This window comes from Castor canadensis, chromosome 5, assembly GCF_047511655.1.
Source record: "Castor canadensis chromosome 5, mCasCan1.hap1v2, whole genome shotgun sequence".
NCBI lineage: Eukaryota > Metazoa > Chordata > Mammalia > Rodentia > Castoridae > Castor > Castor canadensis.
The window spans coordinates 111,832,699-111,904,787 of NC_133390.1; the positions used below are offsets into that span (position 1 = coordinate 111,832,699).

A 72,089-nucleotide genomic window follows, 5' to 3' on the forward strand; every position below is an offset into this window, starting at 1 on the left:
CTTCAAGTGGGATTTTTGTCAGCGAAGTCTAGGTTAATGACTAAAATCCATCATTGCTGCTCAAAAAAAAATTTATAAACTAAGGGCTGCACAAAAATTTGAAGACTGTCACATTGTCATGTTATCAAGTGGCACCTGTTTAGCTTACTCCTGCCACTCAAGATGTAGTATTAAAAGTAGTATTTAATGTACTGTGAAATAGTTCAAAGAGCAGTTCTGCTGTATCTAACACAGGACCCAGCAAATGATAACTTGTCATCTAAGAACTGCCAAGCATTAGACGGGTTAGAGGTTCTTGAACACTTAGTTGAGCCTGTTAGCTACATAATTTAATCAGGGTGGCTGTAAGATTGGAACCTAACTGAACTCCAGTAGCAAAATGGGAATTATCACAGGAACCCATTAATCCAAGTTAAAGAAGTAAAATGTAATACCACTTATTTTTTACCTTTTTTTAAAACCTTTTTTAGCTTGCTAACCTTAGTTACTTAAGGTTTCTTATAAGGTATCATTGAAAGGTTTCATCAGCATTATTAATTGGTGTTATTTTTATTGCTTAATTCATTCCTTATCTTTTGAGACTTAATTCCTATGTATTATTGTCAGATCACAAATCTTCTAAACTTTAATCTTACATGAATGGAGTGTTTGTGTGTTAGAAATGTTTCATGAACACTTGCTAAATTCTTCAAGCTAATAGAGTGGTGCCCAACCATTTTAAGTACATCAGAATTTCACAGACCTTTATGACAGAATTTAATTGCACTTAAGTACCTAATAATCAAGGAAGTGCAGAATGCCCAAAAGCTACAAGGAATATTCACATTCCACTTTTGTAATGTGCCTACAGTAAGAGTACTTAAATCAATAAACTGGGTGGATGTGTTTTTAAAACTCAACACTGTTCTTTTTATGGACAATGTACCTTTTACTTTGTAAATAAATGCTATTAGTTTTTTGTACAGCATTTTATAAAACATATTGAAACTGTAAGATCTCAAACTTAGAATGTTCCTATCATTTTCTATTTAAAAAACAAACAAACCTGTATCAGGGCTGGGGATGTGGCTCAAGTAGTAGAGCACTTGCCTAACAAGCATAAGGCCCCGAGTTCAAGCCCCAGTCCTTTGTGGGGGGTGGTGGAGGGAGAGGCAAAAAAAGCATATTCAAAGATGAGAAAATAACCATGTGAAATGGCTAAAATTTATCCAAGATTATTGTATATTTACAATAGGAGAGCTCAAGTTATTTAAAAAATATATTAATAGCAACATGAGTGGTGTGAGTTACATTCTAGAAAAGTGCCATGGAGAATGCACTTTGCCTACTGGATTCCAACTAAGGAAAAGTAGGAATATTTTATGGCCATCTTCCTTTCCTTAAAAGAAAGAGAAAAAGCCTCCCTGATTTAAACTGATAGCATGATTGGGTATTGAATATATTTTTTGTTTAGTTATTCTCAGGCCTTGTGAAATAAAAATTCCTTTTTAAAGGTATTTCAGTAATTACTATAACTAATAACTTATTTAAACAAACAGGTAACAAAAGACACAGAGCTGAGGGATCCAGTATCTATAAACTTTGCACACACTAAAAAAATCTTCTGACTATAGGATTTAAATGACACTGGAATTTCTCAAGGACTTTGTAGACTTATTTCCTAGAAATCTTAACCATAATTTAAATGAATAAACTTCAGCCTTCTGAAATGGTATAAACTCTAGTTGTGCTAGTAAAAAGAAAGTTACCAATGCCTTTTAGTATGTTTTTAAATCCCTGAACCATTATAAAAGTTATTGCTCATTCAGAACAATATGCAGCACTATCACAGGAATTTAAGTCATTATACTGAGGGGGGAAAACAGTCAGAGGTGCTCATGTGTACCAGATGACTTTTATTTGGCTGAAATCTTATGGTGCTTGCGAGCCTACCATTCCTTTTATTCCTTCACACAATCGAAGAGGACACCAGTTCATGTTTTTCTCTACAGGTGTTTGCTGGTATTAAGCTTGTTCCTCTTCCCCAAATACTTACTTGCAAAATAAAAATATTCACTCTTCTCTTGTAACTTACAAATAATGTGACTAAATAATGTACTTTCTGTATATTCCCAGAGCAGAAAATGTTAGGCAGCATGATCTGGAAGCTCTGTTCATTCAGTCACCCAATCACACATTTATTCAAAACGAACCAACCAACCAACCAACCAGCCAACCCAGCCGGCCAATCAGCCAACCCAGCCAGCCAACATTTACAGATCATCAACTATGTGGTGAATTCAGCCTTCTTAAATGGAAAACAAAATGAAAGCCAAAGTTTTAAAGAATTACCATAACTTTTATTTTTGCTTAGTTTTATTAAAAAAATAAATATGTCATAAAGCTTTTGTTTCCTTTAGGGAGAGTAAGAGAAACAAGTTTAATAAAATCAAATGAGTAATGGTAAGGTGTTTTTAACTTGAAAAAGGTTGGGAATCACTGCTTTACACGTTGTAATTGAATGAAAGAACAACCGCTACGGTTGCCCGTTTCATGCCAATGGCAGCAAACAACAGGATCAACTAGGGCAAATAAATAACTGTGTGGAAGCCCCGATAAGTGCTTAAACAGACTAATTCACTGAGACGCCAGTATAGCTCTATCTTGCTTTAAACAACACAGAAGTTCCTGAAAAGTTGTGGGTAAATGAAATAACCACAAATATAGTAGGAGCAATTGGTACCTGAAGGAATTCTGTGTGGTGAATTCTTTGTGAACAACTACTTTCACTTTAGTAAATCAAGGTATTTGCTTTGCTTAAGGTGAAGTATACCTAGCTTCTCTCTCTCTGAACTGAGGCAACAGCATATTCACCAGCCTATGCTGCAGCTGGGCCAGTGGCACAATTTCCAAGTTTGTGTTTCTTTCTATTAAGTAAGTAGTGTAAGGTACAGAGTCAGCCAGGAAACCCAGCTGCATCTGGCAAAGCAGGCATAGGGGTGGGTTACCATCTACAACAATCATCTCAACTCAATAAATACTTTTGACAATTTACTTTGTACAGAGCACAGTAATAAACCTTTTCAATTTGGTTGTAGATGTCTTCCTTTCTCTAATACCAGACAGGGGCTAGGTCTGGAACCTCAAAAGAAAGTAATACTTCTAATCCTCGAGACTGGCTATAACCAAATTAGCTGCCCAACTCCTTTGACTACTTCAAACTAAGGTGGATGATAATATAAGAGATTGAGTTTCCCAAGGATGAATCACATTTAGCTAGTTAATGAAAATTTTTGCCAGTAGTAAAAAGGTTTCAAATGGTTTCTTTTTTAACTTCCTCTAAACAGAACTCTGAATTTTAAGGAAAACTCCCAGAACAAAGTCATTGATAGTCTCTGATTGGGCAATGTCCTTCAGTACTGCTGAAAGGAATAAAAATCTTTCCACTTACGAGAATTCCATGAACTTATACTGCCCTAAAGTAGTGATGCTTTGGATTGGTAATAAACATGGTAGTACCAGTTCCATCAATGTCAATAAATAGAACCCTCCTTTTGCTCACAGCCTCTATTTGATATGGCCAAATTTCTACCAAACCCAAGCAACATTTAATTAGTTAGGCTGTTCAGTTTCTTTTTCTTTTCTTTCTTTCTTTTCAAATGCTTCTAATAACATTGCTGCTTATATGTACAAGTGTGAATCTTCAGTTTTTTCCACATCGAGTACACTAACAACAATTAGTAAATAATTAAAGAATAAGTGGTCATTTTAAAACTTCTTTTTCCTTAAAAAAAAAAATTACACTTTCTAGCACTTAAAAAAATGGGTCTGAAAAGTGCCCTATTACTGTCCAATGCTGTTCCCCACCCAGTCCCACCCATTCAAACCTGCAACAAATGCTGGATTGAGTTCATATCAAATAACTTAGCACTACCCAGATTTTTCAAATGGAAACAGTGTTACTGACTTCTTCATATTGGATAACAAAATAAGGATAACTCTGGTCATCATTAAAAATGACAAAAATCTGAGGCTCAAAGAAATTATCCACACAAGAGTCATATAAGTCACTGGTGACACTGCCAGGATTTACTGGCGGGGGCCTTCTCATGCCATGACTGCCCATTGTGTATCTGCCAGTCAGAACTTTGGCTAAAAACATGAAATGGACTCCTTTGGAGGACTTCTTAGAAAAGTTATGAGAGTAGCTTGCCTTCTTTGCAAAATAACTGCCTTGTCCAAACATTGTAGCATGCTTTCCACAGACACGAGGGTCAAAGTTGTGCTTGCAGATTCCATCTACCACATCCTGGGATGTTCCATGAAACAAATGTCTCTCATTTATTATTCTGTCACGGCCAAACATTTTCCTGTTCATATATTCCTTTTTCCTAATGCAAAAAAGTGGATAGGGAATTCAGAAGAAGGAAATATGTATCAATTTAATAAGCATTCTGTTAGTCATAAGCTTCTCTTTATGATTTCAAGGATGATGGAATGTTAACTATTCAAGGGCAAAATGCTTTTGATCAAAGTCCAGATTAAAATCTACATTTATCTTTTTCATTCCAGAAAATCCCTCTTCTTTCCTTCTCCATCAACGAGTCACTTGATTTCTTTTCCATTTCAAACCTAGTTCTCATTTTTACCTTCCTTGAGCCCCTTTGTCTAATTTTTCTAATCTGATTGTTCTTTAGATCTGAGGTTCTTCAAATCTTCACATATTCCCGTTGTGCATTAGTTTGTTTATTGTTTTGAGGAACAGAGAGATTAACAGCAAGGGTTTTGGTGCCAGACTGCCAAATTTTAACACCGTATCTTATTAGCTGCATGACCTATGATAAATTACCAGACTTTTACATTACTGAATTTCATCTCTATATAAATTATAATAATCCTATTTATAGGTCTGTCGTAAGGATTATATGTGATCTAATAAGTGAAAAAACATGAACATAGTAAAGTCTATACAAGAGTTTTTATTTCTGCATTTGACATTAGCTATAAGAAAGGCTCTCTCGAAATTTGCACAAACACTTTTCTGACTCACCTTTTATATTTCTCCCAAAGAAATTGGTTTTGGACTCTCAATATTTGCAAAATTCTATATTTAAATTCAGGTACAGTTTTATGAAAAAGATTGTAAATGATTCGATAACTTTTGTCCTCTGCAGAAACAGGCACTTGAATGAAGTCCTGAGATGGATGCATATAAACCCAAGTTTCAGGGTAAAAGTTTGCAGAGGTGACTCCATCTGGGCAGATTATTTGTGATGAAGAAGTTGCTTCTAGAGGAGGAGGAGCCTGAGTGGGAACCCCACCAAGTGTCCTAAAATGGAGAGGGAACATTAATGCAAACACTCAGAAATAAAAATATCTCACATCATACAGCACTCTATAGCAGTGTCCAATGTTATAATTTATATAGCATTTGTTTAAAACAATAAAAAATTTATTTAAGAAAAAATATCTTAGAGCAAACACTGTCTGAACACAAATAACCTATTATTAGATTCTTTCTGGCCTCTTCCCTGTGGAGAAAACTCTGGAATGTATTGCTGCAAGGCAAACAAGCAAGAGCCTATTTATAAATATCTTTAGTTTTGAATCCTCTTGAGTCCTCTTTTGCCTATATGGTTAACTCTGTTTCAAGAGAACAATGATAATTTATAAGCTTTCTTCAAACTTTACTGACATTAAGCAAAAAAGATATCACTAAAGGCTGTGTGGGAAGGGAAACAAAGAAGACAGGTGGTGAAAAGGGAGTTTATATGGGAAAAATTAAAAAGCTTACTTTTGCTTCTGCATAAAAAGAAATAAAAGCCAGGCACTGGTGGCTCACGCCTATAATCCTAGCTACTCAGGAGGCAGAGATCAGGAGGATCGCAGTTCAAAGCCAGCCCAGGCAAGTCATCCGAGAGACCTAATCTCAGAAATACCCAACACAAAAAAGGGCTGCCAAGTGGCTCAAGTGGTAGAGCACCTGCCTCACAAGCGTGAGGCCCTAAGTTCAAACCCAATACCGCCCCTCACCCCAAAGAAACCAAAATCACAAAGCAGGCATTGAATGCTGACAAATATTTGATATTTCCTTTACTTTCCAAGATCAAAAATAATAACACCACCAATACTACTCAAATTTTATAGCTTTGGATGTGATTAAGATAGTTAAGGGTGGGGGTAGGCTTAATAACAAACCACTTGCCTAGCATGCACAAGGCCCTGGGGTTCAATCCAGCATCACAAAAAAAAAAAAAAGTTACATGCAAATGAACATTCATCACTGAACCTTTAAATCCAGGTTACTGCTTTGAAGGATGGGTTTACATAAGCAGCTTCTTATTACTTGTTCCTGCCTGACTAGATGTTTAAATTTGAATCGTTTTTTTTTTTTTTTTTTTTTGCCGTTTTCAGAACAGAAAAAAGGGAAGAAGCAGAAAGTAAGGAAATCTTGACCCTGAGACCTAGTTTTAGGGCCAGGGTACTGTAATACTCATCAGTATACACTGGTCACAAGGAAGCAATTATGTCTGCCAAAATGGATTAGGAAATTGCAATTTTCAAAAGAGCCTTGTGACACAGAGGTTACAACTGTGTGTGAACATGCATCTAATCTCCGAAGAGTCCTACCTTTCCCTTGTCATAGTCACTTAATATTCTGCACATACTATGAAGAAACAGGTCTTTTGTGTATAGAATTACTGTCACAGTAACTTTGCACACATAACCTTATCTCAGCCAGGCAAGTGCCCTACTTCTTCAGCCATGCCTGTCGCCTTTTCCACTTGAGTTATTTTTCACATAGGGTCGCATGCTTTTTGCGAGGGCTGGCTTCAGACTGAAAACCTCCTACCTATGTCTTCCATGTAGCTAGGATTCTATAGATGTGCACTACCACACCTGGCTTATTCTTTGAGACAGGGTCTCCCCTATTTATTTATTTATTTATTTAGGCCTGGCCTCAAAATGCAATCCTCCTGGGATTATAGACAAAGAGCAACCGTGGCTGGCCTTTATCCCTACTTTTCAAATAAAGAAACTGAGGTTCAGAGAGGTTAAATAATTTGTATAGCTGACAAATAGCAGAGACATTTTTGAATCCAGATCCATGGAGATAGTTTCTAACCTCTTCTTGTTCTGTGAATTTCACAATTCATATTTAGGAAAAATCTTAAAAGGTTAGAAAGTGATAGATGGAATACTAAGCTCCAATCTGGTTTGCCTGACTCTTACTACTACTACTACATCACAGTCTTTTTACTTTTAAGAGAAGTCTTAATAAGAGCTAAAAGTGGCCATGCACAGTGGCTCAGGCCTATAATCCCAGCTATTCAGTAGGTGGAGACTGGGAGGATTAAAGGCCTGAGGCCAACCTGGGCAGAAAGTTAGAGAAACCTCATATCAATCAATAAGCCAGGAGTGGTAGAGTACACCTGTGTTCCCAGCTATGCAGGAGGTCATAGGTAGGTCATAGGTTCCTAGGCTAGTCTCAGGCAAATATATAAAACCCTACTTAAACAAACAAACATGTCTCTAATCCTAATCCTAGCTCTCAGGAGGCTGACGCAGGATGATCAAGGGCTACACAGCAGGACCCTGTCTCAAAACAACCAAAAAAGGAAAAAGAAGCTAAAATCCACTGCCTTCTTCAGTCCCCACCAGGTGTCTGAAATGCAGAGGTGGACCTAAAGTGGGGCTGGGTTCTCCAATCTTCAGGACAGAAGACACTGTTCTTCTTCTCCAGTTAATTTTTCAGAGCCCTGAGAGATTCTGTTGGAGCCTTAGTACAGATCCATTTTTCTGAAGAGAGGCCCCATTGTTTTAATCACATTCTCAAAGGTCTGTAGCTCCTTAAGGAGCCATTACTATTCAGAAGGAATGGCAGGAAAGCACTCAATATACACCTTTTACTTTTAGCTCCTCCCTTAAAAAGCGTAAGTCCTAGCCCACATGGTTTTCCGTTATTATCAGGGGCTGAAACTACCAACAAAGGTTTCTAGTTTGAGGAAGGAAGGCTAGGATTCATCTTGGACAAACATTCTGCCCAAGACAGGTTTTAGACCATCTTAGCCTGTATTGAAAACCTGGCACTGACAACATAAGAGACTCTGGTCCTTTTCCTCCAGCTAGTGCTCCTGCATAAGAATAGATTCCATAAAACTGAGAACTTCAAATACATGTTTTTCTCTTTTTTTTCTTTTTGGGGGTGGTGGTGGTATATAGAGAGATCTGTTATTTACTCACATGTAGTTAAAGATGAGCCTGGGTAAATAAATCCTATACATCCTAAGATGCTAAATTAAAATATCTATCTATGTAGACAGACCAACAGACAAGACATCATTCATTCCCACACATAGATGCTGACTTTTACCAAGACATCCTAACTACTGGACTAAAACACATATGCAAATAGACATGGACTTCTACACTCTAGTTGTCAAGGATTTAAAATATATATAAACCAGGTGCTGGTAGCTCACACCTGTTATCCTAGCTACTTGAGAGGTGGGGCTCAAGAGGATCATGGTTCCAGGCCAGTTTGGGCAAAAAAGTTTGGAAAACCCCATATCTCAATGGAAAAAAGCTGGGTGTGGTGGCATGCACCTGTGGGAAATGTAAAATAGGAGGATTGTAGTCCAGGCTAGCCTGGGTGAAAAATGAGATCTCAAAAATAACCAAAGGAAAAAAAAGTTGGAGGTGTGGCTCAAATGGTGGAATGCCTGCCTAATAAGCGTGAAGTCTTGAGTTCAAACCCCAGTTAGACCACACACACACAAAAAAGTGTATGTGTATACACATACATGTATATGTATATGTATATTCCAAGCAAAGTTACAAATGTGCCTTTATTTTTTGAGAACGCTGAATTTGTATGCAGCTTGTAATATTCCAGTTACATATGTCATGCTTCATAGTGCTATCCCAGCCTTCTCTATAGAGGCGAAGTTGAAGGGTATCAAGCTTGTAATCAAGTAACACTGAAGAATGGGTTTTCAGATTCCATGGTCACTCTCCATCCTCCCTTTACCTTTCCTGCCTTTTACCATTTTGAAAGATATTTCATAAAGAAAGCTACAGTAATGACATAAGAATTAGCTCATTTTATCCTTTTTGGAGAGGAGTCAAAGAAACTGTGTTAGGCCTTCTTATGACCATGAGGAGATTGTATGGGATAGGCATCCTTTCACCTATGATGAGTAGACACCCAAACCCCTAAATCTGATTTGTTTGCTTATGCAACCTCAGTTCAAGTAGTCTAAGAATATTAAAGAACCACTTCTTTTTTTATCAGCAATAGGAAAAACCTTATAAAAACAGCTGAATTTGCAGGAAATTCATGACTTAGGTAAGTCTCCACCCATCCCCCATCCCGATTCTCAGATATCTCCAATTCCCTGACAATTGTGGCCTCTTTTACACCTATGCTTTTCTTTGATTCTTTGCATTCACTTAAATGCAAAAACAAAACAAAACAAAACTTTCTCTCTGGCTAATATCATGGTCTCTGATATCTGCTTTTTGGAAGTAGTTCCTCCCAACTAGGGCAGTCCTACAGCCCCAGACTAGAGGGCAGATAAGATTGCTGCATTTTCCCACTCCACCCTGGTGAACTTGCCGTTTCTCTGCTCTTTTCTTGTTTTCTGTCCAATCTCTTCGATTTGCTGATCTCTTTGATTATCACTGTTTCAGAGGGGAAGACTGAAATAGGAAATTTTAACTGGATGTAGTGGTGCACATCTGTAATCTCAGTTATTTGGGAGGCAGAGGCAGGAGGGAGTTCTGGGACAGCCTGGATGGACAAAGGTAGCAGGAGACCCTATCTCAAGAAAAAAATAAAAATAAGAGGTCTAGGAGTGTAGCTCAAGTGCCAGAGCACTTATCTAACATGTGTGAGGCCCTAGGTTCAATCCCCAGTACCACTCCCCTACAAAAAGAAATCTTAAAAGGAAAGAGGGAGTAATTTTTTGGTTCTCTTGTAACCCTATATTGTAAATAGAGTAATGCCATTATTTGTGGCATTAATTTTACCACTGATTATTTTTATAGTTCACATTTTTACAAAACAAGCCTAAGTTAATGCAAATCAAAACACTGAGATTCGAAGCCACCACGGAAATCAGTATCCGTGATACTGATGGGGAGAGGGTGGCATAGACCTGGAGATTGAACTCAGGGTGTTGTGCTTGCTCAGCAAGCAATCTACTACTGGAGCCATATCCCTAGTTTGAGGTTTCTCAAAAAGTAAAAACGGAACTACCATATGATCCTGTTATACCACTCTTGGGGGCGTAAACTAGAATATAAGTCATAATAAAATAGAAATACTTGCACACTCATGCTTATTGCAGCACTATTCACAATAACCAAGTTATGGGATCAGCTAGGTGCCCATCAATTGATGAATGGATAAAAAAAATGTGGTTATATATACACTATGGAGTATTAACCAGTCATAAAAAGAATGAAATTATGCATTTGTAGAAAACAGATGGAACTGGAAATCATCATGTTTTGGGTTTTTTGTTGTTGTTTTTGCAGTACTGGGGATCGAACCCAGGGCCTTGGGCACGCTAGGCAAACACTAAACCACTGAGCTACATCTCCAGCTCTGGAAACCACCATGTTAAGCAAAATAAGTCAGACTCAGACAAATATTGCATGTTTTCTCTCATACATAGAATCTAGATCTAAAAACAAAAACAAAAAGACATGAACATAAAAGGGGGCCTATTTAAGAGGATACGATGGGAGGAATAAAAGAGAAAGTAAAGGGGACAGCTTTGATCAAAGTAACACTGTATACATGTATTAAAAATTCATAATAAAATTCATTTCTAAAAATTTGCAGACTAGGATGTAGCTTAGTGGATAGAGTGCTTGCCTAACATGTGTGAGGCCTGAGGTTCAACTCTCAGCACCAAAAAAAGAGAAAAAAAAAAAAGAATAAAAAAAATTGCAAGAAAGTTAAAAAGTTGGGGCCCTGGGGGAAGGAGGATAAGAAAAAGTATTAGAGAAAGTATGATTAAAGTACATTATATGCATATATGATGGAAATATCACAATGAAACCCCTTTCTTTGTACAATTAATACTCTAATAAAAAAAAAACAAAAAAAGAGAGTATCTTATAATTGTTTTAGGATTGAGGCAAATTATTTTCACATTTATTAAAACTTCCCCAATAATGCAGACTTGAATGAGCATTCTTATCCTAACACAGAAGCTACATCTTGCTTGATTGGCTCAGCATGCCAAGCTGCTGGTTTCACTAATGAGTTCTACTGTCTCACCAGGAGGACAGTATGTTCCTAACTACTGGACACTAGCCACAGCTGTGCTAGTGAAATCCCAGAAATGGCATTTTTGTTAGTTCCAATTAAAAAAACAAAACTACAAGGTAAAACTTTTCCCATTTGGACTTGAAAGAAGCACACACTTAACTCAAGCCACTATCTATTTCTAAAAATTGGCCTTATTACAAATTTCTTTGGAGTACTGATTATTTCGGGGATTATTTGTATTCTGTTTTTAAAGTTCTCCTTACAACCCCAGAATTAGACTCATTAAGATTCTATCAAAATGATTTGGGGAGAAGACAAGTTTAGGTTTGAAATACACATACTAGGAATATAAAATCAGCACCTTCACCTCAAAGATCAGTAGAAAGAGATCAACCAATATTATTTAGATACCCAAGTTCATAAAACCAAGTAAACTTAGTATCATTTTCAAAATTAAGCTCTAAAATGGCATATATGAAATACATAACTTTCCTAGTGATATTAATTTTCAAAGATAGCCTTACTAATGGGAACATGCCCTATCTTTCAATATCTATGAAGATGTGCCAGTGGGTCATTTGGGGAGGGAAGGAAAAAGTGGCACTTGGGAAAATGGAAAAGCTCACTTGCAATTGAGAAGACTGAGTTTAGCCTTACTCTTTTATTAAAAAACTGTATTCTTAGGAAATATGGCAGAAAACTTTAGTGAGTAGCACAAGAAGATATGCCTTACTTAACCAGTCAGAATGTAAATTATTTGAAAAGTAATTTTTTTTTTCCAATTCATATCACTCAAGGAAGAACAAACATAGAACATTGCCTTGTAGGACTCTACTCAATCGCCCTGGCAGTTTATCTGGGCTGGAAAGTGGTCTTACAACACAGAAAGATGTCATCTTCAAAGTAGATCATCATGGAAAGGAAAACTCAATCTTCCATGAAGGAAGCAAAGGTAAACTCTGTGTCATCGTTCCAAACATAATTACTTTTAGTTGTGGAAAAATGAGAACTCTATTCTGCTTTTCAGTTAAAAATTTCCAGTAGGATACTTGCTTTTTTAGTGTTGGGTTAACTATAGATTACCTGAACTAGATTTATTGGAGAATTAAATCCAAAGAATAATGCAGAATTTCACATTCTGGTGGTAATAACCAAGACTGTTTCCAAAATTTAAAATCTTTTTCTCTTCATCATTCAGTAGTGCATATACACAGAATAGGAGGAAAGATAAGAGTTTGCACTGGACACTTACTGTAAATATGGAAGCAGTATAAAACAAGAACGGAAAAGAGGTCTCCTTTTAATTTCTCTTCTGAAGAATGAGTTGTGAAGGATGTAGTGGTTGTTCCACATCATAAATCGGACCTCTTTCAGACCCCGAGAGTTGGCTTCTTCAATTAATCGAATAACAGACTATGCAGTAGAAAACAGAGGAGAAAAAAATCAAGTTTCATAATCACTATGAAATATGATGATGTAACTAAAGGCAAAAAAACAGTTTACCTTATTGCTAACATCAAAGGAATCCCAATAAAATCAGTAACTCAAACCTCAAAAGTAATTCTTTTTTTATGCAGGATTCCTCTCACCCTAAGATGCAGAATGGTAAGATGCTCCCTGTTCAGAAGGCTATGTTATGAAACATGTGAGGCCTAGGGAATGATTTTACTCCATTTCCAACCATGACAGTATCCTAAAGACTTCTTTGGTCTATATTCCTTAAGGGAACTTTCATAAAGGGAATTAAAAATAACAATGTACAAAGTTAAAAATAAACAAGTCCCCAACCTGAGAAACCTGAGAGGAAAAACACAGGGATAACCCAAGTATTCTAAGAGTACATTTTAAAGGGCTTCTTTCTGTCTAAAGATAGACACTTCAAAGAGAAAGTCAGAAATTTTTAGTTTGATTTGTGTTTTATAGCAGTTAACATATTGTTAACAGTCATGCTGTTCTGCTAATGTCTTTTAAAAAAATACTGAAAGGAAGGTAAATAAATCAGTTCTCCCTTTTTATAGTGGTGGAAATGAATTTAATGAAACTGAAGAAAGCAGATCATTAGAATGTGAAATTAATCTCTAAAATCCATTTCAGGGTGTTTAACCTGACTCAGGATTGCCATTCTACAGCGAAGTAAATTACCATCACTTTAAAAGCTTGTTTTGTAATAGTGAGCTCACACTAAGGTTGCCTGTGCATATAGGACAAAATTCGAAATAAATGATTTGCCTAAACATAGCTTAATAAACATTTTCAAGTATATCTTCCAGAGACCTGAGAGTGACTGTTTCCATTATGTGTCTAAAAATGGTAAGTATAATGATCCAATCTCCACAAGCCCAGGAGGCAGACATAGCCAAGTTAGAAGTTCTCATCTCATTAAAATTAATCCAAAGATGGCACCACGTTGAAGTACTTTATCTCTGTAGTATAAGATTTTGGGGAAAGAACTTTAGTCCTCTGATAATAGTGATACTCAATTTATGCATTTTAGATGAATGGAAATACATTTTCAGAAAAATGGAGAAAAGTTTTACCTTTATCAGCAAGACTCAATAATTTCACATCCTTAAGCTCTTTGATTATAATTCTGCCTAGTCATTGTTGGAGAGGAAGAATGAAAGAACAAAGAAAGACAGAAAAAAAAAATTAAAGGTAGTTTAAAAAGAAAAAAAAAAGAACATGTAAATACCTCAGGATACTCTCTCCATCCAAAGTGGTCTCTACAGAAGAATTTCCAAACTGTGTTGTAAACAGAGTTGACATTACTAGAGGGTGGTGTGGACAGCCTTCGTAGTTGGTCAAATTCAGTTGTTTCATATGCAGTCATGGCATTCAAATCTGCCCAAAATTCTTGTCCTCTAAAAAGACCCAAGAAAAAAACTGCTAAATAAAAATACCTAAACATTTCACTAGACATAAAAAATACCTATCTAGTAGTATAGTTGTAGAAGTTTCAAAACTTGTCTTAGTTACAGTAAATGGGGCCCTATTGGTTATTCCCTCAGCATCCATTCCTGACATGCCCAAAATTTCCAACATGGAGTTACAGAATAGATATAAACTCCATACATACCTGGTCTAAACCAATCAACATAATCCTACCTTCCTCTCACCAATAGGAAGAGCCAAATACCTTGGCATCAGCCAATCAGGGAGCAAGCCCGAGGATAAAGCTGATACAGAAAACAGAGAAACAAAATAAATCACTATTGAAACTTGCCCCAGCCAACATGCTTTTTTCCAGAGGCATGAGGTTATGGGCTAATACAGAAATATACAACATTGTCTGCTGAAAAGACAAGAAAACACAAGAGAAAAATAAAATGACCCCAAATGACGCCAGTAATGCTAATCCAACCAGTATCAATATTATTTTTTATCCTGTGAGTGGAAAAAATGTTGACTAAACGTGAAGAGAAAAACAGTATTATGAAGGTTAGCTATGAGAGTGTTTTTGTCATTTGTTATTTGGTCTACTGCTGCCGAATCAGCCTTTTACAAACATTTCCACATTGCTGGGAAGAAAAGTCCCACTATATGAATCAGACTCATTTACACTATTAATTTATAAAGGATGGTCCAAATAAAACGTTTGTTTTATTTTTACTGCAGTCCAAGGCCAACCAGGGGAAAAAACAGGAGCTCCTATTAGAAAAATACTTAAAAATGCAAAAGGGGCTGGGGCGTGGCTGAAGTGGCACTTGCTTAGCAAATTCAAGGCCCTGAGTTCCAAACCACAGGATAGCCAAAATAAGTAAATAAAAATAAAAATTAACGTCATAGATACTAGTAACTAAGTTCCTTAATACCTTCCTTCATATTCTCCCTTCTCTCACTGCAGATTTCTTAAATGGAGGTGTCTAAAACATGGAATACTCTAATCCAGTTGGGCTTCAAAACAACTGATACATGTGAAATGACAGATTTTAACTTATTCCCTTGTTGTAAAATAGGATTTTTGAAAAGAATATGAATTTGTACCTATTTGTTTTGTTGGTTGGTTCAACATTTTCCAAACTCTGCTCTTGGTACATTTGTTTTAAGAATTCATTATAATAGGTATTCTGTGCAGAAAAAAAACTGTGGTAATGCATGGTAAAATGTTTGAAAAAATACTTGGTACAACAGTTAAACAATTTGCTTACCAGTAGCCTCTCCTTACTTCCTTTATTATGCTAAGGAAGTATCACAGTAAGGGTTAAAATGTGTACTTCCAAACCATTGATAATGCTCTCCCTTTCCCTCACAAATACCAATTAATATCTCTCAATATACCCCTGACAAAGGAAAATACACTCTTGTCAAAGAATATCTACTCACCTTCCATTCTGATGTTCATAATTTGTGAATCAGGTTCTACTCCTTAAAAAAAATTCAAACTAACTGATGGGGCCAAAAAAGTACATAGCTTGCAAAAAGCAGTATGTTCATTTAAAAATTCCCAAAGATCTCCAAAAACATCACATTTCTTGCTTAGAAAGGGTACTAACTAGGATGTGGTCTTAAAAACAACATATAATTTTAATTAAGCGTGAAATGGAAATAAGACAATAAAACATAGTTTAAAATCACATCTAGAAAAAGAAGTCTTGAATAGGGAGATTATTACAGAAAAGGGGACAGGGGAAAGGGAGGGTAAGGGTGTGATCAAAGGGTATGCATATGTGAAAAGGCACAATGAAGCTCATTATTCTGTAGAGTTAACAGGCACAAATTTTTTAAGGGAAGAAATCACATTGGACACTATTTTGTTTAAAATGATTCCCGGCACACAGTAATACTTAATTTAAAAGGAAAACTGTTTCTGGAAAATTAAAAAAAACAAAACAAAACAAAAAAACTACCTGAAAGCTGGAATATCGAGCCTAAATTAAACTTCATATCAAGTTACCTTACATAATTTTCAGAGAACGTGATGCTACATTGAAAAAAAAAAAGAAACCATTTCAAGTTTCTAAACATATTTTCCCCCTTAAGCTCATTTTCTAGCAACTGTTCCCAATCATGAGTTAACAAATCCTCAGTATTTCCTTCAAGGAGCAGTCACTTCGTAAACATACATTAAAAAAAAAAAAAAAAAAAAAAAAGCCAGTGCTTTTTGCTACTTAAGTGTCAGATTTTATTCTGGAGATCACTCTAGTAATTTCTGCATAAGCCTGTATTACTAAAACCTCACAAACAATGATTTGCATGAGAAAAACATCTACAAATGCAGCTTTTGCTGCATTCTCTGTGCATTTCAGTCTTTTGGGCATTATGAAATTTCTATGACAAATCCTAATATACTACCATCAACTGTCCTTTGGATTGAAGTATTAGTGTTTTAGCTGTATTTGATTTTCAGTATTTCTAGACTTGAAGAGATAAAGTAACAAATTTGAAAAACATTATCTTTTTATAAGATTAATTTTAGCACCTGCTCTCCTTAAACAGGGAATGTTTTTTAACAAAAAAATCCAAAATCTTGGCTTTAAAAATCCAAAGCCAAGAGTTTTTTTCTCCACAGTCATCACTATAAACGTGTGCAACACAGTTGCTGAATGTTCAACATCCACCACTCTTCTTTATCAAACCATTGTTTCCTATTATCAGAAAGCAGTTATGAGTCAACTATGTGTGGTAATAAATGGTGGGCTGAATTAGGCAATAATACAAAGAATTAAACAGATGTAGTCTGTTTTCCAGGGGCTTCAAGAGAGAAACTAGTGACAATGTAAAACCAAAGAAGGAGAGCATACATCTGCTTATCTAAATTCATCAGTGGCAAATACATTCAGGGGAACAAGAAGACAAAGAATAGACATGCAACATTATGGGAAAGAAAGTGGTTACTGGTGTCCAGGAATGGATAAAGATCAGAATAAAGGCTTTCTTTATCAATCTAAGATAGTTCTGTGTAAGAAGAATTTTAGGAGCAGTTTAAATATTATGAAACATTGATTGTCAGTGAAGGGGCTGTATGGAAGAAGAAGCATTTCACTTCTTGGAACAAGGAAGAAATTCATACAGTTGGATTAGGAGACCTTCCAAACAGGGTACACAAAAGATGGGGAAATGTATACTAGGGTATAACAGGCAATGAGGTATGAGGTGTCAGTCCATAAACTAAGGAAGTCAGTCTAGGATCTTAAGAGCCTTAAGGTACAAGAGTGGGAAAGTAGATAAAGGATCAAAGTAGTAAATAAAAGTAGCATGTGTGAAAACTGAGCAAGAGCAACAGTGCTTTGGGGGGGTAAGGGAGTGTCACTGTAAAAGCAGGGTACAATAATCCTGGTGGATGAGATCTGGCCTAAATGCATCCCTACAGACGGCCGGAAATGAGTATGGGAAATAGCCACCATGTAGTAGGATTTAGCTTTTGCTAAATAGATCATGTGATTAAATCAATCAGTGTTGTTTTACCAAAGGTATAGTCCTAACATACATAGAGGGGGAGAAAAAACAGGAACAGGTTGCAGAGTTTTGGTATGAGGGAAAGAATGGAGTTTGGAATTACTGAAATATTAACAATTGTGTTTTCATATGCTTTGCCAACAAACATACCACCACATATACCACAATGGGAATCCACATACAAAACTAATTTAAAATTCTGAAAAGGACACCCATTCTCATAACTTAGATGCTTTTTAACAATGGTTCTCTCATTCAATAAATATCTCCATATACTAATTAAGCCAACAATTTCCAACATATGTTACCAATGCATAGTGGACCCATACACACTAAATCAGAAAGTATGCCCCACACATTTCGTCCATATACATTTCCGATACTAAACAGGAAGTAAAAAGAGCCCATAACATGAATAATATTTGAGTCCAAATATTATTGGACTCAAAACCAATAAACAGGTGTTGGATGAAACAGAAATTAGTAAGTACACCATTCTTGATCCAATGTATAGCTCTTGATTTTATGCATTTTGGGAGCTCAGTAAAGAGCATAACCATTTTATGTAATTCTTATTTTTATAAAGTATTTGAAAACAAGAAGGAAATGTTGCAATTGTTTGAAAAAAAATCTTCTGATTAGTTACTGCTATGTGCTGAAAATAAGGTGAAAAAGGCAAAATGCCACAGAATACCAGTCTAGTGGGGAAAGCAATCCCTGTGACCTAGTGTGAAATGTGGCATAAAGGTGCTCTGAGGACATCTCAGAAGTAAATGGCCTACTATCACCTTTCCCACGCTGGGAAAGGTGTCAGGAAAGGCAGTCAAGTATGTCCCAGAACAGAAGAATATATATCAAATCCAGTCAGCCACCAGGCAGACAGTGGGAAGGAAGCACATCACTGGTAGACAGTGACTATCATGTGTAGAAGCTAACCAAGCAAGGCACGAGAGTACATGAGAAGCACATGTAATTCATGTGGGAGGTCAGGGTGTATGTGTGTATGAGGGAGGTGATAAAAGATAACACTGGACTGGAGAGGTTGCTGGGGTCAGTTAAGAAGAGCTTTGTATGCTGGGTTACAAGAAGAGGTTAGGACTTGATCCCATGGGCAGGAGGAATCACTAGTGGATTTTCAATAAGGTCCAAATTTGCCTTTTATAAAGGTCACTCCATCAGCAGTAGTTTGGAGGACTGTTATATTTATATTTATTTTTGGCAAGGGAGAATGGAGAAAGATGAGGAAGGGGTAGAGACTAGTACTCCCTTGCTAGATATTAGCATATTTACTTATTAACACTTATTCTATGCTTACCTAGTTACAAGTATCAGAATTGCCCAACACCAAGACAAGTGATGACAGAGGACTAAAGAGGCAACAATAGGGATAGTTTGAAAGGCATTTAAGAGTTATGATCAGGGTTGGGAGCACGGCTCAAGTGGGAGAGTGTCATCCTGGCAAGCATCAGGCCCTGAGTTCAAACACCAGAACCACCAAAAAGAAAAAAATTAAAATTAAAAACTAAAAAAAGAAAAAGGATCAAACTGCATAAAGAAGAGTATACAGAGTACAGGATGGTCAAGTGTGGAGTGCACACCAGTAATCTCAGCACTCAGGCTGCTGAGGCAGGAGGTTGGCAAGTTCAAGGATACAAAGCAAGAGTATCTCAATTAAAAAAAAAAAAAAGAGTTCAGGATGTGCCTCATGTTTCTGATCTGGGTGGCTGGATTATGACATCAATTACAAGAGACAGAACATGTTTAAATGGGAAAATGATGTAAATAAAATTTAGAATGCAGACTTTCACAAAGGTCAATTGAGTATAAACTCTGTTCAGCTTTAACCAGATCGGTTAGACTTTGGAACTCTGGCTTCCTAACTAAAAGAGCTAACTGGTTTCTACAAAGATTAATTTGGAACCTCAAACTATTAACACCCACCCTAATCAGCTAGACTAATTAGTCATGAATAATAGGTCCTCGTATTTTATTACTATCATGTAAAGTGAAAATGTCTCACCAAACAGAGGGTCATAACGATAGAAAGATAAAGATTAAATGCAGTTTGGAGTGTTTAGGCTCTTCTGTTACTAGCTTGAGATAGGCGTAACAGATGAGATATGTTTGCTGCTGCTGAAGAAATTTCACAGGCACACAAAATATAGCTGGGTTTTTGCTACCTGGCTTTGGTGTTTCCAGGATTCACTTAGTAATGGTGAAATATCTGGCAGCTTATACATCCCTTTCAAATATGTTACAAGGTGATGAGAATAAAAGCCATGGCATATATAATATCAACATACTTTGTGAAAGCAGTGTAGTTATTAAACTTCAGATAACTATGTACTAACTTTCTGCTTTAGAAGCATGGTAACTGTCAATTATTCTGTTACTAATTAAGATTTTTTGCTAACACTGCCTCAAATAAATAGCACAGAACTACCAAGGGAGACAATAAAACTTATTTGTAAAGCTTTTTCACTAATCAGGGATTAAAATCCTATATTCAATTTCTACACGGCAACATTGGGTCTTGGTAACAACTGGTTCCCATTGTATGTGCAAGTAGCTAGACATAAAAATACAAACTAAAACTGGGAGCTTACATTTTTGTGGGTATGCATCTCAACAGTTATGGGCAGATTAAGAACCGCATGTTGACTGTGAATTATATTTACCCACTTCACCAGGCGAAGAAGGCAGGATAACTGAGGCTTAGATCACTTAGTAGAAATATTAACATAAAACTTGAATCACAGATTTATTTAATAGCTCTAAATACTTCAAAAATTCTGGGGATAGGTAAGATATGATTTTTTTTGGGGGGGGGGGCGTTAAACTGAACCATTAAGCAAAAATCTGGCTGTGTGTGCTCATCCCTCCTGGAACATCTTGGAAACAGGTGAATTTCTGAGATGGCAGCCAGTGGGACACTGTCTGGAATCGTACTTAAGCTGTGTGTCAAACCTGATGACTGATTTACAAAATATTAGACATCTAACCTATGGCCTTAAAATCATTCTAGAAGAGAGCAGAATGAAATGAAAAAGAGAGGTTAAACGATAAGAGAGAAAAAGGAGGCAGGTAAGGTCCTGTAAGTGAAAGAATACTGTTTTATAATTCACCTAAATGTTTGCTAAACCTTTAATAAGAAAAATCATAGGTTGAAATCCCTACTCCCACACCTTCATCAATTTAACCACTAAAAGTAAATCACATTATCCACTTAAAGAAAAGAACTATAGATCAAAGCAAGCGCGCGCACACACACACACACACACACACACACACACTCTCTTCTAATAAGATATGGATTAGTCCAAAATGTTCCATAAATAAAAATTACACTTATAAATTTCACGCTATCTATTTACAGAGGTGTGGGATTAAATTTTGTAGCGTAATGATGCCAGAAATGTCATACAGTCTTAGCTCTGATCCAAGTTCAATCACATGCCCTGAGACTAGTAGAAGGTAACTGTGAGACATACTTCTCAACTACGGCTAAATGAGGAAGTGAAACTTAATTTCTACAGAAACATCTGTAATAGAAAGCACAGACTAGCTTTTAAAAATTGTGCCTCATACCTTATACTACAGATTTTAATAAGAAGTGAATAGCCTCTTTGTGAAGTATTTAAAAAATAGGTTTCTATCTCACCTCAAAGTGAACAATAAAAAGTCTGCCATGTATTCAAGTCACAAATACTGGTTAACTCAACTTTTTGAATTTAATAAGATTTAAAGGGGACTATAAATGTTTCTACATAAATACAAAAGAGTTCATGCTAAATACATGTAAATGGTAAAAGTGCTTAAAAATAAGTTGTTTTCAAATAACCTCAAATAATTCACAACTCATTTATAAGTAAGATCATAGGTTGAAACCCCTATGTGAAAAAAACCCGTAAGTGCAATACTAATTACAAATACTTATATAACATGCCCTTTAATAATCTCTAGAAAGATGACATTGAAATTGCAAAATTTTTTTGAATTTAAAAAACTTTTAAAAAGGCTTTTACTCAGAATTTTCTCTTTTTTAGCTTTGCCTTCTCCCTGAATTAATCCAGATAAACTCAACTGATAAATCAAAGAGCTGGAAATATTTACTCATTAATAGCTTTAATTTTAATATAGATTTAGTGTTGCAAACCCAGAGATGAGTAAACAGCTTTTAGCCATCTAGATATCTGAATGCATACAAAATAATACACAGAGAATCTATTACTGATAGCTCTTCAAGCAAATTTCAAGGAGGGGCTTCCTATAGAAAGGTATTAGATTTTTTTTTTTCTTCAACGTCTAGGTTTTGTAAACTATGATCATAAAACCTTTTACCATAATCTTTAGTAACTTTTTCGAGGAGGGAGGGATGCTACAAAGTCAAGTTTCTCTGACAGGTTTATGAATTAAACTAAAAAAAAATTTAGTAGCAAACAAATTGGAGAACACTTTACACGTGCTTCTAATGCCTCGCAATATTTAGATAATCTGTCTGAAAGCAAGCAAGCAAAGTTCCTTCTGTCTCACATAGTCTACTGGGATTCAAGGATGTCTTTCTTTTATTAGGATGAGTAATTAAAACCCTGGAAGGCAACCCCAGTATTTCTTCTGTGCTTATTTTTATCCTCTCAATGCCTGGAAATGAAAGAGCTAAGCCAGGTGACAGTCAGAAACCAAAGGCCAACCACAGCAGGAAATTATTTAGGGTATTTTGTGCCGTTTGCCCTCTCTACGCCCTGATCAGCTGCGGGAGCTGTGAAGATCACAGGGTGCAGGCAGATTCTGAAAGCACATGCAAGACTGCAAACAAAGTTCACCCTTGGCCTGCCATTCTTCATTGACTATTCAGTCCTGGTAAAAATTTAGAGCAAAGAACTACATGGTTTTAAGTCAAATGAAAAGAAACTGTATAAGAATCTCTTCATGCAAAAAAGAAAAGGAAAAAAAAGCTTATATAATAAAGAGAAATTTCTGTAAACTGAACATACTTTCCAATCATTCTGGGAAGTACTATTTCAATCAACATACACAAACCTTCCTTATGCTCAGAAGCAATCGTACCAAAACAGAGGACTTCCATTTGCATAAAGAATACAAATTTACTGAACTTTTTCTCAGACAACTTAATCATGGGAGAATCTAATACATGCTTTACACAACTTTTTGTGGTACATGTACTCGAAAGTCACTGGTTTCTGTAGAACGTGAGAAAGGAACAGTCATTCTAGCATTCTCACTCTTAAGAACTTTTTGATTGTGATGACCACGCAAAGGTTCTTTACTGGTCAAGTGGGTGTTACCAGTAAGTAAACAGTATAGAGCAGAGAAAGACACATTTTGTTGTAGGGAAACAGCAAATAGGAATGCTTAATCTCCATTCTATCCCTGCCTTAGCAACAGGCTATGTCAGCAAGAAAAGTTGAAAGTTTTACACTTGACAACTAGAAATTTATTAATATCATTAACTTCTAAATTTTGAGTTCCCAATCACAGAATTGATTATCTTTGGCACAGACTATAAATCTTTACAAAAAAAACTTGGATAAATTAATTTCTTATACATAAAATCCTTACTTTCAAATGTTTCAAAATGTATCTCAGAACCTATCAAATTCCCCTTTTAACAGGGAATTTTTATTTAAAAATTGAGGCTTTCAGAGGTTGGGCTGGGTTAGATTTAATTAACACTGGCTGGAAGAAATTTTAAATAGAGGTGAGTCTATATGCAGTATAATTTCTGGTCCCTAGAAAGCATTGTCCTAAATAACCTATATATAAAAATAGGCATATGTTAACAAAAGTAAGCAATATTTAATTTAAAGAAATTTTTATCTAAAATGTGGGGTTTTTTTTTTCCTCCTAGAAATAGTGAATTTTAGATCCTTTGGACAGACTGTTTATGGTGTTGCAAAGTACAGTTCAACCATGATGTTAGGCTATTACCTAACAATTCTAAACCCAGAATGAAACAGAAAATGGTTCAATCTTCAGCATTCTGGTGTCCTTCAAAGACACAAAACAACTCGCTTTATCTAAAAACTCAAAGACTTATAATAAAAGAACTCCACTACTTTTACAAAGTGAGTTTCTTTAAAATTTACCAGTGTCCAATTTGAAGCAGCCTTTCAAGAAGTTGTCCTAAAATAATCATAATATACCTCAAAATGTATTTTTTTTCTTTGTAAAAGTGATATACATATATATTTAGCTTTCCTTCCACAACTCACAAAGATTCATCTAGGTTAAGAGGACCTGAAGTCCTAATTTAAATGCATTCCAGAATCATCACCATCAGAAAAAGAACAATAAGAAATGAGAAGTCACAGGAGATGGAGGGTGTGACTCATGTAGTAAAGGGCCTGCCCAGCAAGCTGGAGGCCCACAGTTCAAACCCCATACACACACAGAACCTTGCTCAATGGCTGGAGTTTAGTAGCATTCTTTGAGTGGCAAAGTTTCGATGTACTATATACTGCTTCACCCTTTAAAATAGCCCCCAAACCTGGAATAAAGTGAAGATCCTGACCAGGTTCAGAGATAACATAGAATTTACGAATTTACTTTGCCCTATGGTAGAATGTAAATCTAGAAATTCTACTTTAACAAGAAACAGAAAATAGATTTATGGAGGCACAGCAGAGCCAATCAGTCAAAAGTAGCAATTTTTGCATGCCAACTGTGTGCAGAACTAAGTTTTTCTTTTTAATGTTGAATGGAGTTATTACTATTTCTTTTTCCCCTTATTTACAATAAAAATTAAAAGCTTAGGATTCAATTCAATGATAAAATATAATGTATTATGCAATTACTTTTATCAATTGTCAGCCTAAAAACTATTCCAACTGTCTGACTTAAAAGTTAGAAATCTTTGTTTTTTCCAAGGTTCACTTTCATTACATAAGTACATCAGGAGAAGACTGACCCCAACCTGAAGTCAGGTGACAGCTGCTTTAAAAAGTCTTATCTGCTTATTGAAGAAAAGCCTGAAAGGAAATACATGAATGATTGCTACTGATTCCTGTGATAGCTCTACCCAGACTCAGTAACTTATCTAGATTAGGATAGATAGAAGCCAATTAGTTTTATTTCATATGTAAATAGCAGCACAAAGCGACAGAAGAAATATTTCATTGGGCTGCTTTATCCTAAAGCACAAGGCACACATTTTGAAAGTCACTTCAAATGTAGTCCTTGCTTATGGAGCTTTCTCTTAGGAATTTTTAAAATAAATTTAAACTCATACAGCTGTGTATATTCAAGAAATACCAAAAAGTCACAAGGCATAGTAAGTTTCAGCTGTTCTCCCCTCTCCACTGTTATCAATAACACATAATGAGTTAGTTCATACATCATCACAGCTGTGTAGGCCAGCGCTAACTTGGCTAATTTAACTATTCTAGCAGAGTTCAGTCAGGAGCCTGCTGTAGTTTAGATAATTCACTCTGCAAGTCATAAACCACAACAATACATGCTTTCTACTATTGTTAATATGCATTCCTCTTTGTCTTCTTACACAGTTTCTATGAAGTCATCTAACAGTATTGTTCCTTGGACAGATTTTTTTTTAAAAGACTCCTGTGAACCAATAGCAATCAAAATCACTCAGCAACTACAGCAATGACAACATTCTAGGCTTAAGGCTTAAACAAGCAACACTACCTCTTATCAATAAGCATTAATTCTAAAAGAACAGAACTCTATCCTCTGAGAAGAATCAACCATGGATCAGGGGCTTGAATTTTCTTCTTCACTGCTACCCTCATCAGCAAGTACCCTCCAAAATATAGTTTGTAGTATGTCCCTTCCTTCCTAATAGGTGGTAATAACTAGAAGCTTTTCCGGCACACTTTAAAATGAATCTAATGTAAAACCAGTAGTGATCTTGGTCACTGAAGAGAGATTTGCACTGCCTCCACAATTTCAATTATCCCCACTAGTATTCCAATTAGCAAGACTCTTTTAAAACTGCTTAGCTCTGCCATCCAGTATCATCATTTACTAAGGATGAGTGCTTAAATTTTTAGAGATTGTATTTTCTTAATCAAAAATACAACATTCATCATTGTTTCCTCAAGTGCATATTTTAAATTCAGAAATTCTTTAAGGTTTATCTTATGTACAAAAGAAGCATCAGCATCTAAGGAGTTCATATACACAACTTGTTTCCAGTTGATGCTGGCAATAAATATCTACAGACATACAAAAACAGAAAGCAAAGGGGATCGTACCATAATTTCATTATAACAGATCAAATAAGCATTTATTATTGAAATCCTCTTTTTAAAAATGTGTTTTTAGTATTAAGCTTCTTGACCAAAGATCTGGAAGGGGACTACGAATTTACCAAGCTCAATTTCCTTTCCAGTTCATTCCTGACAACAAAAATGAACACTATACATCTAATTTAAGTTAACTTAGGTGTTAATTTAAATTTAGATGTTAAAACCTCACATTTGCAAAGCAATATAAAGAATTTTATCCGCATATTTTAAAATTATGAACTTTTGTCTCTGTTAGGGACCCAGAACTAAGAACTTTCCCCAAGTTCCACACAGTAATATATATAGTATAATATGATATAATATATGGTATATATGCTATTCCATATATAGCATATATGCTATATCATCTACATCATATAATATGATACAGTACATAATAACAATTTTCCAAGTCATATAAGTTATTGAAAACAATTAGAATAAACAAATGTCATTCGTTAGTCACTATTCTTGAATCCAAAAGTACTGGGTCCAACACGGACACATACACAGCTGAACACATACTTTCTGGTTATATGCAATCTGAACAGATAGACCAGCTTTACAGGCCTGACCACAGAGATTAATAGCTTTAGCCAAATAATGTGGTAACCATGTGAACCTGGGCTGCTCTAGCTTGTTTGTGAATCTCTCAGCATGGCCCAACATGCCGTTATCTGCATCTTGTTGCCAGGAAACACAACATCGCTTTGGAATACAAGGAAAACCAGGTTGCAATGACCACAGGTCAATTTCCCAAAAGCCTAATTTTTGATACTTAGCTACTTCTTCCTGTAGTTCACTGAGAATTTCACATTACTAGGAATCAACAGTTTATAAGTTATTGTTATTTTATCAGAGCAGGACACTTACAATGTAGTACAGCAATATTAATTATAATAATAGTAACTCACTCATACTTTTCCTCTAAGTGTCTGATAAATATTAATTTACTTCATTAAAATTGATTAGGAAACCGAGCGCTCACTGCAACTACTTTGTAATTGATTCAACAATGCATGTTTATGGGCCTGTATGTCTATTCTTCAGCAAAATAATCTTACCAAAGGATAAGTACCCAATATGTTGCTAACCTAAGAATTCCTAGATCTTTTAGGATCAAAATGACTGTTTTTCCTTGCTAGTTGTAACAGAATGTAATGTGTTCGACAATGATTCTGCTAGTTTCTTCCTGACCAACTCAAAACGAAACTTAATGTACCAAGATGTTCAAGTACTCAGTGGACTGGACATCTGTTTCATAAGAGTAAAGTGGGAGGCCACCGTTCTGTAGATTTCTACAATCCAGAGATGGAAAGATTAGAGTGGCATTGAAAGTATGTAAGAATTAATTACCCTTGATATGCACAGCAATTAGAATTGCTAGCTCAGGGGCAACAGAAATTTTGGAGAGTACCTTATTAAAAAGATTTTTAAGAAAAAATGAGAAACATTTTCCTCTTTCAATACTGACTTTAAAATAAGTTAAAAGAACTTAGCTTTGTTATAAGACTTTTGCAACCCAAACAAAGAGGAATCTTGAATGCATTTTATTATCAAGACAATACACTTATAGTCAGGAAAACTACATTCTTGATAGATGTCACTTTTTAATTCCAAGGGGTCTTCAATATTTCTTTGAACTTGGGCCTCATACTATTTGTCATCTTGTTCCATACTTCCTTTTGAAACACAAAATGCAAAGTTCTAGTCTCATGATAGTAAGTTGCTAAAAAGACACATGGACTTAGGTACTAAGTGAAATATTGAAATACTTTAAAAAAAAAACACTAAATGGGAGCAAGAGGAGTTTAAAAACAAAACAATAACAAAAACATGTTTCTGTAATGTTTCTTAACCAATGGCTGGGTGCAGTGGTATACAGCTGTCACCCAGGAAAGCACAAACAGGAAGAGAGTGGTCTAGGCTGGTTTGGCATAAATGTAAGACCCTAGCTCAAAGAAACCCATCACAAAGGGCTGATAGACTGGCTCAAAATAATAAGAGCACCTGCCTAGCAAGTGTGAGACCATGAGTTCAAACCTCAATGCCACAAAAAAAAAAAAAAAAACCAAAAGTAAAACCTAACAGAATTAGACACCTTGGAAATGCTTTACTGCCTTCATTTATTGACTCTCCAAGACAGTATAAATTCCAGGGTAGTATAACTTAGCTTATCTATGAACAAAGATGACTCTCAAAGTTTCTCTCCTGAACTTCTGGACTGGGATACTTGCTATATTTCCCCCCATATGGGTTTTATCTCTCAGTACTAAACCAAACCAATCATTTTATGTGATACTACCAAGTTAACCTCATAATCTCTAAAGTCAGGTAGTATAAAGTTATATAATTTTAATCCTTACTATTGGTCATATACAACAGCTATCAACATTACACATTGACTCCACATTACTCTTACTTACACTAGCAATTTTACACATGGCAACTTTCATTTTCTTCATTTTAAAGTTCAAAGAAGCATTCAGATGTGGAAATGTCAGTTCCCTGTCAGTAAATATTGTTCAGAGTACTAAGAGAACTGAGTTATGTATGCACGTATCTTGTATACCAGAACTCCAGAGCAGTTGTTTTTTGTTAATGGAAGTGATAAACATATACTTTTTTTTTTTTTTTGTGGTACTGGGGTTTGAACTCAGGGCCTATACCTTGAGCCACTCCACCAATCCTTTTTTGTGATGGATTTTTTCGAGACAGGGTATTACAAACTGTTTGTCTGGGCTGACTTGGAACTGCAATCCTCCTGATCTCTGCCTCCTTTTGGCATGATTCAGAAGTATGGGAGGAACTTCTGAATCATTCACAGATAAAGTATACCATTCAAAGTGAAGAAAGCCATAAAGTCTTCAAATATTATTCTCCTCAAAAAAATACCAGCTATTTAACATGCAAGACTTTAAAATTAGATAAATCAGGTATATTGTTAAAATAAGATTAACCATGGACTTTCTTTTGAAAGCAAATTCTATGCGATTAAAATAGCATTTTGAATGACACCTGAACTGTTCAAATCATAAAATATTCACTGTCTGGTTAAGTAAATGGTTTGCATTCAATCAAAAAATCAGGTTAGCATAAAGCCGAAAGAATGACGCAAAAAAGAATAAAACATGTTACTCTTGAAAGAAACCACCACACAAAGCTTTTAGCCTCTTTACCTTCTCTAGAGCATTTAACAGTTTTATAAGTTGTTATTATACATACCCATACTTCATTCTCATTCTCTCATTTTCTGGGTTACAATAAAATCTTTCCAAGTGCTCCTGAGAATCATTGGATACACTCTGCCACTTTTGAGTAGTTGTCCTCTTGATCTGCCAGTGATATGGCAATATAGTGTGATGCTTCAAACAATCCCTGCCATAAATACAAGTGCCTTGCAGGAAGTCCACGCAAATTTCAATTCCGTTCTCTTGGTGAGTATGGTACTGTAGCTGGTTAACGAGTTCAAACACAAGGTCAAGGGAGGCCTCCTCACTTTTATCCCGGAACAACTCAGTACTTAACTTATCACTCGTGTCCAAAATGTACTGAATTGTAAAACTGTTGTCTTGGAAAACCCCTGGAACATAATCCATGACTTTGTCTATGCAGTCAGGACTAGTAGGAACATCACTTGAAACCGAATGTAAAAGATCACTCTGGAAGTGTCCTGTGGTAGAATCTGCCACTGCCCCACTGATGGTTTCTGGTGGAAAGCTGTGATCCTGGATTGGAACCACTTGTTCTGGAGTGTCAGTGGAAGGAGGGGCTTCTGGTAATTGGCCCCCGACATTTGTCCCATCAGCAATCAACACAGGCATATTGTTTTCTGCAGGTGGACATGATGGATTGATTTCCAGGGGTTTTTTCACCATAGGCTCATGTAAGTTGCTTTCATCTGCACTCTGGTCTCTAGCTCTAAAAACCCCATCAAGTGAGCCAGATTCTAGCAAAGTGTTTAATATTGGCCTCAAAGACCTCAGGGTTCCAGTTCCCAATCTCTTCTGATCCTGCTTTTTCTTAAAACAAGTTTTCAATGGAGTGATCTTCTCAGAGAGTCTCATTTGGCATGAAAAGTCATCAGGAGGAGAGGGAGGGTGTACTACACAGTCTGGCTCAGGTTCAGTGGTTTCCATTTCCATGATGTGGATTAGCTCCAATTGCTCCTTGGAGTCTAAAACTCCTACCAGGAAAGAAATAAAGATGATCATTTACAAATTGACAACAGAATCCCATTCATTCATTAAAATGTTTAGTGTTGGGCTGTGACTTAAATCCCTGAAATCACTCATCTTGCACTATATTTAGTTGTTAGAGATCAATTTTAATTTTTATTGATAAATGACAGCTCCAAGCCTACAGCACAGCAGATAATGGTAGATGACAGAGTGTGTCTTTCAACAGGCTTTTGGTATTTATTTATAACAGTTTGTAATTCTACTGGGTAGAATTTTTTTAGTGGAAGCCTACAGTAGGGTGGGAGATGGCTGTTGGAAATAAATATCTACATGATGACTGCAGCTCTGTGGTTCTCTTCATAGTTATGTATCATCTGTCTCATGAGTTGGAAAGGTTTTTTTTTTTTTTTTAAATGGGGAAAGAGTCCATCAAATGAAGGATAAACTTCAAAATGAAATAGTGAGTGAATTTGGGGTGTGAGGATATACAGATGAAACACTAAATTGTTATATGGGAAAAAGCCAAGAGCCTGTTAAGCATTTTTACATTCAGTAAGTTCCAACATATTCCCCCAAGACTGTTAAAGGCCTTCTTTGCAATCACCAAAAACATTACCACTGAAGGAATACCACAGTGTGTTCAGCTTTGGTAATAACCACTGCACTATGCTCGAAACCAACAACTCCATAATACAGAAAAAGCGTCCTAGTCCTTGTCTTCAGAAAAGTTACATATATGCATTTTAAAAAGCAATAAAAAGAGCAATACAGAAAAGAAACACAAGATTATAAAATGCACACCAAATTTCAAAATCCTAATGAACTGCTAAAAAAGACCAAAATGCTTTCTGGTGATAGACTCTGAAAAAAATTGAAATTTGAAAATAGTTGAGATTGCACCAGGTGAGAAAGGATGGATAACAATCACTCCTTTCTTTTCTTGTCTGACAGACTGAGAATTTGATCCAAAGGCCCTTGATTTAATCAAGTATGCATCCTAAGTGTCCAGTACAGTACCTAGCACAATGCAGGCAGTGGATGGTCCATAAATATTTTGTTGGACTGAACTAATAAAGAAAAGGCACACATGAAATATTTCATCCTTAAGTTGCTTGTAGGTCAAAACCAGAAAGAGAATCTGAATCCCCAGAAAAATGAACATTAACGATCTAATAGGAGAGATTCATAAAGCTCTATGTATAAAAAGTACATCATAATCAAACTCAGAAATATAAAATACTAAGCACAAAGTGTTAGCGTAAGTACAAAAGGAAGAGGTAGAAAAAGGAGAATTCAGCATGAGCTGGCATTGTTAGGGAAAGCTTCACGAAGAAGGGATCTGACATGAGACATAAATCAACTGGAAAGCAGCCAAGCCAGGCGTTATTATTCATCATTCGGTGCTCTTGCCTCAAGGCTCACTTGGCACAGATTGTGGTATTCCCTCTCCACCACACCACGCCGAACCGGCCTGTGCCTTCCCCCACGCATTCACACTAACCACTCCTATCACACCCAACCAAGGCAAAACACACACTAAGTCAATCTTATTCATACGTGGGGACACACACGCACACACACACACGCACTTTTCCTTTATTGCCCTTCATCAAACTCGGAAACAAAACGGGAGCAGAGAAATAGAGTGGGAAAGCCACGGAACCTACTTCCTCAAGTAGTTTGCATAACAGAAAAACACAGATTGGAAGGACACTTCCTTCGGCCGCCCGCTGCAGGCGACACAATCGCGCCACCCTTCACCTTGTGACGCCCGGGTTTGTCTGGCACTCCCCGCCGATCACACCTCCCACGGAAACCGCCGGTTGCAAACCGCCTGCCTGGCTGCGGGCCGCGCGACCCCGGGTCCGAGCGACGCCTCCTGCCGGCCGCGGCCGTTTGTGCAGCTCCGGCCGCGCCAACTCTGCGCAGCGCGAATGGGGACGCCGCGGGGCTCCGCAACTCGGGGGGTTCGTACTGAGTATCCCCGCTTCGCCTGCCTCTCGGCAGGGACCCGACCGGCCCGCAAAGCCAGCGTCCCACCTCCTCCCACCCCGCATCTCCGAGGCCACTCGCCGCGCCTTCCACAACCTTTGATTTCTTCTCTACCCCTTGAACCCACCTCGGAGGACCGTCCCGCGAGTCCCGGGGGCTCGCGAACCGAGCCGCGAGCGCGGGGAAACGCGGCGGGCGCTTCCTGGGCGCTGGGAAGGAGGGCGAGGACCCGCGCGCCCTCAAAGTTAAGGCTAAACAGCCCTCAAACTTCTGGATGCAGCCCGGATCGCGGGGCGGCCGTGCCCTCCCTCCCCTGGGTCCGCGAACGGCTGTTCTGCGCCCCAGCGCGCCCGGGTCGGCCCGCATAGACGCTCCCTCCGCCCTGCCCAGGAGCGAAGTAGAGACGCCGGCGACCGCGTCGCCCAGTCCTTCAGTGTCGGTCCGATTTATACACCTGCCAGACTAAGTGACTAAGAAGTGTAAACCAATCCCATCCGATACTGATGGGATCCAGAGGATTCCCCAACGAAAGAGAAATCGCCCTGATCGGCGAGAGCCGGTACGATCCCGCGGGGGGTCGGAGCCGCGCGGCCCGCGCCTGTCTCCGGGCCAGGGTTCCTCAGCTGCCTGGAGCCCACCCGCGGCTCTTTACCTAGGCGAGCTGTCTTTTGAGAACTGACGACAGGAGCCGCGTAGCGGGCAGCGCTGGTGCCGGGGGTCGGCGCGGAGGGAGGTCGCCGGCGTCTAGGGGTCGCAGCCTGGCGACGCGGCGAGCGGCGCACGGGCCATTCCGCCGACGAGAGCGCAGAAAGCAAGAGACAGCGCTCCCGGACCAGCTCGCTCGCCTGTCACCTCGAGCTCTGCTTTAAGTGGCTTCCGGTCGCCTCCTCCCGGCGGCCCCGTCGCGGAGGCGGAGCCTGGGCGGTTAGGGGTGGGGTGGGGTGAGGGGGCCGGACGCTCAGTGGGTGCCGGGAAACAGGCCCGCCCCCCCCCCCCCGCGCGCGCGCGCTCGCGAGGCGCGCTCGCGCTCGCGAGGCGCGGGTACGCGTGCGGCGGCCGAGCGATCCCGCGAGGGGGCGTGTCCCTTCGCGGGCCGGCTGAGTCCTTGAGGGTCCGCGTCTACGCGCGGCGTGGGGTGCGTGGCTGTTGAGGCTGGGCGACGCGCGCTGCGTGTGGGGCGGGCTCCACCTGTCTCCGGACCGATGGAGGGTCACTTTGTTCCGAGGAGACCCGGGCATCCGATGAGAGGGAGGATGTGAAACGGGACGACCCGTTTCGGTGCGGTTGGCTTTGTTTATTTGCCTCCTCACAAGACGCTTCTGGCCCCTGACGCCGCCGGCCGGACCCGAGAGGAGGCAAACGGCTGCCACCGCCGCTGCCGCCAGACGGGGTCGCCTGCCCCGCGCCGGACGGGAGGGCAAGGCTGGGCCCCCGCGCCCGCCGCCCGTAGGTCGGGGAGGGTCTGCAGCTTCAGAAGCGAAGCCTAGTTTGGGGGAGTGGGGGACGGGGGTGACAATGGAAGAGTGGGTACGCGTGTTTTAAAAGCCCGCAGGCACCGTAGTAACTAATTCATTTAACAGATGGCTGGGGTCAGGGACGTAGCTCATTGGGAGAGCGCCTGCCTAGCATGATGGAGGCCCTGGGTTCCTTCCCTATTACCACAAAAGAATAAGAATAATAAAAACCTGTGAGCACCTATTGCATGCCAGCAGTGTAGGTACGAGGCTTAGGGCCACAACCCTGATCCCCCTAGACGCCATGCTGCCCTCAGGGAGCTTGCAGAACCGTTAAAACATACACATGTGAAATTGCCGTATTTTCTGGATTGTCAAGCGCCTATGGATTATAATTCCATATATTGAGAGTTTCAGTGGTGAGGAAGAAACAGTAAATTCATATTATCCCTACCTAGGAAAAATTCCTAGTAATTCCAGACACAAAAGTCTGGAAAAATAGGTGCTAAAAAGCTATGGGGAGGGGAGAGGGGGGTGGCCCAAACAAGGTAAGTAAGCGTAAAAATGATTTTTTAAAAGGTCATGGTTCCAAGCCTTTGTCACATTATTCTAAGCCAGATTAAAAGTAGTATCCTCCCCAGCAGGTTTATTTTAAATTGCATCAAGGCAGGGTTATTAAACTAAGGTGGGAATGATTTGGGCGGACTAGATAGGTAAATAGATTGACAAAGGAAGTATCTTTAAAAACTATGTTGAGACAAGATCTTGGTCTTGAGTAATTCTTACTCAGTCACAGAATTACCTAGAAGCAATATTTGAGTTAAGTCTACCATCTTACTGTTTACTTTCTATAGGTGGCACTTGTTCTATGTTTCTTTGCTTCCCTTTCATGTCTTCTTTTGCTCTGTTTTTAAAATTCCATTCTCTTCCAACAAGTTATTTGATATACATTCTTTATATTTTCAGCAGTGTTTCAGTTATTTACAGATTATGTACAAATTACCCAAAGATGTAATGATTCCAAACAATAACTCTTATTTGCTCATGATTCCATATTCTTTGGCTCAGAAATTCAGTCAGGGCACAATACAAGTGTATCATCAGCTGTACTCCATGATGGCTTGGGCAAGACTAGGATGGCTCAGTTGTCTTGGGCTATGAGGATAGTTGTACTCTCTGACAATGATGTGGAAAACATGAAGATGGAAGCTATGAAAGTCTTTATTTGCATCATGTTTGCTTTGGCCAGAGCAAGTTGCATGACCAGGCATCAATGTGGAAGGGACTAGGTAAGGCTGTAAATATTGGATATTGGGAGGTATGGTTCCCTGGGGATCACTTAGATTAGGTATAGATTATCTTAATCCAATTAAGGATTAATAATTTTAAGTTACTTCCAGAGCTAGGCACAGTGACATCCACCTCTATGTAGTACCAGTTGCTCCGAGACTGAGGCAGGAGGATGACTTCAGCCCAGGAGTTCAAAGCCAACCTGGCTAACATAGCAAGGCTCAGCCTCAAAGAAAAAAAAAAAAAAAAGTTACTGCCAGGTTATATCAGTTTGGGGTTCTAATTTAAAATCTTTTCTTCTCAGGACCTGAACTCAAAAATTTTATCCCCTCCCCCACCTCCCCTTGAGGCAATTTAAAATTCTAGCTAGTTCTCAACCTTTCTACTACTGGTTTCTAAAGTCAATTGCCTCAAAGGGAAAAATGGTACCAACTTCTGAGTCAACAGTGTTAGAGTTAGGTTCCTCAGACTGCTAAAGTTTTAACTCTTCTAGAAAAGTTATCCTCCACAATACCCATCTCAGGTGTGACCCATGTAAGATAAGGGAATAGGAAGATTCTCCTACAGAATCAGAAACTGGCAAATTAATTTATCAGGGTCATAGAGTCCCTGATGTAATTATCCAACAGTATTTGATACTTTATGGACCAATGATCAGTTTCCCATTTTCCTCTTTTTGAGTGAGAGTTTTATCAACATCTTGCTCCTTATTCCCCTAACATTAGGTAATATTGAGGCAGATAACTTTTCTTTAAACACTGGTTGCCAGAGCATGGGAATTCACAACTTTTTTTTAATGGTACTGGCATTTGAACTCAGGGCTTACACCTTGAGCCACTACCAGTTCTTTTTGGGGAGGATTTTTTTTCTTTTTTTTGAGATAGGGTCTCGTAAACTTTTCCTAGGGCTGGCTTCAAACTTTGATCCTCCTGATCTCTGCCTCCTGAGTAACTGGGATTACAGGCTTGAGCCACCCGTACTGAATTCACACACTTGATGGGAAGCACCGTTAACATCACTGGGACCAATGAGCTGGACTGTGGACTCAACTCATTGCAGTAACTAGATGGGATCTGGGGATTCCTAGTGAGGAATGTATATTCCTTGAATGAGAAGAGGGGCAGATTGGGGCTGACACTGCTTGCTGTCCTTTTATTTCTTACTAAAAAGATTCTGGGGCTGGGGGCATGGCTCAAGTAGTAAACGTAAGGCCCTGAGTTCAAACTCCAGTACTGCCAAAAAATAGAAAACAAAATGAATAAGATTCAGAAGCTTATTTACTAAAGAAAAAATAGAAATAGAAGAAATAACAATACCAGTAGTTGAATCTTCTAGTCTCATTTTAACATTTTGATAAAGTTTTGTTCTATCTTATTTTATTCAATGTTTTTCCTATCATTATGATATCACTTTATAGTATTTTACCTAACATGTCCATTTTAACACATTTTTTTAAACAAGTAGCTGTTTAATATTCCAAGTAACCAATGGTTTGCTAATTTGGCTCCCTGTCATTGAATATGTCAATCCACTTTTTACTTTTTACTCACTTATTCACTGAGTATCTACTATATTGAAGTGAGGAATAAGATGTGGCTCCTCCCTAAATGTCTTCAAAACTACAAGACAAACCAGGCACCAGTGGCTCATGCCTGTAATCCTAGCTACTCAGGAGGTAGAGATCAGGAAGATTGTGGTTCCAAACCAGCCATAGCAAATAGTGTGAGAGACCCTATCTTGAAAAAAAACCATCACAAAAAAGGGCTGGTATAGTGGCTCAAGGTGTAGGCCCTGAGCTCAAAACCCCAGTACTGCAAAAGAAAACAAAAATAAAAAACTACAAGATAAGCTGGGCATGGTGGCATACGTCTATTATCCCAGAGCTCAGGAAGTTAGGGCAGGATCCTGAGTTTGAGGCCAGCATGGACTACAAAAAACGGAAAAACAACACAACCCCTAAAAGACACATACACATGCAACTATATGCTATATGTATGTGAATACTTTTATATGTGGCCATTTAATTTTAAATAAGCCATTTAACTCTCTTGAAATACACATAGAATGGAAATATTCTAATTTCCAACTCTTTTTGGCTAATGTTCCCTATTCTTTGTCTGTTGGATTTTCCTTAGCATAACTCATCACTTCATTAGAGTACTCCCAATGAATAATTAACATAAAAACCAAGACTTTCTTGAAATTTCAAGGGACTTCAGGCCTTCAGTTTTCATTTTCACTAACAGTAAATGTTATCAGGTATAAATATCAACATTCTGTTGCTGTTTTCGCAATTATTAGTAATGGTTAACTTCCCGACATCTTTTTGCTGAAAACATAATTATTTTTGTTACCACACCAAGAAGGAAACAGCTACCAACATGACTAAGAGAGCACAATGAAAGACCAGAGATTGTCTTTTAGTATTGCCGTACTAAGATCACATGGAGAATATAGTCAACTTGCTTTAATGGTATACTAGGCAACTCCTTATCTATGAGTGCCAAGTTTGAGCTTATGTTTATAGGGCAATTCATTCTTTCACTCAGAAAAAGTTCATACGTTCATGTAGATAATATATCCAAAGTGAAAGAAGAGTCAAACTATCATCCACTTAACTAAATGGCTGTTTTTAACATAAAAATCTGAAAAATAAGAAAAGTTTGTCTTAGAACCATTAATGCTCTAACTTCTAGAATTTACGTAAAATTTTTTTATTTCTCTCTTGTAATTCTAGAACAAGACAAGATTTTGCCTGAAATTTATTTACCTCAAATGGGTTTTAAATAGGTATTAGTAGGAAAAGTCTGAAAAGTGCTACTCGAATATGTCAGAATAACTAGAGGTAGAGAATTTAATCAGCATGAATTAAGGGTGAATTAATTCAATGCTCAGAGGTAACTTAATTTAGAGTTTGTCATAAACATGCCTTGATAACTATAAATTTAAATTCATATTTTCATTAGGTATGGAATATTCATTTTGCAGACCATTTCCAAGTTTAAAACTATTTCTCACTTATAATTTCCTCTCTCTTGAAACTCATTTTTTTCTCTGCCTCAGTGAGGCATGGGAATACTACTTTTCTGGGAAAGGTCAGGATAAAAGATATAGGAGAAGATGAAACATAAAGGCTGAATAGGATGAATTCTAAAATGCTTAAGCAAGTTCACAAACTGTTCTGGTCATCTGAGAGTTGCATTTGTAAATTGCCTAATCATCTGCTGAACTGCTTGTTTTCATAGGATCCAGAAAGTCAAATGTGCTCTTAATTTCCTCCAGTTTGGCACTGACCTATTGAGTAATTCTTGATGCACATACTGAAAGTGCTGTCAATGTACCCGATTTGGGGTTTATATAAGATGATTCTCTCAGAAAACTCCCCAGATGTTCTCCTGACCGTTCTCTCAATTCAATGAACTCACGTTTATCAGGTGTGTATGTGTCAGGCTCCAGTTGTGCAATGGTGACTAAGACAGCCTCCACTCTTTATCAGCTTATTGTAGTGAAGTCTGTGAACTGGCTACTTAGAATCACCAGGAAAGCCTGCTGCAGATTCTTTAGCCCAGCCCTAGGCTTCCTGAATTTGAATCTCAGAGAACAGGGCAGGACATTCTGTACTTTGAAGTTCCCCAGATACCTACCACTGCTTTAAGAGCTCATAGTCTTTTTGAACACACTTGGGTGTGGGAGGAGGTGGCTTAGGGGCGTGGCTACATAGGAAAACAAATAGATATTCTGTGGTAAGTAACATAATAGATATATACATGAAAGGTGCTAAGAAAATCAAGCCTAAGTATAGTGTCAAAAGTAAGATTTACCAGCAGCAAATACTTTGAAGTATAAAATGTTAAGAAACTCAGTTGTTTCTACTTGGAGTATATCTAAAATTGAATAGAAACAACAGCAACAACAACAAAACCCCCAAGAAACCTGCTTTCTGCAAAAGTGAATTCCTAAGTAAATTGTGAAAGTTCTGGATAATCGTGTCCAGAGAGCATCTGAGTTAACAACCTTCTATTTGTGTGAATTCATCTTAAGAATATAATTAGGGTTATGTGAATGGGTTTGGTTACAAAGCAAGTAAAACTGGGTGTTAGTGTTCATCTTCATCTAGTCCCAGACCCAGTTCTCTCTGGGACAAATTTGCTTTCCCCACTTCTTAGATTGTCATGAGACATTTTGGCCCACCCAATAAATGCTTTACATTTTTACTGTTCAAACTTTGCAATGTCAATGTTCAATCTTTGTAATCAAGTCTTTGTTTTTTTTTTTTTTAATTTTTTTAACACAGTCATAGAATTTAGGAATTGAACTCCTTGGAAGTCCTGGCCAGCCACATTGTGCAGGCTTATATACATAGCTTAAGTTTTCATGTAGAGTGCCTACCTAGCACTTAAGTTCAAACCCCAGTACCACCAAAAAGAAAAGTTAAAACTAAAAATAAAAGATAAATTTTTTTAAAAAGTTTTCATGTCAATTTCCAAACAGTATGGTTATTTTGACAGACTGGAGAGATTATTCTGATGCCTACTGCCTTTCATCTCTAACTCCACCAGGCAGATAGTGCCTAGACTGTAGGGATTTTTGTTTGTTTGTTTTTGGCGGTACTGGGGTTTGAACTCAGGGCCTCACCTTTGCTAGACACTCTACCATCTGAGCCCTTTTATTTGTGCTGGGTATTTTTGAGATGGGTCTCTTGAACTATTTGCCCATGCTGGCCTCAAAGTGGGATCCTCCTGATCTCTGCCTTTGAATAGCCATGGGCCATTGGTTCCAGGCCTAGACTATAGGTTTTCAACCTGACCTGTACATGAAAAGTAGTTGAACCAGTTCAAGTAAATGAGTGTATGTACTGGATATTTATTTCTAAAATATTTAGGCTCAAGGTAAAAACTTTGGATTTTATTTTGAGACAAAAATCAATATAATTTACATTTTAAAAGAACTACTCTGCTGTGTAGTAAAGAGCCTTGTTGGATGGGAAAGAATGAAAACAGGAAGATCAATTAATCTTCTAGGCAAGGGATTATGGTGGCTTGGACTAGTATGGTAACCATGGGAATGGTGTGAGGTGGTTTGATTCTGGACACACACAGGATAGAGCTGAGAGGATTTGCTATTGTGCTGAATATGGGATAAGAGAGGAACTGAAGAGCCAGGGGTGACTCTTTGGTTTTTAGCTTGAGCAACAAGAAGAACTGAGTTGTTACTTTATTGAGATGGTGAAGATTGTGGGATGAACAAGCTTTGGGCAGGTAGCAAGGAGGAACATGAGTGTAGTTTGGGACATTACAATTGAGACATGATAGATAGTACAAGTGGAGAGGTTAGTAGTTGGGTAATGAAGTCTTGACTTTAGAGGAGACGTTGGAGCTGTGTGTTATTGTAACTAAGAAACGTCTCCATTTCTAAACCTACATAGCAAGCACATTGTTTCCTCCATTTGACATGTAAGCCAATTAAGAGGGCTTAAATACGAGTGTTTAGAAAGAGGCTGGGGTTGGCTGAGTGGCTTAAGTGGTAGGGTGCCTGCCTAGCAAGTGTGAGGCCCTGAGTTCAAACCCTAGTACTGCCAAAAACAAAGACTGAGGAAAGATTTATTATTGCAGTAAGTGAGGAGCACACTAGGGGTATTTCCCACAGCAGTGTCTCTCTGAGTAAACAAACTGGGGAGACGCATACATATTTATACATGGAAAGGTACATACCTATAGAGCAGGAGCAGTTTGAAGTCATGCTTCTTCAAAAAACTGGTGAACAGAGATGTCTTTATGAGAGATTTTATTTATTTCCTTTTTTCTTGGCAGCACTGGGGTTTGAACTCAGGGCCTCAATGTTTGCTAGGCAGGTGCTCTTACAACTTGAGCCAGCAAGCCCTGTTTTGTGTTGGGTATTTTTGAGGTAGGATCTCGTGAACTATTTGCCTGAGGCTGGCTTCCAATCCATCTTCCTGATCTTTGCTTCTTGAGTAGCTAGGATTATAGACATGAACCACCAACCCGGCTGAGAGAATTTAATATTATAATGAGCTAAGATTATACTACATCAACTAAAAGTGAACTCGGTGAATTTAGCTGTTTTCTTATAAGTTTTTCTGGAGAGCATTACATGAAGGAAAAGGCATTTTGAGAAACAGGTTAACAGTCATATAAAGGGACAGTAGCTACCCCTTCCCCAAGCATAGGTGATTATACCTAGGTGTTACCTCCCTAGCAGCAAACAACTTCATATTTCTTCAGTAGAGAAAAACAGTAATCCCTTTAAACATGAGCTCATTTAAAGTTCCTGTTACCCAACTGTGATCTGGTGACCCCATTCAGGGAAGCTGACTGAATAAGAGACGACTCTGAGGCTAAAGAAGTGAAACAGGTGATACTTATATACTCTATAAGAGATGAAGAAGAATAGCTAGGTCAAACATATTGAAATATGAAAATAAAAGATTGGTACAGGCTTATGCCAGTTTCTAGTAATGTAAGCTAAATCTGGCTTTAAAACAAAAACTTGTAGTATCAATTAGAGTTCTCATTATTTACTGGCTGCTTGCCTGTGGACTTTAAAGAAGCAGCTGTCTCTTACTTTCAAATGGAAAACAGATGGAAATTTACTGTACCAGTGAAGTCTATAGTAAGCAAAAGAAAATATTTGAAACATTATTTATTGAATGTATTATTTTGACTTTACTAACCTGCCTGAGACTCTGGTTTTTACTTTTCATTTTCTGAGGAGTGAGCTAAATTAGAAGTCAATGATCAAAATGATTTTTTCTCCATAATCAGTGAGTGTGTTTACAATGAAACTAAGATAACCTCTTGGGCTGAAAGTTTTGCAAAGTCACCAAAGAATAATGTTTCTTTGGTTATGAATAACTCTCTGTTGAAACCAGTGTGACTGTTAGAGAGATGGAAACTGAAAATGTTTTTATTAAACTTTGAAGTTAAAAGCGAGGAAATTTTAGCTGCAACAATAGAACCCTAGATACTGACCCACTGGTGGACATACATGGACTAGTTGCATAGGTAAAATGATCCCCCAAAGAACCTGTTGCTTGACATAATTTTTATTCATTCCCTTATTTTATTGAACACCTCTGGAAGTAGTTGCTGGGCATGCAGTGCCTGGGCAAAACAGACACAATCCCTGCCTTCACGTAGCATATGAAAGAGGACATATCACTTAAGTCAAAATATAATTACAAACTTTGATACTGCTTTGAAGAACACCAGACCTAGATTGGGAAAGCAAGGGAAAGGCTTCCTGATGAAAAAAGAAAAAGAAAAAGATTAGTTGGCTCTGATGATTAAGTCAGCAGCAATAGATCAAAGGGAGATGGGTGAAAAGAGTTAATAGTGGGGGTGGGGGGGAGGAAGAACAGCAAGTGCAAAGCCAGAATTGTGAAGGTGTGGCATGCCAGACAGTCCATGTATCTGGAAAATAAGTATGAAGGAGAATGACGAGATGATTTGGGGTTGTAGTCATGCAGGCCTAATTAAGGATTTAAAAGGAAAATGAAAGTCATGGAAGTGTTCTTATTAAGAAAATGACATGACCATATTTGTATTTTTAAAATTCAATCTGTAATAAAGGGGAATCCTTCACTTCCAGTAAGAGATTAGGTAATTCAAACTGACATTCTTACCAAGAAAAACCATAAAAGTTGGACAAATATTTTTAAAACCACTCTGAGAGGTAACATGACAATGAAGAATCAAAGGAACAACACATAGGTGAAGGAAACTCAGAGAGGTGAATAGAGCATTTAAAGTTCTTTCCCAAAGAGGTGGCTGAGAAATTATACAGAACTTTTGATAAATTAATAGGGTAGAGATATAAAATTGAAATTTAAGGAAGTCAAGGGGAGCAATGCCAGGCTTTGGGTTGGGAACAAAAGTACTATATTGGGAATGGAATAAACCAGAAATTGACCAACCTTTCTAGTGGGTTGAGGCCATCCTTTCAAATCCTCTTGCATCCTCCAACTAGATTGGATTAAGGTGATTTAGGAATGCCATTGGTCTTAACCTCTTGCTAAAAGCAAATGGACTCATTGGAGCGAGATAATACTCTTTTAGACTTCAAAATATTTTTATGATTATCCAAATGCAATACCTGGCATTCATTGAAAAATAATAACCAGGTAAGGGCAGAGTGGTTCAAGTAATAGAGGGCCTGCCTAGCAAGTTTGAGGCCCTGAGTTCAAACCCCAGTACCGCCCCTCCCTCCCCCCAAAAAAGAAAGAAAAAGTAAGCAATCATAAGCCGATGGGACAACTCTAAGGACATAGAAACCAAATTGAAGGTCCTCCTGGGAAAAAAACAGAACAATTTGAATGATTGTATAATGATGACTATTAACTACAAAGTACTGAATTAGAAGGAAATCCATGATTCTACAAAACTATTCTAAAAAGGGTGTGGGGTATAAAGGAAGTTTTTGTTTTTGTTTTTTTTTAAACAACATCTCACTATCTATAACCCAGGCTGGACTCAAATGCTTGCTCTTCCTGCCTCTGCTTCCTGAGTGCTGGGATTATCTATGTCTTTCTAGATAGAGATCACTTTGAAGGACTATAAAATGGTATGCTAATACAGCACCATAAAAATGACCATGCAAAGTGAAACTGGGCAAAGTAATCATTGATAATAATCACTGATTATTAACAATGGAAAAAATTACAATGTTCTGTGATCTTTAAAAATTTTTGCTAAAACATTAAGAAGTCTCTTACAGTTAATTATGAATGTAGAAGAATGAAAAAAACAGTAAAAGTAACTTATTACATTGTAATTTAAAACATTAGAAATACACTAAAGTATTTAAGTTCTTTGTTTAAAAAAAAAAAAAGCTTAACCAAGAGAATTTTCAACAGTGTTGCTTCTTCTGATCATAAAATTTACCATATGGTTCAAGCAGCTTTTCTGTGCCTTCACAAATTGTCATAGTCCTTTCTAAGTTTGGATTAGCTTGCATTATTTTATCCTTTACACTTTCAATGTTGTGAAATATCTCTAAAGAGATTTTCTAATTCTATCTTTCTGTCTACGTTTATATGAAATGTTTTGCTAATGTCACTTCCTCCAGGATGTCTTCATTCTTTTTGACGCAACCACTTTCCTCATTAATGTTGGTAAGTTCACCTTCACTAAGTTTGTTTGGTGCATATTTAGAGTCTTTCTAATAGTGTCAGTGTAAACATTCCCAGTCAGCTATCTGTGCTGTAACTCCATTTACGTTTGATTTGAATTTCACTTCCAGCATTACCATTTTTCATTCCTTTCCTGTACATTCATTGTTTTTGGCCAATTTCCTTTCTTAAATATCCCTATTTATAGAACATGCATTTACCACTGAGAGACAAGGAGGCAATACAACTGCATGCTTTTCTGCCTATGCATGAACTAAACAACAGAGACAGTGAACAATTATTAATAGTTTTTGAAAGAAGTCATTGGTCACTGTCACTGATCATAATATGTATCTGTTACTTATATGGTGACTTGCAGACTGAAGTTGGAGCAGTGAACCTTATTCTTTATGCAGTTATACTCAGCATGACATGGTTACTGAAACTTGAATCCTGTTGTTGAGATGGGAAGGAAGCAGATCATAAGGAGAGAAGAAAATGCAATAGAAAATTTAGAGAGTAAATAAACAAGACTGGCAGAGTGGTTCAAGTGGTAGAGCACCTACCTAGCAAGTGTGGGGGCCTGAGTTAAAATAAATAAATAAACAAACAGACTAACGGAGTCCAGAGACTAGAAAAAGGTTTGTAATTAGACTGTGATCACCAGCCATGTGATTCTGGGCAATTTATGTAATCTCTCTGGATCTGTGTCCTTTTAAAAAGTAGGGGTAAAAATACTATTTCAAAAGATAATATACATGATTAAATAAATTGTGTACATAAAGTACTTAAAACAATAGTGGTGCATAGTAATTTCTTTGTAAGTATAAGCTGTCACAGTTTTGTAAAGTTGAGGAAACTAATAATTTTAGATATTGGCAAGAATCTACAAGAGAGAAATTGAAGAGACAAGGGGATAATTAATGGTATACAGCTACAAAAGTGTGTGTAGGGATATTCAAATGAAAAACAGGGAAGTTGGTCTTACACTAAAGAGCACCTCTATTTCAACAGGAGAGACAAAGAACAGGATGGGTACAGCTGTGGGTAGTGTGGTAAATTGCCTTAGGAGAAGGAGTCAACAATATAATAACTTCTATCTTCTCCAAGAAATAGGAGGTGAGGTATTTTCTGAAAGTATATAACATAGTAATGGATTAGAAGTTGAAGACTTAAAAGTGACCCTTGCAGAGAGTAAGAAAGCCAGTTGGTCAATGACATATAACAGGATTGTTGGCAGTGTGAAGGGCCCAGAGTTAGTGACCTTAAAATTAGTTATTCTTTTTTTTTTTTTTTTTTGGTGGTGGTACCAGGGCTTGAACTCAGGGCCTACACCTTGAGCCACTCTACCAGCTTGTTTTGTGTTAGGTATTTTTGAGATAGGGTCTTGTGAACTATTTGCTCAGGCTGGCTTCGAACTGTGATCCTCCTGATCTATACCTCCTGGGTGGCTAGGATTACAGGAATGAGCCATCAGTGCCCAACCCTTTTGTATTTTTTAGTTGTGGTGCTCAGCTACCTTGGTGCAGGCATGGAGAACATGAGCTATTGAGGCCATCTAGGATTAAGGGTCTTCCAGACTGATGTGAGTAAAAGATAAAGAGACAAGGGAATTTATGGTACTGGCAAGAGTATTACTGAAAGTATGAACTAGGAAATCTAACCTGGGAATGAATTTTTAAAAGCAGAAGAGGGATGTCAGAGAGAGACAGAGACAGAAACAGAGACACAGAGAGAGAGAGGCCAAAGGGGTAGGGTCTTCTTATGAGAAATGCTTAATAAGCAGGCTAACCATTTCTAAACTGGGGAGCAATGTGCTGGTGAACAAGACATTCAATTAGAGCTCTTTCTATTTTAGTTTTAGCTGTGGTTCTAAAGTCTTGGGTAAAAAAGTGAAAAGTAAGAAGCTGTCCCATTTATGTGACTTGCAAAGGAAAGGTCAAATTGGTTTTGTGCTCTGAATCCATCATCTAACTGGAATGTGTGTACAAACATTAGAGGTGAAAAAAAATTGAGACACAGGGTATTTCTTTTCTAAATGTTTTTGAGAATTGTGGGAGTGCCTTGGCTTTTACCTCTTCTCTCCTAAAATCAAACAAGAAAGACACTTTAAGGGAAATACCTGAAGAGCTTTGAAGGTGCCTCCAGAATTTGAAGAGCATTGTTAAGAGTAGTTCTGAGTAAATTGTGGATGAGGGGAGGGGCATTGAGAAAGAGCAAGCTACATGTCCACTGGAGTGTGGCAAGCTTGGGTAGCTAGACATGAACCTATGGAGAAGCCAGCCTGGGGCTACCCCAGATTCCTGGAGGTAGCTGACTAGAGGGAGAATATGACCACAGGGGAGTGAGTGGCACCAGATGGTTAGGGGCCGAGGAAGGAATTGAAGGTGATCAGCAAGAAAAGAAGTGTTGCCTCCATCATGGATGCATAGTTGAGTATTTCATGGGGAGTATCTCCCCAAAGTTCACAAACACATATTGAATGAAAGTGGAAGAAATTGGATCCTGTGATAACCAAAACTAACATAAGGGATTATGTCTGTGCCGATCAAGTGAAGCCTTGATGGTCTCTCTTCCCTCACCTTTGTCCAATTCTGGAAGATACATAGGAAAGTCAGATAGGAGCATGGAATAAGGGACAACAAAGAACAAGGATGGGAAAGAGAAGCAGCCAAATGTATTTCCCTCCCTGCGTAGACTTTCCTGGCTGCTGTAGTACCAAGGGGTTCAAATTTTATGATGAGTGTGGTTTGCATATTACTGAACATTTTAATCACTGAACCGGGACTATTCTTGTGACAAAGAGTTACCAGGAGAATTTTTATGATTTGCAAAAGGCCAGGAAAGTTAGTAGTCTGCCCTAAGGACAAGGAAAAACCAAAATCAACTAGCCTACAAGAGGAGATTGAAAAGGGCAATTGAGAGAAGAAAAGAACTTGTGTTGTAACTGTGCTCTTAGAATGCTGCTCATTCACTGTAAAACTGGTTACACTGGATTGGTGAAATAATGATGACAAGGTCCAGAGTGTGGCTGTGGGAGTAGCTGGCTCTGATAGAGTGGACTAGAAGGTCATTGAGGATAAAGAGGTCAAGGTATAAGAGCCTTTGGTGATGGTTCAGTCATGGTTGTAGATGATGAAGTCATCCATGGTGCTGGCAAAGAATGGATTAAAAAGAATGCAAACCCTGTGCCCAAGTCTAGTGGCTCTCAAACTCTGGAATGTACTAAATTCAATACAGCAAGAAATAGAAAACCAGACTTGTTAAAGTAGGATAGGGCCTGGGCTTCCATATATCTTTAAACACAATCCCAGGTGATCTGAAATATATTAACAAAGTTTGAGGACCACTCCCCAATATTCAGTGGGGAGAAGTAACCAATCAATCAATACACAACAACAACCACCAGAAGAAAGGAAGAGAAGGTAATTTAGCCAAATAGCAGGGGCCACAAGGCAGCAATATTCTATTATAAGAGGGGAGGGAAGTAGTGGTCTAGAAATAGCAATGGGAACAGCTAGCTTCCCAATCCATTACCCGGAACTATTATTTTTCCTCTCTTTCTTTCTGTGAAAATGAGGGTTTTGAATTGAACTGTGTCTTCCCAAAAAAGATACTTTGAGGTCCTAATCTAAAGTTCCTCAGAATGTGACTTTATTTGGAAGTAAGGTCACAGAAGGTTGAAATAAATGTAGTTACTTAAAAGAGGACATAGTGGTGTATAGTGAGCCCCAAATCCAATATAATTGGTGCCCCTATTAGAAGAGGGATACATGCAGACATAGAGACAGACAAGGGAGGATACCATATGACAATGAAGACTGGAATTAGAGTTATGCAGCTATAAACTAATGCATACCAAAGGATGCCAGCATACCACCAGAAGCTAGAAAGAAGGCAAAGAAGGGTTCCCCTATAGGTTTCAGAAGAGCCGTAGTGATGCTGACACCTTAATTTTGGACTTCTAGCCACTAGAACTGTGGGGCAGTAAACTTGTGTTGTTTTAAGCCACCAAGACTATGGTACTTTGTTATAGCAGCCCTAGGAAATTAATATAATCATACTGACATATTCCTTTCTTAGTGCACTGTATAAGTCGTCTCTCCTACATTCTGCCCATGCTGTCCTTGTCAAATTTGCATTGAACTTACAGTCTCTCTCAGGAAAGAGAAACCTTGTGTAAGTCAGTGGATACCAACAGCCCAACAAAAAAGAGAAAAGTCCATTGCTTTCAACACAGTTAAGCTGAAAATGCAATATATTTTATGTCTTCTTGATGGAGTGGTCAGCCTCCATACTGACTTCTACACTTACTATTGATAAATGAGTTAGTTCACATGAAATGGGTAGTTCACATGAAATGGGTACTTATTTGAGTAGCTGTATGTTAGCTATTTTGCAAAAAGGAAAAGAAGCATGTAAAATACATCTATGTTCTACTCTTATAAAAAAGCACTCCCCATGAGGCATTTTAAAAGTCTTCATAAAAATGCTGAGAAAACTTCACTGCAGTCATACAAAATGAGTTCCACTTCCCACGTCTTTCCATTTCCACTTGTCTCTTACTCCCATTTGAAGGAAAGTCTTGGATCAAGAATGACCCAAAACAACACACTAACTGATTCTGGTAAGATTAAATTCATGATTTATTTAGCGAAATCTATAGAAAAGTCGATAGGAACCAAGCTGAAGAAAGGTACCACTTGGAGCAGGAACAAAGAAAGACCAGTGATACCACTCAGCTTTCTCTGGTCTCCAGTGATTCCTGAGAGGATGCACAGCTGCCTCTGATGTGCCAGATCAAGAGAATCCTTGTAGCCCAGAAATGCTACTTCTAGAAATTTAGCTTGCAAAAGAACCCCCAAAGGGCAAGGTAAAGGACTACAGATAGCTTGAGGATTCCAGAAAGAGGATGGAGTCAGTGGTTGCTTGCTCAGCTGAGTAGTCCAAGACATGTTTCAAAGAGGGGTTGTGTGCTAAGTCTCCTTTTTATGTCAGGATCTTGAGTGTGGACTATAGGAGTAGATGGAGTATGTTAAAATGGTGTATGGCTAGAGATTCTTGATCTGACTTTGGCTGTGCATGAGTGATTCTAAAGGTTTCTCTCAAGGCATAATCCAGATTTCTGTAGAATATTTTCACTTGGATGCTCTGAACTTACCTGAAGTTCACTGTATTAAAAACTTAGTATAACCTTTCAGATAAATTCTGTCTCCTCTTGAATTTTTTTGTACTGGGGATTGAACCCAGAACTTCACACATACTAGGCAAGTGCTCTACCTCTTGACCTATCTCCCCAGCCCTTTTGTTTTAGAGATAGGATCTTGCTAACTTTGCCTGGGCTGGCCTCAAACTTGAGATTCTCCTGCCTCCACCTCTAGGGTCACGCAGTCATGTGCCACCATGTCTGGCTTGAATTTTCAATGTGCTTTCCTAAACTTCCAAAGAGTCACCTGCTTGGGTTGTCTCAAAATACCCACCTCTCCCATTTTCTCCAGTCTGTCTCCAATATCCTTTATATTCCTGAAACCATCTGGTGAAGACCTCTGGTAACCTGACCCTGGTGGTGTCCAATCTAATAGTCACTTTGCTTGTCCTCAGGCTCATTTCTCAGCAGCATCCAAGCTGCATACTTCTCAGCTGATCATTTTCCTCTGTTGATCTCTGGCACATTATGCATCATGGTTTGCCTCTACTTCTTTGTTCTTTCTCTATTTCATTATAGTCTACTTCTCTTCAAATGACCTCTAAAAATGCAGTTCCTCTGACATTTCTTTAAATACTATTAGTATATGCTGATAAACTATGTCTATAATAGGCTCTAGACTTGTAAATGGGATTACTAATTTGACATGACTCTCTCTTGCTTGCTATCTCTCAGGCATCTCAAACATAACGTACATTAACCAAAGTTTTTGGTTTTATTTATATTTATTTATTTATTCATTTTGAGACAGAGTTTTGCTATGTTGCCCAGGCTAGCCTTCAACTCACAATCCTCCTGTAGCTGTATTTAGGATTATAGGCATGAACAACTATGCCTGGCTGGCTCAGTGAAAATGAATCCCTTCAAAGCTTGCCATCTTAGCCAAGTTTTATCCGCTCATTTAATGGTTTCTCTCATCTCCTACATCTAAATTATCTAAAAGCCCTATGTTTTTCACAATAACTCTCAAATCTACTTTTCTTTATTCCCCTTCTACCATTTGGATTTAAGTCAATACTTAGATTCTGGCAATGGCCTCCAAACTGATTTCTCTGATATACTTCTTGTCACTCTCATCCCAAAGGCTGTCCCAGTAAGAATATCTACCAAAAATAGCCAGAGATTAAACTTTGAAGAATTCTTACTGTGCCCACAAGGCATACATGATTTCACTTTTACTAGTGTCTCAAAGCTCATCTCATTTTATTCTTTTCTTTGCCCACGTTGCTTAAACCTGATGTCTTTCAGTTCCTGGGGCCAGCCCAGCTCTTTCCCACCTTGGGGCTTTGCATATATGGTTCCCTTTTCCTTGAACACTTTGCCTATTATACACACACACACAGTCAAACATATACATACGTGTGTGTGCACATGTGTATGTGTGTGCCTACTACATATACATGTACACACATATATATAGTCTGTTGTATATATACAGAATATATATGTATGTTTATATGTACATGTATATATATTCTCTTTGATTGCACTTGACATTTGATACAGTGATTGATACTTATTAGGCTATCGGTATTTGTTGAATGAATGCAACAACAAATAGATCTAATTGAAAAGTTCTTTCAACAACCCAGTGGTCAGTGAGGTGGAATCAATCACTATGTGCCAGAAGATCTTTTTAGAAAAACAGAGCAAAGTTTATATGGACACCTAAGACAGGTGTTTCTTTTCCTTAAGAATTCTACAATTCCACTGGAAAGATAAAAAAAAAAAAACCCAAATACTGACAGAACAATATTTAGATAGCATGTGACAATTTAAATGCTTTCAGAAGAAGGGCTATAAATCATGAACAAATAATAATTTCTTAGGCAGCAGTGGTAGAGAAGGTGATTAATTGCCAAATGATTAGTACAGACTCATGGTTTTCAACATTTTTATCACCAAGGATTTGTTTCATTATGCTTTTTCCACCAGGACCTCATATTTTCAAAAACATTTGTCTAATAAGCAAACTGAATTTACTATAATTAATTTGCTATTTTTAATCAAATGTATTTCCTAATTAGACATATATCACCCCTAGTTAGGTCACTTAATGCACGTTACAAAAATGAAAGGCAACAGCAGAGCCAAGTAGATTGTTGCAATGGAGCAGTAAAAAGAGAAACAAAGAGAAAAGAAATAACTAAACTGTTTTTTTAATGGAAGCATTTGGTGTCCTTTCATCCCAACTTTATGGTAGGAAGTAACTCTATACTAGTAAAAGCTAACTTAGCCACAAAACTCTGTGTTCTTTCTCTGTACTTGTTATGTAACATTAGACACCATACATTCTTGAGAAGCAATTTTGGTTAAGGGAAGGCGGATATGTAAATATTTTATATACATAAAATGAGCACTCATCCATGTGCTCTAAAAATGTTTGAAATAATCAAACTAATGATACTTTCCCAGCTGTCACTTTGAAAATATTTTCCTAAAAACTGGCCATTTCAACAAAATCACTTTTTATAGAGGTATTCAAGATAGGCAAGCAAATAAAGTTATATAAATTTTAAAGAAGAGGAATGTTAATCATAATAGTTATCAAGCAACTTAAACTTAACACTGGAACTCAAAATATTTCAATTCATAATTTTGCTAACAGGCACAGAATCCTTTCTATTTTTATAGCTTTGGTGTGGGAAGCAAGCTGTAGTGGAGTTGGTGGCAATTTTATCTTACTAGACAAATACATTATTGTTACGTAATACATCCCAAGATGGAACTAAATTTCACTGTTTTTTTTTCTGTCAAGATGTTCACAGTCAGGTGCTGGTGGCTCACCCCTGTAATCCTAACTACTTGGGTGGCTGAAATGGGGAAGATTGAGATTTGAGGCTCACTTGGGCAAATAGTTCATCAGACCCAATCTCCAAGATAACCAGAACAAAATGGACTGCAGGTGTGGCTCAAGTCATAGAGCACCTGCTTTGCAAGTGGGAAGCCCTGGGTTTGAACCAAACCCCAGTCCCACCGAAAAAAAAAAAAAAGATGCTCACAAACACTCTTATCTTATGACCTTCAAGGACTTTACAAGCGAATATTATTATATTATATTATTATTGTCTTCCATGTTTTAGCCACAGACAAAATGAAACGACTGAAGTCAGAAAAGTCTCTGTAGAGCTGGAATTGAAGTTGCAGGATCTTTCTCCCTGTCAGGTATATGTAAACTTTTAATTTTATTATGATAAAATATAACATAAGACATGCCATTTTAAGTATCCAATTCAGTGACATTAATAACATAAACAATGTTGCACAACTATCCACTACTTCAGAACTTTTCCATCATCCCCAGCAGCACACATATTTGACACTGGGCCACCTTTGCTACTGTTCACTCTTGTGCATCTCACATTGCTCAGCTCCAGTTTCTAGCACGGGAGTATATACATAGTGGATACTTGATAAGTATCTGCTTAGTGGATGGATTATTTAATATATAAACACTTAGTCAATATGTTGAATAATATGCAATAATGTCGCTCACGTGGCAAAGTGTGAAGAGTTCTAGTTGTTCCGTGCCTTCACAAACAGTGGATATTTCAGCCTTAAAATTAAGCCTTTCTACTGTTTGTGACTTGTGGTTTTAATTTGCATTTCCTTGAAGACTAATGATATTGGGCATCTTTGTTAATCAAGACTTTTCATCATTGTGACAAAATATCTGAGAAAACAACTTAAGAGAGGAAGGATTTATTTTGAGTCACCATTTCAGAGGTTTTAGTCCATGGTCAGCTGGCTCTCTTGTTTCCGGGCTGTGATGAGGCAGAACATCATGGAAGGTTGTGGGTGAACACAGTTAGCCAGAAACCAGAGAGAGACAGGGAAGGGCCAGAGACAAAGTGTATTTTCCCAGAGCACAGCCCTAGTGACCTACTTCCCCTCCACTGGGCATCCCCTCCAATAATGCCATCATGTTATGAATTCATCAAGGGATTAATCTATTGATTAGGTCACAGCCATCAGGATCAATCACTTCCCAAAAGCCCATCAGCTGGCAACCAAGCCTCTCCCTCCAGGAGCCCTCATGGGTCATCTCTGATTCAAACCATAACAGCATCTTTTCATGTCTATTCTGATCATTCATATAGCTTCTTTTGTAAAATATCTGTTTGAATCATTTGCTCCTTGTTTTATTATTTTATCTTAGTATTAAGTTGACTACTTACTACATATTATAGTGGTTTTTAAAAATATATTCTGGATATCAGTCTTTTGTCCATTATGTGTTTTGCAAATGTTTTCTCCCAGTTTGTGACTTGTCTATTCATTTCCTTAATTTTGTCTGAGAGGTTTCACAGTTTGATGAAGGCTAATTAATCATGCTTTAATGACTTGATCTTATTTTTGTTCTAAGAAATCTTAGCTTACCCCAAGTTCACTATGTTTCTCCCATGTTTTCTCACCCAGTCTTTTATAATTAATTATGACATTAGTTATAGACATCTTTTATAGAAGTTCTCTTCCACTCTTGATTTGTTAAGAAACAATCACAACTGTAGCATTTATCAAATGCTTTTTTCTATATTGAGATTTATGATGTTGTCCTTCTGTTAATATGGTGAGTTACATTGATCAACATTTGAATTTCAGATCAATCTTTATTCTTGAAATAATCCTTATACAGTAACTTTTTAAGCATATGATTTGCTAATATTTGCTAAGGATCTTTGCATCTATGTTCATGAGATATATTAGTCAGTAGCTTCCAGTATTATAATATCTTTATCAGCTTTTAATATAGTATTGCTATCGTAACAAAATGAATTGAGAAATGTGCCCCTCTGTTTTGTATAGAAATGATAGTATTTTTGAATATTTTTCTTAAATATTTGATGAGATTGACCACTAAAGCTGTCAGGGACTGGAGTAAAGCCCAGAATAGGACTACAGTTTTTAAAAATAGATAATAGAAATTCAATTTCTTTTTTTAACTACTTTTTGTTTTGTTTTGTTTTGTTTCACCTTCCTGAATACTGCCAATACTCCTGGACAATTTCTTGAGTAAATGTGAGGCTAATAATGTTTTTCTTTCCTTCTCAAATTAAAATCAAAGTTGATTATGTTTTTCAAGACATTGGTTCATTTGTCAACTTTATTTTCAAGGGTAGTTCTGGGGGCTTTGAACTCAGGCCTTCAAGCTTGCTAGGCATGTCCTCTACCACTTAAGTCACTTTGCCAGCCCTCTTATGATTTTAGTATTTGTAAACCCTATAGTTATATCTCCTGTTTAGTTTCTAGTATTTTGGTATCTTCTTTCTTCTCAATTGGAGACCTGTCTTCTCTTGATCTTTTCAAAGAACTGGCATTGCTTTCATTGATTTTTCTCTTTTGTTTGTGTTCTATGTTATTGATTTTGCTGTTATCCTTATTATTTCCTTCCTTCTGCTTTCTTTGGTTTAGTATTTCTTTTTATAACTTAAGTGAAAAGCTTTGTGTGTGATTTTGGATCCTTCCTCTTTTCTAATACAAGTGTTTAAAGGTGTAAATCTCCCATGTAAGTATTGCTTTTGCTTCATTCCCACAATTTTTTTTTTCTGAGACAAAGTCTTACTATGAATGTTTTACATTCATTTTCATTCTGTTTAAAACATTTTCAAATTTCCTTCATACTTCTTCTTTGATGCATAGGTTACTTAGAAATATGCAGTATAATTTCCAAATTTTTATTGATTTGCCAGATTTATTTGTTACTGGTTTCTAATAAATTTCTTGTGATAAGAGAATATACTCTGAATAATTTCAGTTTATTGAGACTTGTTTAATAAAGCATGCTTTATTTTGATGACTGTTCTGTGTACACTTGAACATGTATTCTGCTTTCCTTGGGTGGAATACTCTACAAATGTCAATGAAATCTAGTTGGTTCATAGTGTTGTTCAAGTACTCAGAGTCCTTACTGATTTGCTGCCTACTCATTCCATCTCTTGTTGAGAAACATTGAAATCTCTGACTATAATTGTTGATTAATCTATTTTTCCTTACAGTTCTAGCAGTTTTCACTCAAGTCAATGAATTTTGAAGTTCTATTATTAGGTATCATCAAGGATCCTCCACTCTGGCTGGAGAAGTCAAATGTTTAGGCCTATATGAGAACTGGGAATTTTTTTTGGCTAAAAACTCCTCGGTTATTCTATAATGAAGTCTCATTAAAATTTCACCCTATGTTTTTATCACTATGTAGTCAGCAACAATTTCAAGTTTATTTACCCAATTTTCTGAACCTTTTTTTTTTCTTTCTTTCTTTCTTTCTTTTTTTTTAAATAGCACTCTCCTTTCTGGAACTCTGCTCTTCCAGTTTCAGCTGCAATCACCTTTCAAAATTCTAACCTCTCTTCAACTCAATAAGATAGCTATGTTACACCACTGTTTGAAAAGTGCCTCTGTTAGAAAGCTAGGACAGTACAGTGCTTATTGTGTTTATTTCCCTTCTTGCAGGACTCAGAGCCCTGTACTGTTTGTTGTTTAGTAACTACAAATAGTTGTTCATACCTTTTGTTTAGAGTAGGAGACTATTCTAGACCCAGTTAGTCCATCATGCTCAGAAACACAAGTAGCAACTTTTGAAAGATGGCTAAAGTTTAAAAAAAAAAAAAAGTACTGCAACACTCACAAGTTATATCTTACATAAATTGAGGAGAATTAAACACAAAAAGAACATCTTCAGGATGGTGGAATGGCTCAAGTGGTAGCATGCCTGCTTAAGCAAGGGTGAGGCCCTGAGTTCAAACACCAGTCCCTCAGTTTGGATTAAGCTAGTTCTAATAGTCCTAAGGATTTTAATGGTTCCAGGAGGACTTGAGCAGGCAGCATTTATCTGTTCTTTACAGATGATACATTAACATACTGTACATCAGTTATGATCCACTTTCTAATTTAGTGTGTGATTCATTCATCTTCTTTCTCCATGGATAATAGATGTAAAGTAGGAACCTAATCCATGTTTTATATTTGTGTTCAGCAAAAGTCAGTCAAACCTTCAAACTTCAGTTCCCAGTTGAATAGGGGAATTTTCAGGAACTTTCTATCCTATTTCTGCTACAGATGACTTTTTCTCAGTGACTGGTCCTGTCGTCCCTAAGAACAAAACTTCTCAAAGCTTTTGATCTACTTCTTTTCTTAAGTTATACATTACCCAGTGAAGAAGAGTTAGGGTACAGTAGCAACATAAATACAGGGAAAGAGAATAACTACAAATAATATTAGCATCTAACATTAAACTCTAACCATATTCCTGTTAGTCAATATTGCCTAGGTTTGCAATGATAACAAGCAACCCCAAAGCTGAGTAGCTTACAACTTCTAGCAACAAAGATTTATTTTCATTCACTTTTATATCCATTGAATGGTGGCTCTGTCGCTACATTATTTTTACTCTGGGACTTAGAGTGATGGGGCAATTACTGTCTGGAACATTGCTGGTCATTATGCCACATAGAAAAGAGAGCATAGCAAACTGTGTACTGGTTCTTAAATATTCTTCTTCAAAGTATCATGTGTCACTATCACTCATGCTTCATTGGTTAAATCAAATCTCACGGCCTAACCTGACATTAGTGGGATTGGGAAGCTCATCTTCCTCCAGGAAGTAACACCAGGCATTTATACAACAGTCTGTCCACCCCCTGTTAAGCATTCAAATATTTTATTGAATCTTCATAACTTCCTTCCAGAAATAGGTACTATTATTGTTACATTTTATGGATGAATTCAATTAAGCCTTGGAAAGTAATATGGTGAAAGTCAAACGATATAAAATGGCAGGGCCTGGCCCCAGTATGTGTGGTTGTGCTATACTGCTGTAGGAAGAGAAAAGGAAATGTAAAGAGTGGAAAAGTTTGAAAATGACTGTAGCAGAGGGAAGAAAAGGGAGGAAGACATTAAAAATAATTACAGATGACTTCCTGTGAAATCAAATCCAGTGATTAGAAAAGGTTAAGGAGAAATGAATGGGAAAGGCCTGAGAGAAGAGAAACTTCCTTCCTTAGTTCTTCCCAGTCTATCCCCTCATCTGTGCATCCTATACCATGTATCCTTATCTCCTCTATCCTAAGAAAGTTCAATTGTTTCCTTTCCATATTCTAAAGGTCCTGACTCCATTTCCTGTCTCAAGAGTGGGGAGGAAAACCCCCTGCTTGCAGAGGCATGTAAGAAACAAAATACCAAGAGCTTGGAGAATAAGGAAGAAGGGGCCCCTAGCACGTAAAATGCTAGAATGAGGAAATTGGGACTGACCTGGGGAAATGTTCCCACACCCATGAAATTTAAAACATAATCCAAGAGACAACTAATGGGTTAGATCAACCTAAAGGGAGACAGTCAGTCAAAAGTAGCCTAACCTAATGCACAAAGCCTGCTCTCAGCTCTGTGTTTTGCCCACCTACTTGCCATTTTCTCCCCTTTTAATGTCATCCTAATAAATCTTTGCTTTCTCCTATTCTCCATCCTGGGGCTCTGAAATTCATGACAAAGAGTCCTCAAAGTCCTATTTTGATTGTTCTGTGTATATTGTACAAAAAAAAAAAAGTTACTTCATAAATTTAGCATTGGTGAAGATGTTTCTATTATTTATGCCTGGCATGTTATAGAAATCCCAACACTTGAACATTTTCTATTGTTGTCTCTAGAAAAATGTATATTAATGATTCGTGTCTGCCCTTTGAAATAAAACAAATATCCAAAGCTTTCTGAAGCAATTCTATAAGAATTGGAAGTGGATATAGCTCATTAACATAACTTTAGAATTATATTAAAAATAAAAGAAACTGAAAAACACTATTAACATATATAAAAAGGTTTAGCTGAGCCCCTGGTTGCTCCTGTCTGTAATCCCAGCTATTTAGGAGGCTGAGATTGGGAGGATTGAGGTTCAAGACCAGCCCAGGCAAATAGTTCCCAAGACCCCATTTCCAAAACAACCAGAACAAAATGGATTGGACGTGTGGCTCAAGGTGCCTGCAAGCATGAAATACTGAGTTCAAACCTCAGTCCCACCAAAAAAAGAAAATAAAATGATTAAAATCATGGTAAAGAAAAACTTCATACAAAAATATTACATAGTCATAAGTAAATTAGCTGGTTAAAGAAATAGAAATTTCATTCAAGAGGAAATAGCCAGTAATTAAACACATGAGGAGTTCAAACTCACTAAAGAAATGCAAATTAAAACAAGATTACTTTATAGTTATTAAAGGAGCATTCAGCTCCTTAACTGTTGTCGTATTTGATCATGGCATGTTTTTGGTTTCTTTGGTTTTGTTTCCAGTGAAAGTATTATAATCTTAAAGTGCTGGTGCTAACTCCTTGTGGAGAATCATGTGGTATCATAAAACCAGGTCTGAAAACAGACCTTGAGTTTGTCCCAACATAATAGAAGTATGCTACAGCTGCTGGATAAATCTCTGATGGAAAAATATCTATCACTTACAGAAAAGATGGCAGATTGTGGATGGGGCTCTCAGAGACCTGTAGTTACTAGATGAAATAAGAACTTCTTTAGCCATTTATCCTACCTCTTGGAACGGAATAGATTCTGAACAAATAGCTCATAGAAAAGATAATGTAATAGTGCTGGATAACGAGAATAATTTAAACTATGATATAGCTATTAAATTTTAATTTATAAGAACTGCACAACATTATGGAATATGCTTCTGAGATGGTTTTAATTGAAAATAGCAGAAAGTACTCTTGACAGTTCTCTACAATGTCTACAAGGAAGCAGAGTTAAACGAAAAGTATGAGCTGCTGTGGTGACAAGATTGAAGGCAAGATTTTTTTCTAACTAATTTAGATTTATTGTGTGATACAGATAGAATATTTATGTAATAAAAGTTCTACTTTTAGACTAATGAAGAGATAGGACCCTGCATCTCATTAGACATTCCAGGATTTCATTAAAATGCAAAACCTCAAATCTTCATTTTTTGGAATTTTCTGATAAATATATTATTAGATGCTTACTCTGCATTTGAATTGGTTTTCCTCATGGGAGGGCTTATGTATAGATAAGTGGCTCTTAGATGAATCCAATAAACTTGGACTTCTGTATGGAGAAAGGCACACTACAGTGTGTACTTACTAAGCTTTTTTAAATTGTAGGACATATGTGGAGTGTTTGAAAAGTCAGAAAGCATAAAAAGGCATTGACATTATAAAATTATGGTATTCATTCATAGTTTAAAACACTCAACATATTTTTGTTTTTTTCAATTACCTTTCAGATGAAGACTATCTCCATTTTAAAATAGTGGATTTAGTTCTTAATCTGAAAAAGGTATAAATACACAATTGATGTGTATCTCCAGGCTTTTGTATACTCTTGTGCTTTTTATTTACTTTTTTCAAATTAACAGTTGGACTCATTATATTATATTTAGAGAAAAGGTGCCTCGGGGTTGAAGGAACAACAGCATATTATTTTAAAATAACTACAGTACTGTTTAAAACAAAATTTTTATATGTATCAGTACATTTTGAATACCCTGTAGTGTCTTCTCTTAGTATTATATCTGTCTCTTCAAAGCAAAAACAGATACTATCTCCCAAACTAGGAGGTAGGATGGAGAGTGGAGCAAGGCAGGAGGAGGAAGAGGAGCCCTACTTTTTTGACTGCCCTGATTGAGAAAAGTTTGTTTTCAAAATGAGGCCGGTGATGAGTTATGATGAAGGGAATGTGGGTAGCAAACAGAGGATGAGAAAAGAATGATGTGTCCAGTACTTCTGGAAACAGTTTCTTTAGTTTTTCCCTATGGATGTTGAGGCAAAGTTTCCAGGTAGATAAAGATCTAGTTGCTCCCCTACCTTGGAGTTAATAACATGAAAACTACAAAGGTGAGTGTGTGTTTGTGTATCTTTGTGTGTACTTCTGTTGGGGGTGGTAGCAGAAGGAGGGGAATGAGGAAGGAGAAAAATCTCAGAAATGGTGAGACTGTTGAGTATGGGAGCCCAGAGCAGAAAATATTCTGGTGCCTGAGAGAGAGAGCAGGATAGGTGTGGATGTTGTGTGTGTGATGTGTGCGTTTCTCTTTTTAGATCCTTTCATTCAGGAGCATCTCCCTGGAGACCGAGGAAATGGTAAGAGTCCCCTGGGGTGCTGTCAGCTCCACTAGCTGAGATTCTGGAGAAAAAGAGACATACTAGATAAAGGAAATGCCTCCAAGCAACAACCAGACAGAGGCAGGACCGGGGAGGGAATGGGGAGTTGAGATGATCCTTGACCTGAATAAACTGGAGAAGTTTCCAGATGTGATTTCCTTCCTACATTCTCAGCCTTGCTGCACTGGCGCTGTTGTCAAGAAAGATAATTAGACTGTCTTGTGGCCTCTCTAGCTCTGGTACAGCTGGAGGGATGTCCCTCACACTGTGCTCTCACCTTCCTTGCTCATGGTCAAAAAGGGGTCTTTGGGGCTGGAGGCTTGGCTCAAGTGGTACAGTGACTGCCTAGCAAGCTGGAAGCCCTGAGTTCAAACCCTGTTACCCTAAAATAAAAATGGGGTTGGGGGGTCTTTCACTGCCCATGAAGTCCAGGCAGTGGTTGGAGAGCTGACTGTTTCCCTTCTAGGGACTTTAGAAACCCGATGCCAGGTCAAAATTCCACCTTTCCTTCTGGTCCCTTCTGAAAGGTCAGCAGGCCACTAGGGCAGAGGAAGCCAGTAGGGGTGAAATGCCAGGCTTTTCATTTGCAACTACCTTCTTTGCTACTCTTTTTCATCGCAAATGTGAAGTACTCCATCTGCATTCTTGCTTTTGTGGGCCCATTTATATCACTGTTTCTGGAGAAAGTGTATTCTGTGTTAACAAAAAAACAAAACCCTGATAAACATTCCAAACACAGACTCTTTAAAGACTGTTTCTTATAGTCTGTGAAAATGCCACCAATTTACTACAAGAAACATTTCTTGGACATCCTACACCAGGCTCAGAAACAGTGTGTCATGTTTTATAAACTGGGTCACCATAACTGGTACTATGAGATGCTTTTACCTCACACACTGATAGGGCAGGAAATGCCACTGAATCACAAAATGAGAAAGTTACCACCTCTCTTAATTCTCTTTCCATCTGCGTTTATCAAGAGAAGGTCTCCGTTTGGAACTAATAGATCTTTAACAACCTTTATACTTCTTGCTGGTTACTATTATCATTAAATTTCTACTTTAATAGGCCATAATGGGCCTAGAGTTTTTGACAGGTTTCCAGCTAGAATTTAATTTGTTTACTTTGCTTTTGTTGCATTTATTTTGTTTTTTTTTTCCTTTTTCTTTTATTATTCATATGTGCATACAAGGCTTGGTTCATTTCTCCCCCCTGCCCCCACCCCATCCCTTACCACCCACTCTGTCCCCTCCCTCTCCCCCCCCCAATACCCAGCAGAAACTATTTTGCCCTTATTTCTAATTTTGTTGTAGAGAGAGTATAAGCAATAACAGGAAGGGACAAGGGTTTTTGCTGGTTGAGATAAGGATAGCTATACAGGGCATTGACTCACATTGATTTCCTGTGCGTGTGTGTTACCTTCTAGGTTAATTCTTTTTGATCTAACCTTTTCTCTAGTACCTGTTCCCCTTTTCCTATTGGCCTCAGTTGCTTTTAAGGTATCTGCTTTAGTTTCTCTGCATTAAGAGCAACAAATGCTATCTAATTTTTTAGATGTCTTACCTATCTTCACCCCTTCCTTATGTGCTCTCGCTTTTATCATGTGCTCATAGTCCAATCCCCTTGTTGTGTTTGCCCTTGATCTAATGTCCACATATGAGGGAGAACATACGATTTTTGGTCTTTTTGGGCCAGGCTAACCTCACTCAGAATGATGTTCTCCAATTCCATCCATTTACCAGCGAATGATAACATTTCGTTCTTCTTCATGGCTGCATAAAATTCCATTGTGTATAGATACCACATTTTCTTAATCCATTCGTCAGTGCTGGGGCATCTTGGCTGTTTCCATAACTTGGCTATTGTGAATAGTGCCGCAATAAACATGGGTGTACAGGTGCCTCTGGAGTAACCTGTGTCACAGTCTTTTGGGTATATCCCCAAGAGTGATATTGCTGGATCAAATGGTAGATCGATGTCTAGCTTTTTAAGTAGCCTCCAAATATTTTTCCAGAGTGGTTGTACTAGTCTACATTCCCACCAACAGTGTAAGAGGGTTCCTTTTTCCCCTGCATCCTCGCCAACACCTGTTGTTGGTGGTGTTGCTGATGATGGCTATTCTAACAGGGGTGAGGTGGAATCTTAGTGTGGTTTTAATTGGCATTTTCTTTATTGTTGCATTTATTTTGTAATTGACTTCTATTCAGGACCACTGATAATGGTTTTCCCTTTGTGTTGTGATAGTGGACTTTAAAAATACATTTGAGAGGATCAAGGTCTTGGGGGAGGGGCTGCAGGTAGTATGCCCAGCTGCGAAGGTGGTAAGAAGAAGCCCCTGATACAGCCCAAGAAGCAGGCCAAGGAGAAAGATGAGGATGATAAAAGTTTTCAAGCAGAAACACAAAGAGGAGGAGAAGAAACTCTAGTAGCTGAAAGCAAAGGCCTCCAGGAAGTCTCCCCTCCCCCCATCACAGGTGGGACTAAGAAATCTGTCAAAAAGTCAGCTGTTCCTTGTGCCTGAGATGATGGTGACCCTGGTTCCATTCCTATCTAAACATCGGTATTCTCTGCCACCTACAGCTAGAATGGAGTGTTGTCTTGGAAGCCCATTGTACATTTAAGAGTAAGCAACTTCTGTAAAAAATCATAGTATAGTGGCTTATTGTATCTAGTTTGTCAGCCACTGGTCAGCCATTTGTACCTCAGCTATGAACTTAAGTAAATCCAGCCTAGAATCCAGCCAAAAAATAAGTAAATAAATAAAAATACATTTAAGTTAAAACTAAAAAGTCTATTTTTAAAAAGAAGTACTTACAATGTTGTACAAACATGGAAAAAGTGTGACCAAAAATTTTGGGAGCCCAGCTTGCTCTTCTCATAGAGCATCTTGATAAAGGAAAGCATCTTGATAAACTCAAAGCAAATTTGTCATTTCTGTGGAGAATAACCAGATTTATTTCTCTTTTTAGTAGTTTTCAATTTATCACAGACCAATTACTTTTGTAAAATATAATTTAAAAAGTAGGTCAGGTGCAGTGGCTCACAACTGTAATTCCAGCTACTCAGGAAGCAAAGATTGAGAGAATTGCAGTTTGAGGCCTATCTAGGTAAAAAAAACTAGTGAGACCCCATCTCCGTGGTCCCAGCTACAGGGGAGGCCTTAGATAGGAGGATTTGGGTCTGAAGCCAGCCTGGGACAAAAACTAGAGTCCCTACCTGAAAAATAACTAAAGTACAACAAGACTAGGGGTGTGGCCCAAGTAGTAGAGCACCTGTCCAGCCAAGCATAAGAACCCTGAGTTTAAACAAATAAATAAATGAATAAATTACTACAAAAATAATCATGTGCTTATGTCTAAGGGCAGGGTAAGGTGACTATAAAAGTTTCTAAATGCTTAGCTTCTGTTTCTGTACTTACCTTGCTACAGATGTCTAATGGAGACCAACACCCCCATCACACCTTGTTAGGGAGGGAGTGAGTTCTGCCTAATCAAAGTCAAGCAGGTGAACCCAGAAGACAGCAGAGAACACCACTTGTCAGAGATGACTGGCTTGGGACAACCTGTGGCCATGTACAAAGTAGAAGACAAGTCATGGACTTTGGAAATAGTGGAGAGTTGGAATCTGGAAAAGAGTGAAATTATTGAAAAATTTCTAAACTTATAGGAACCTTCTTTGTGTGGTAGGAAGTATTATTTGGGTTATGAAACAAAAAGAAGGTAAGATACATATTTGCTTACAATGATCTTATAATTTGGTAAAAGATATTAAAACATTCACATGAAAGATTAATAAAGCATGAGTGAAATACAATACAAAATACAAAGAGATGACAAGGACAATTGCAAAATTCTTTCATTCATTCCAAAAATTACTTATTGCATGCCTATTATATAATAGAAGCCATTTCAGGTCAGTGAAAACAAAACAAAACAAAATTCTGCACACATAAAGCTTACATTCTAGTGAGAATGGACCCATCAAAATCAAATTAATTAGCACTGGTGTCTCATACCTGTAATCCTAGCTGCTCAGGATGCAGAGCCAGGCAACTAGTTCTCAAAACCCTATCTCAAAAAACCCATCACAAAAAAGGGCTGGTGGAATGGCTCAATGTGTAGCCACTGAGTTCAAACACCAGTACCACAAAAACAAAACAAAACAAAACAAAACCAATAATTTGATGATATTAAACAATAGAGAAAAAGGAAGGGGATCTGACAGGTCAGGGGGAAAGGGACCTGGCATTGAGAAGCTACTATTTAAGCAAAGACTTGAAGGAGGTAAGGGAGTCAGCCATGGTGATGTCTGAGGGAAGAAGATTCTGAGTAGAGGGAACAGCAACTACAACGGCCCTGAGGCAGGAGCATGTCTAGTGGGTTCCACCAAAAAGCAATGAGTGAGAGAGTTCAGAGGCAACCAGAGGTCAGAAGACATGAAGACGACCTTGGCTTTGTGTAGAGTGGGATGAATAGCCATGGGGGGATTTTGAACACCAAAATGACAATGCTCTGAGGTTCATTTTAATTTAATTTTGTAATTAAATTACAATTATTAATTATTTATTGTTTTTGGCAGTACTGGGGTTTGAACTCAGGGCCTCACGCTTGCAAGGCAATCTCTTTACCACTTGAGCAACTCTACCAAGCTGATGTAATTTTAAGAGTTACTCTGGATGTTGGATTGAGACTGGGTTTTAGAGGAGCAAAAGTAAAACCAGGGAGACCGATTGGGAGGCTGATGCCATATGTACATGATGGCAGCAGTGGAGGTGACTCTACTTAGAAGCTTCTAGCTACAGCAAGGTAGGAGGACATAAAATCAACATAGAAAAATCATTAGCATTTCTATACACTAACAATGAGCAAACTGAAAAAGAATGTATGAAAACAATTCCATTTACAATAGCCTCAAAAAAAAAAATCAAATACCTAGGTGTAAACCTAACAAAAGATGTGAATGACCTCTACAAGGAAAACTATACACTTCTGAAGAAAGAGATTGAGGAAGACTATAGAAAGTGGAGAGATCTCCCATGCTCATGGATTGGTAGAATCAACATAGTAAAAATGTCTATACTCCCAAAAGTAATCTACATGCTTAATGCAATTCCCATCAAAATTCCAATGACATTCATTAAAGAGATCGAAAAATCTACCGTGAAATTTATATGGAAACACAAGAGGCCACGAATAGCCAAGGCAATACTCAGTCAAAAGAACAATGCAGGAGGTATCACAATACCTGACTTCAAACTATATTACAAAGCAATAACAAAAACAGCATGGTACTGGCACAAAAACAGACATCAAGACCAGTGGAACAGAATAGAGGACCCAGATATGAAGCCACACAACTATAACCAACTTGTCTTTGACAAAGGAGCTAAAAATATATGATGGAGAAATAGCAGCCTCTTCAACAAAAACTGCTGGGAAAACTGGTTAGCAGTCTGCAAAAAACTGAAACTAGATCCATGTATATCACCCTATACCAAGATTAACTCAAAATGGATCAAGGATCTTAATATCAGACCCCAAACTCTAAAGTTGATACAGGAAAGAGTAGGAAATACTCTGGAGTTAGTAGGTATAGGTAAGAACTTTCTCAACAAAACCCCAGCAGCACAGCAGCTAAGAGATAGCATAGATAAATGGGACCTCATAAAACTAAAAAGCTTCTTTTCATCAAAAGAAATGGTCTCTAAACTGAAGAGAACACCCACACAGTGGGAGAAAATATTTGCCAGCTACACATCAGACAAAGGACTGATAACCAGAATATACAGGGAACTTAAAAAACTAAATTCTCCCAAAACTAATGGGAGAATAAAGAAATGGGCAAGTGAACCAAACAGAACTTTCTCAAAAGAAGAAATTCAAATAGCCAAAAAACACATGAAAAAATGCTCACCATCTCTAGCAATAAAGGAAATGCAAATTAAAACCACACTTAAGATTCCACCTCACCCCTGTTAGAATAGCCATCATTAGCAACACCACGAACAACAGATGTTGGCAAGGATGCGGGGAAAAGGAACCCTCTTACACTGTTGGTGGGAATGTAAACTAGTACAACCACTCTGGAAAAAAATTTGGAGGCTACTTAAAAAGCTAAACATTGATCTACCATTTGATCCAGCAATACCACTCTTGGGGCTATACCCAAAAGACTGTGTCACAGGTTACTCCAGAGGCACCTGCACACCCATGTTTATTGCGGCACTATTCACAATAGCCAAGTTATGGAAACAGCCAAGATGCCCCACCACTGATGAATGGATTAAGAAAATGTGGTATCTATACACAATGGAATTTTATGCAGCCATGAAGAAGAACGAAATGTTATCATTCGCTGGTAAATGGATGGAATTGGAGAACATCATTCTGAGTGAGGTTAGCCTGGCCCAAAAGACCAAAAATCGTATGTTCTCCCTCATATGTGGACATTAGATGAAGGGCAAACACAACAAGGGGACTGGACTTTGAGCACATGATAAAAGCGAGAGCACACAGTGGAGGGGTGAGGATAGGTAAGACACCTAAAAAATTAGTTAGCATTTGTTGCCCTTAACGCAGAGAAACTAAAGCAGATACCTTAAAAGCAACTGAGGCCAATAGGAAAAGGGGACCAGGAACTAGAGGAAAGGTTAGATCAAAAAGAATTAACCTAGAAGGTAACACACACGCACAGGAAATTAATGTGAATCAACTCCCTATATAGCTATCCTTATCTCAACTAGCAAAAAACCTTGTTCCTTCCTATTATTGCTTATACTCTCTCTTCAACAAAACTAGAGATAAAGGGCAAAATAGTTCCTGCCGGGTATTGAGGGGTTGCGGGGGAGAGGGAGGGGGCGGAGTGGGTGGTGAGGGAGGGGGTAGGGGCAGGAGGGAGAAATGACCCAAGCCTTGTATGCACATATGAATAATAAAACAAAAAAGAAATTAAAAAAATAAAATTATTAATTATTAATTGTTTTTGGCTGTACTGGGGTTTGAGCTCAGGGCCTCATGCTTGCAAGGCAGTCTCTTTACCACTTGAGCAACTCTACCAAGCTGATGTAATTTTAAGAGTTACTCTGGATGTTGGATTGAGACTGGGTTTTAGAGGAGCAAAAGTAAAACCAGGGAGACCGGTTGGGAGGCTGATGCCATATGTACATGATGGCAGCAGTGGAGGTGACAAGGAGTACCTGGTCTCTGGATAGATTTTGAAGGTGGAGCTGAGAGCATGAAACAAAGAGGAGTGATGCCAGTTCTACATGGATTCTGCTCTTTTTGCCCCCAGCTCTCAGTGAGCCTAAAAGCTTTTGCATCAGCCTCTAGCTCATAGGAGGTACTCAAGAAATATTTCATGGGTGAAGGAGTGAGCACTGCCTCCTCTTCCAGAAGAGAGGAATACTTTGGGAGGAGAGGTTTGGGGATATGGTGATGAAATAGGGACTGACCAAGGAGCAGGAAGGTGTCAAAAGGAAGAATTTAAAACAAAGTGACAAAGAACACAATAAGAAGCCATGTAAAAAGCAGGAACTTATAGCCTATTAACCATATAATATCTACATGTGGGATCAACAACCGCAAACTGGGATTTGTGTTAAAAGAAAAACAGCTAAAGGGGTAGAACATCTACCTAGCTAGCGTGAGGCCTGAGATCAATCCCCAGTACTGCCAAAAAAAAAAAGAAAAACAGCTTCAGCTATAGACATTATATCTGACATCCTACCCAGATATGATAAAGAAATAAAGTATTCCTTGTGAAGTCACCCTAGTTAAAACATGACCTATGTAACCTTGTACAAAATCCCCCAGATTTAATATAAATCCTACCAAAAGAGGCCTGCAAAGCATGAGTCTCTCTTGAGAAGCCTGTGAGTACCTTCACTCGGGAAATAACTGCCTCCCAATTTCTTCCTTTGTCTCATCATTGAATTTTTCTCTGATGGTGACAAGAGCCTGGAAACCTGAGTATAGGTTTCTGTCTACTCTCTCTACCTCTAAGACCTCTACAGCCTTTAGCCTTTGTCAACAGGAAGAGCTGGTTAGAGCTCAGTTTTAGACATGTTAAATGTCTAAATGTCATTCAGAAAATAGGCAGCTGGAGTGCCAGGTCAGGAGTTCAGTGAAGAAGTCCAGGTTAGACTTACACACTTGGGTATCATCAGCGTTGATCTGGCATTGAGAACCATGAGATTGGACGGGAGCACCAAGAGAGTGAAGGCAAGTAGAAATGAGACATCAGAATGAGACCTGGCCACATCAGCCTTTAGATGTTAAAGCAAAGAGAAAAATCCAGCAAAGACAACAGAGGGAGTAGTTAGAAGCAAGGTAGGAGATGAAACAGGCAAGTGTGACATCCTGGAATACGGATATGACTGATTCTGTCAATGTTGCTTGTGGGCCAAATAAGATGAACAAGAACCAACCATTAGACTTAACAGTAGTGTGGGGCCTGGAGATTTGACAAGAGCTGTATGTGTGGAGAGATGGGAGCAGAAGCCTAGTAGAGTAGGCTCCACACTGGTAAAAGGGGAAGAGAAAGCGGAAAACAACTGCAGAAAACCCCTTTGAGAAGTTTGGCTATTAAGAAAAGAGAAAAACAGAAGACAGATTTTTTTGTTTGTTCTAACTTTTGTAAGCTGATGAGAAAAATACAGGCTGATAAAAAGGTCTGGTGGAACCCAGCATTGGTGGCTTACACCTGTAATCCTAGCTACTTGGGAGACAGAGATTGGGAGAACTGAGGTGTGAAGCTGGCCCTGGGCAAATAGTCCATGAGACCCTACCTTGAAAAAAACCCATCACCAAAAGGGCTGGTGGGAAGATTTTTTTTTAAATGATGCAGAATGAAGGAGAATTAGTGGTGAAGTGTCTTGGATACATGAGAAGCAACAGGATATGGAGTGCATTCCGAGGGGCTGGATTTTGCTAGATCTACTCACAGTTAACAAAAGGGAAAGCCAACTTTGGATGCATTACACTGGTGGGTGGCAGATGTGTTGGTGGCAGCCTGTTGAAATTCTCTGAATTTCTCAGTGAAATAGGAACCAAGGTTTGAGCCTACCCTGGGGATAGAGATTTGAAGGGACAAGGGGAAGGTGTGGATAGTGTTCTAGAAAAGCAGCAGTTTGAATGGACTGAGGAAATGGAGCTTGCCCTCCAAGACTAAGGGCAATGAGGCTTATGATTATGAATTTATATAATCTGCACTTTACAAAGTATGTTGTGTCATCTGAAGTCTACCTGAGAGGAAGGCAAGACAGGAATTATCGGCCCCAATTTACAGATGAGGAAATCGGTGCTCTGAGAGATGTCATGACTTGCCAAGGTCACCCAACTGGTTAGCAAGGAAGAGTGTGACCCAGTTCTTCTGACACTTGGTTTAGTTATTTCATGCTCTGAGCTGCCCAGGGACTGTCGATAGTATGGGAAAGATTATTTAGGGTCAGAGAGTGGCCTGAGGGACTAGAAGGAGCCATGATTTTTAGGTGAAGAACAGTGGGGAAGATGTGCTAGGTTGGATAGGAACAGTGGGAAAAAAAAATAGTGAAAAAACTTGTAAGGCGTGTTTGGTTGGCAGTGAGTAGACAGTGGTTGATATAGAAAGTAGAAATGAGAGAGAGAGAGAGAGAGAGAGAGAGAGAGAGAGAGAGAGAGAGAACACACTATTAAAACCTTTAAAAACTCAGAAAAAATTTCCCCCAAATCCAGATTTCTAGATTCTATTAAATAAGCAGAACATCTGGCAACTCTGGACCCAAATTTCTTCATGGAAATGTCTTTATTTATTTATTTAAGACAGAGTCTTGTTATATTCTCTTGCATCTGCCTCTTGAGTGCTGGGATTACAGGCATATGCTACCATACCTGGCTCAACTCTGTCCTTTAAACAGGACATATGCTGTCCAGTTTGCCACAGTTCTCACCATTCCTTATTGTTTGTACAGGACCCATATTATTCACTTCCATTACTTTTTCAGCCCTTCTAAACTATGGCTAAAAATGTAGATCATAGTCAAACTTGTATTTCAAACTGAGGAAATTGGTCTTCATTCCATATGAAAGAAAGAGTTCTTAATAATTTTTTAATAGAATAGTTAAGGTTTAAAACAGATCTTTAAAAAAAATGATTCAGACTTTTATTTAAAGCTAGGAATGAAGGGAGGAGACTAGAAGCAGAGGGCTGGTTAAGAGGTGACTTTAGCCAGATACCCAAGGTTCACATCTACAAGTCCTAGCTACTTGGGAAGCTGAGATCAGGAGGATTGCAGTTGGAAGCTAGCTTGGGCAAATAGTTTGTGAGAAACTTTCCTTCTATTCCTAGTTTTCTTAGAGCTTTTATCATGAAATGATGTTGGATCTTATCAAAGGCTTTTTCTGCATCTATTGAGATGATCAAGTGGTTTTTGTCTTTGCTTCTGTTAATGTGGTTTATTACGTTTATTGATTTTCGTATGTTGAACCACCCCTGCATCCCTGGGATGAAGCCTACTTGGTCGTGGTGAATAATCTTTTTGATGTGTTGCTGAATTCGATTTGCCATTATTTTGTTGAGGATTTTTGCATCAATGTTCATTAAGGAGATTGGCCTATAGTTCTCCTTTTTGGAGGTGTCTTTGCCTGGTTTTGGGATAAGTGTAATACTGGCTTCATAAAATGTGTTTGGCAGTTTTCCTTCCCTTTCTATTTCATGGAACAGTTTAAGGAGGGTTGGTATCAGTTCTTCTTTAAAGGTCTGATAGAATTCAGCAGAGAATCCATCAGGTCCTGGACTTTTCTTTTTGGGGAGACTCTTGATTGCTGCTTCAATTTCATTTTGTGTTATAGGTCTATTCAGGTGATTAATTTCCTCTTGGTTCAGTTTTGGATGATCATATGTATCTAGAAATCTGTCCATTTCTTTTAGATTTTCAAATTTATTTGAATATAGGTTCTCAAAGTAGTCTCTGATGATTTCCTGGATTTCCATGGTGTTTGTTGTTACCTCCCCTTTTGCATTCCTGAATCTACTAATTTGGGTTTTTTCTCTCCTCATTTTAGTCAGGTTTGCCAGGGGTCTATCGATCTTGTTTATTTTTTCAAAGAACCAACTTTTTATTTCATTAATTCTCTGTATGGTTTTTTTGGTTTCTATTTCGTTGATTTCAGCTCTTATTTTTATTATTTCTCTCCTTCTATTTGTTTTGGGATTTGCTTGTTCTTGTTTTTCTAGGAGTTTGAGAGAACTTTCTCAATGAAACCCCAGCAGCACAGCAACTAAGAGATAGCATAGATAAATGGGACCTCATAAAATTAAAAAGCTTCTGTACCTCAAAAGAAATGGTCTCTAAACTGAAGAGAACACCCACAGAGTGGGAGAAAATATTTGCCAATTATACATCAGACAAAGGACTGATAACCAGAATATACAGGGAACTTAAAAAACTAAATTCTCCCAAAACTAATGAACCAATAAAGAAATGGGCATGTGAACTAAACAGAACTTTCTCAAAAGAAGGAATTCAAATGGCCAGAAAACACATGAAAAAATGCTCACCATCTCTAGCAATAAAGGAAATGCAAATTAAAACCACACTAAGATTCCACCTCACCCCTGTTAGAATAGCCATCATTAGCAGCACCACCAACAACAGGTGTTGGCGAGGATGCGGGGAAAAAGGAACCCTCTTACACTGTTGGTGGGAATGTAGACTAGTACAACCACTCTGGAAAAAAATTTGGAGGCTACTTAAAAAGCTGGACATCGATCTACCATTTGATCCAGCAATACCACTCTTGGGGATATACCCAAAAGACTGTTACTCCAGA

The 72,089-nt window shown here is 38.0% G+C and overlaps 1 protein-coding gene across 1 annotated transcript; it reads right to left on the reverse strand.

Annotated features, from left to right (window-relative positions):
• Positions 1-2,317: 2,317 nt before the first annotated feature.
• Positions 2,318-32,980, reverse strand: Tiparp (TCDD inducible poly(ADP-ribose) polymerase). Its single transcript, XM_074073923.1, has 6 exons — positions 32,752-32,980; positions 29,152-30,112; positions 13,956-14,124; positions 12,516-12,676; positions 5,030-5,308; positions 2,318-4,370 (listed from the first exon to the last, which is right to left on the reverse strand). Exons 2-6 carry the CDS (start codon positions 30,069-30,071, stop codon positions 3,923-3,925), a joined length of 1,977 nt encoding a protein of 658 aa, XP_073930024.1. The 5' UTR covers positions 30,072-30,112; positions 32,752-32,980; the 3' UTR covers positions 2,318-3,922.
• Positions 32,981-72,089: the final 39,109 nt, after the last annotated feature.

Excerpts from the sequence above, each read along its gene's own strand:
- Tiparp (XM_074073923.1), bottom strand. The coding sequence starts at position 30,071 with ATGGAAATGGAAACCACTGAACCTGAGCCAGACTGTGTAGTACACCCT. Across the intron at positions 14,125-29,151 it reads AGAATGAGAATGAAGTATGG|AGGACAAGAATTTTGGGCAG; the intron begins GTATGTATAATA and ends GGGTCTTTTTAG. Across the intron at positions 4,371-5,029 it reads CTTTGGGAGAAATATAAAAG|GAAAAAGGAATATATGAACA; the intron begins GTGAGTCAGAAA and ends TTTTTGCATTAG.